General features: G+C 38.4%; 4 protein-coding genes across 16 annotated transcripts; 1 reads left to right on the top strand and 3 right to left on the bottom strand.

Moving 5' to 3' along the window:
- Positions 1 to 20,509: 20,509 nt before the first annotated feature.
- nsun3 (NOP2/Sun RNA methyltransferase 3) lies at positions 20,510 to 25,584 on the bottom strand. The gene is made up of 6 exons (XM_056740019.1): positions 25,377 to 25,584; positions 25,082 to 25,191; positions 24,502 to 24,860; positions 23,264 to 23,418; positions 21,016 to 21,137; positions 20,510 to 20,875 (listed from the first exon to the last, which is right to left on the bottom strand). Exons 1-6 carry the CDS (start codon positions 25,527 to 25,529, stop codon positions 20,611 to 20,613), a joined length of 1,164 nt encoding a protein of 387 aa, XP_056595997.1. The 5' UTR covers positions 25,530 to 25,584; the 3' UTR covers positions 20,510 to 20,610.
- Positions 25,585 to 30,073: 4,489 nt separating this feature from the next.
- On the bottom strand, positions 30,074 to 41,285 carry arl13b (ADP-ribosylation factor-like 13b). Of its 11 annotated transcripts, none has more exons than XM_056735713.1 (11): positions 40,549 to 41,279; positions 38,103 to 38,173; positions 37,767 to 38,016; positions 34,543 to 34,648; positions 34,145 to 34,347; positions 33,691 to 33,802; positions 33,446 to 33,605; positions 33,138 to 33,257; positions 31,823 to 31,891; positions 31,307 to 31,371; positions 30,074 to 31,211 (listed from the first exon to the last, which is right to left on the bottom strand). In XM_056735713.1, exons 1-11 carry the CDS (start codon positions 40,605 to 40,607, stop codon positions 31,170 to 31,172), a joined length of 1,257 nt encoding a protein of 418 aa, XP_056591691.1. In that variant the 5' UTR covers positions 40,608 to 41,279; the 3' UTR covers positions 30,074 to 31,169. The 11 variants fall into 11 exon arrangements, 9 of the variants coding, with proteins under 9 accessions (XP_056591691.1, XP_056591693.1, XP_056591694.1 ...); XM_056735715.1 differs by adding an exon at positions 31,494 to 31,546 and having other exon boundaries at positions 30,074 to 31,371; positions 40,549 to 41,278; XR_008905049.1 differs by having other exon boundaries at positions 31,307 to 31,891; positions 40,549 to 41,280.
- A 1,594-nt stretch (positions 41,286 to 42,879) lies between these two features.
- znf654 (zinc finger protein 654) lies at positions 42,880 to 51,842 on the bottom strand. The gene is made up of 9 exons (XM_056771147.1): positions 51,702 to 51,842; positions 50,766 to 50,911; positions 50,048 to 50,129; positions 49,832 to 49,967; positions 48,998 to 49,200; positions 48,705 to 48,841; positions 48,456 to 48,597; positions 44,033 to 47,795; positions 42,880 to 43,946 (listed from the first exon to the last, which is right to left on the bottom strand). The coding sequence occupies exons 1-9, from the start codon at positions 51,825 to 51,827 to the stop codon at positions 43,936 to 43,938; spliced, it is 4,746 nt and encodes a 1,581-aa protein (XP_056627125.1). The 5' UTR covers positions 51,828 to 51,842; the 3' UTR covers positions 42,880 to 43,935.
- On the top strand, positions 50,834 to 53,374 carry cldng (claudin g). Of its 3 annotated transcripts, none has more exons than XM_056771160.1 (2): positions 50,834 to 50,929; positions 52,743 to 53,374. In XM_056771160.1, the coding sequence occupies exons 1-2, from the start codon at positions 50,920 to 50,922 to the stop codon at positions 53,372 to 53,374; spliced, it is 642 nt and encodes a 213-aa protein (XP_056627138.1). In that variant the 5' UTR covers positions 50,834 to 50,919. The 3 variants fall into 3 exon arrangements, with proteins under 3 accessions (XP_056627138.1, XP_056627147.1, XP_056627157.1); XM_056771169.1 differs by lacking the exon at positions 50,834 to 50,929 and adding an exon at positions 52,216 to 52,547; XM_056771179.1 differs by lacking the exon at positions 50,834 to 50,929 and adding an exon at positions 52,216 to 52,453.
- The last annotated feature ends 13,897 nt before the right edge of the window (positions 53,375 to 67,271 follow it).

A 67,271-nucleotide genomic window follows, 5' to 3' on the forward strand; every position in this document is an offset into this window, starting at 1 on the left:
GGACACAACGCTTAAGTTGATTGGCTGATCATGTGTCACGAGAAGTATTTAAAAGTGTTACAAATCATAAACATACAGAAAGCTAATAGCAGCATTTAACCATGCATTGTGTGTTCTTTAAATTGTATTTTTTTTCCTTTCCATCTTACATCAAACTCTCAACATACAACAAGAACACAGATCCGACCACATCATCCTTCATTTTTACATATTACTCTGTAGGATCGCTGACATCATTTCACAGATCCTAATGCTGGTCCAAAATCCGCTAGGAAAATGGCCTGAGGGAAAATTTAGTTTGATAACTACCAAATCGGCATTAGCAAGCACTCAGAAGAGCAACCACCAAAGCACAATGTAATTTACATAAGTCTAGTTTGGACTTATTTTATTTGTTTATTATTCCCCATCCATAACCATAAGAGAAACTTCCAGATTTTATGGCTTGCTTAACATTATAGAATTATTATTCCATCTCACGTCTGTTTATTTTGCTGTTTATTAGAAAATGATTGCGCTCGCATGGGTCGATTATCCTGGTTAAGTTTAGGTTGTGAATTACCGGAAAGAATTAAAAGTCTCCTCTGCCATGTGCCAACAAATACTGTCAACAAACATATTCAGGGTCATTTAAAGAGATTGTGTTACGCCACACACACACACACACACACACTCCATCAGCCAGGAGCAAGTGAGGCAGGTGGAAATTTACATCATGTCAAGTCTTGTCCTGTCTGCTAGAGATTGCTTCTCCAGCCAGACACACACAGACCTTGAAATACCTTGTATACCTGAATTTGTGTGGCATACACAGTCAAACCTAATCCCATTTAAAGCTTATGTTTCTAATTCAGCCCGACACAAAGCATGCAAATGAGTCCACCCACGACAAACACGCTCGCACACAGACACCAATTTGCTTCATAACGCTTCATGACTTGGTGAAGACCTCTGTGAGACTTCTGTTATGAATAAACACATTTGTTACACATAAACAAGAGAGGCAGAGGAATTATCGTGACTATCAGCGCTGGACTGTTTTTCGGCGTGATAAGATTACAAATCAAAAGAGGAGAAAATAATAAAGGAAAACTTCAACAACAATATTGAGGCCTTGGAGCTACAGTAGCCCGTGTACACTTGTAATCATATCCAGTTCCTAAGCAAATGTGTATTACTATCCTGAATGTCTTTCCTGACATAATGCCAGGCTGTTATTTGTAGGCTCAGAGGCAGAAATGAAATTTAAGCTGTTGAAGCTAGATACTGTATGTAAATGATTTTAAAAGAAGACTATTTCTTTACTTCCCTCAGTTTGGCAGGTTTATTTGCTCTGAGGATCAACATTGAAAAATTGCATTAGCGTCCCCAGACATTTATATACACACCCTTTAATATCTCTGTCTAAACATGAGATGTAATGATTTTTTAACATAAAGTCTGCAGATATATGAACACACACACACAGACGTGCCAAAATGTGCACTCACAAGCGCTTACACATATCCACCTCTAAACTTGTAAGAAATGTCTACCGAGATTCGCCACACATCATAAATCCTTCATTAGTCATTCATTCTATGCGTGATGAATGTCTTCGCCCCAGGTGAAATCTATATCAGATTACAACAATATTAATGTTTCAGAAATGTTCACTTTCTCCCTCCCTCTACATATCCAAATCCCCCTGGATAGCCACGATGATCCATGCAAAGCTGAACTTATATTAGCACGACTTGTACATTGCACACTCAGAGTTGCGTGATCGGAATGCAAGCTGATTGAGTATGCGATTAAAGGGTGTGTGTGTTGTTCTGACATATTAGATACGGAGACCTCAAGAGACGTACAAAGTCATCAAGGTGTATGTACAAAAAGATAAACTAACATACTGTAACTCAACTATACATTTTAACTTTCTAATCTCCATTCCATTTCTTATTTTTTTTCTTTAAAGTCCTCCTTTTTCCAATGCCCTTGTATTTCAGCAATGCACAGCGGAACTGTAAATACCATTCATTTGTAATGCTGAGTTATGTAAAGTATATTCTGAAGATAAGAGTGTGTTCTCCCAGTTGATAGTTTTGTCACTTAGATATGCAACAGAAGTTATGGCAGTGCAGGATGTTAGTTTAAAATGGCAATTTTGGGTTGTTGTAAACTCATTTTAGCTCAATTGCATTAGCTAATATTGGACACCTAGGCAGCACTGGATGTCTTCGCCTTCTTCAACAGCTAATTTTAGTGTCCAATATTAGCTAATGAACTCAGCAGACTGCAGCTTAGAGTGCAGACTCTAATGAGACTATGCTTTGTAGACTTTAAAATGGGATTAGTTCTGTTCTACAGTCTTTCTGTCAAATAAGCCATGTAGCCGCAAAAATAATATCCATAGTATAATATAATATAATAATAATATAATAGTCCAACTCACTTCAGTTTAGATTATTGTCATGTAAAATTTTAAATGTTCTTTAATTTGATGTAATTTAGTGTTTATAGATGGTATTCCGGTCTGTGTTTGGTTATTATGTGGTCTACACTTCATAGAAAAAGGTGCTTTAAAAGATTCTTTGATGCCGTAGAAGACCCCTTTGTTTCATAAGGAACCTTTTACATCTTAAGAACCTTTCTGTTTCACAAAAGGTTCTTTGTGGCGACAAAAAGATTCTTTAGATTATAAAAAATAAGAAAGAGATGGTTCCTTAAAGATCGGTGTGTGTTGAATCGCTGTGTGTTGCTTTGCGTTGCATTATCTGTTTTTTTTTAAATATCAGGACAATATCTGAATGTACATATTGCCTTAGGGTGACCCTGTTAATGATCCACCCATCACAGTTTCCTTTCTGCAAAAATAGTTTTAGTAGACTCTAAAACTTTCAAGCTTTCCTGTGGCTCAGTGGTTAGAGAATGGCACTTGGTCGTGGGTTTGGTCCCAGGAGATTGCAAATAGTTAGAAACAAATGTAAAATACAATGCAAAGTACTTGGCTTTGGATAAAAGCGTCTGCCAAATGCATAAATGTAAAATGTAAATGTAGATACAATGCATATGTCACAGATTAACCACGCTCTCACACCACGTCCGCACCCTTCTCACGCTCACCAGAGTTTAAATCACTGCCTGTCATGATCCTTGTCGTGGCGGGGATCTGTCTGGCATGGGTTTGTTTTTGTCAAGCACACGTGCTCAGTGTTCTGACAGCTCGCCGTGTGCTCTTTGTCTGCATCATTTACCCCGCCCTCGTGTATCCCATCAGGCTTTTCGCCTCACCGGTGATTCATCACCTCATCACCCTTGCACCTATAGATACTTCTCATGTTAATTATCGCCCCAGTCTCCCATTATCCTCGAACCTGTAACCACTGGCCTTTTGTTAGGTTTCTCTATTTTATCCCTTTTGTTCTTTTGTCTTGTCTATGACCTTTGCACTAGGTTGCCAGTTCAGAATGACAAAAGTCTAGCATGCTCTAGCTTTTACAACAGCATTAGCCTTGACTTAGTCTCACCAATCAGATCTCTTAGCCTCGACTTTCTTGCCCTGTTACCTCTGCACTGTGTTCCCTCAGTACCCGTTGGCATCCCGGGCTTCTCCATCTACTACCTCCATGCATTGCACTCCAGGCACGGGACTATTCCCCAGACAGAGGCAGACTCTACTCTTTCTCACCTTATGAGTTTTCAGTCAAGTGTTCTCCCAGCACCGTGATCTCAGTGGTTCCTGCTCTCTCTCATCTCGTAAGTTGTTGGGTCGAGTGTTCTCCCTCGCACCTTAATCTCAGTGGTTCCTGATCTCTACCAAGCGAGGGTGTCTGCTATACAGCACATCGAGCCTCTCCCCGCCGATCTCTGTGCTCCCTGTGGTGACAGTTATTGTGGACTTGTGCTGATAAATTCTTGTAAATACCCGCATTTGAGTTGTTCTCATTTGTCCACCATGACACTGCCACCTGCTCCTCATCATCACCCTCATCAACGACACTACAAAAGACTCACTCTCACCTTCAGACATTGTCTGGTCTCACATGAAAATGGACTCATAGTATTACCTACCTGCTAGACTTACAGTACCAGTTCTTCACGGAGTCTTCCAAGTTCTCCACGTCTTCCAAGTTCTCCAAGTCTCCCACATTCATCACGTCAGCTACACATTACCATCCTCACCAGCACTCTACCAGATTCACCAGCCCACCGTCCAGGATCTCCTGAATCTACACAAGGACAGTTCCAGTAAACCTCTCATCCGTTATACATGTATAGATTACATATCTGTTGTGCTCATGTGTGGTTGTCAATAAACTATCTTGTCATCTCACCTCTTAATGGCCGTCTTAATGGTTCTGTGACAGAAGACCAGAATGATACAAGATCAGCGCGCCAGATCCATTCCTGGAGATCGTGTTCGCGCTCAAAATGGCTTTGACACCCACACCCAGCACTTCCCCGCAGACAGTTAACATCCACGCTTCACCGTCTGTTGCCGCCAGTCCCATGGTAACTCCAGCTTTCTTCTCTGGTCTGGCAGAGGATTGCAAACGGGTTAACCTCCAGTGCAGCGCCTAACTTCAGAATAACTCTCACTGTTTTCCTACAGAAGAGGCAAAAATCTTGTTCATTATCTCTCTTCTCATCGGAAAAGCCTGGCTGTGGGTGGATTCCATCTGGGCTAAGGCGGGCCCACAAGTACAATCTGCTTCACAGTTCCTACAATATTCACGAGAAGTTTTCGGACGGTGCACTGGAGACTCCTCAGTAAGTGCTCAATTGTTTTCTCTACATCAGGTAAATATGTCAATCTATGACTATGGCATCAGGTTTCGCACATTGGCCACTGCGAGTGGGTGGAATGCACCAGCACTTCTGACAGCTTACCGACATGGATTACTGTGTGCCGTTGCACACTGCACCCCCAACCCTGCAGGGAGCCGTCCGTTGACACCCCAACGTGTCTCGACCTGCCCAACTGAGACCTCAGTCCCGAAAAAGGTCATGAAAGACCAGGGGGTTAGGGTGCGTCGGCAGAGGGGCAACATCACCATGCGCCTGCTGCCGGTGTGAGTCAGACCTCGACTCTGTAACCAGGGTTAGAGCGGTCTCATGTGCATCAATCCGAGGGGTATTACCCCCGCCGAGGACGCAATGTGTCCCAGGTGCCTCTTAAAACTGTTTCAGGTGGACCGCTGGCTGTTCCAGGCAGTTCAAGATCGACTGGGCTCATACTGCGGACAGTTGCACCGACATGGTGACAGAGTTGAGTTCGATGCCGAGAAAGAGGATGCTCTGCACCGGGGAGAGCTTGCTCCTTTCTCGGTTGACCTGTAGTTCCAATCGATCTAGGTGCCGGAGCACCAGGTCCCTTTGCGTACACAACAGATCTCGCGAGTGTGCCAGTCGTCGAGATAGTTCAGTACCCGAACACCTTTTCCCCGAGGGGAGAAAGGGCGGCTTCCATGATATTCATTAAGACCCGTGGGGACAGGGACAGACCGAAAGGGAGGACTCTGTACTGATATGCCCGCCCCTCGAACAGGAACCGTAGGAATGGCCGGTGTCGAGGGAGGATCGAGACATAAAGTAAGTGTCCTTCAGGTCGATTGCCACGAACCAATCCTGACACCCGATGGATGTCAGGATGTGCCTCTGCGTGATCGTCCTGAACGGTAGCTTGTGAAGGTGCTTGTGAAGGTGCTCCAGGCTAGGAGTCGTGCTGTCCCAGCAGCAGGGAATGCTCCCCATGCTCCCTCCATGTGCCTTCTCTCACAAACTCACGACAATGGGAATGAACTATAACATCGGCGAAAAAGAGTTGTTGGCAGTCTGGAGGAGAGGAGACACTGGCTAGAAGGCACCTATTACCCCTTTATCATTTACAATGACCATAAGAACCTCCAATATCTTCAAGAAGCAAAACGCTTACACCCCTGTCAAGATCACTGGGCCATGTTAGGAACCCTCATCTGAACCAATTTTCATCTGAACCATAAGCTCTGCCAACACTCCTACAGCCTATTCCCCAGGATGTCCCCCCACACATACATATGCACCATTTCCTCAATGTTATGATTTCATCCAATCTGTTCACAGTTTTCTGGGCACAACGAAACCCTCTCGCTCATGAGACACCACATGAGACACAACATACCACTGAGACCACTCCAGTCGACCTGCTCCAGGGAGCAGGCCACCATGATGATGAAAACATATCGGTCCTCAGAAGTGGACCGGGGAGGGGGGGTACTGTTACAGAGTCCCCAGGCTCTCACACCACGCCAGAGTTTTAATAACCGCAACCTGCTCCTCATCATCACCCTCATAAACGGCACTACAAAATACTCACTCTCACATTAAGTTATTGTCTGGTCCCGCATGAAAATGTCCTCATAGTATTACCTACCTGATAGACTTACCTATTCTCCAGCGTAGTCTTCCAAGTTCTCCACGTCTTTCAAGTTCGCCACGTTCATCACGTCTGCTACACGCTACCACCCTCACTTGCACCGGATTCACCTGCCCGCCGTCCATGGTCTCCCGCAATACAGGGACTGTATTTACCAGTAAACCTCTTATCAGTCATTCATGTATAGGCCTACATTACTTACCTGTTGTTCTCCTGTGTGGTTGTCAACAATTTATCTTGAGATCTCACCTCTTGCCGTCTTAGTGGTTCTATGACAGCATACACTATCATCTTTGTAAATCAATTCAACAGTAGCCATTTTTAATAATGGTGTCGTTTAGACAACGTAAAAGTTTTGGGTCAAAACCATTGGTATTACTGCTATATCAGTCAAGGAGCTCAAATATTGTAACTTCATGAGGACATGCCTAGAAGCATACTGCTAGGTTGCTGTTCTTCTGAAACCTTGTGGGAAAAAACCCTGTCATTTGTAATTATTGTGTTGTCAAAGTTGACATAAACAATTCTTTGTACTGATTAGGTATTTGCAAAATTCAGAGACAAACATAAAGGTTGATTACCGTTTTTCTCGATTGCTAACACACAATTCATGAAACAGTTCACCATTTTCTGACAACTTTGAACACATTCTCAAAACAATACACTAACTTGTACAAACCCCACACACAAACAGCTTCATTTTGCAAAGGTTTGTTCTCATTTAGAAAACACAAACACACAATATAATGAACTGAAGTGTCAAGATGTGAACTCAAATAGCACACATATATCCATCAGTAAACATTCAGTACCAAATCGGATGACACACCAATCAGAATCTCAGGATCATATCCATAGGAGCACAGATAATTGTGCATCCTAGAATCATCTACTGGGCTTTATTCTACTTACACATACAGTATAATCACACAACACACTTCATATGAGAGACATTTCACTATTCTGTATCCAGTAAACTGCAGCACGTGTACACCCTCAAATTTGTGATGGTCAAGTTTACAAATGTGTATTTGTAGCCTTATTACCTGCTCCATATTTTTGCAGAAACTAGTATACTTTTACGAAATTGGGGCAAAGGTGCAGATGATGCCATATTTATTTACATATGTCTTATTATTGACCAATGGCTTCACTGTTTTTTTTTCCTTTACCTTTAGTCGTTTTGGATAAAAGCATCTGCTAAATGCCTGAATGTAAATGTTGTTTGTGCAGTTGTGTACTGTATTGTGTTGCATGACCAGTTCCATATTTTCTTTGGTTTTTCAACTTTTCTTGTCTTGTAAGATCATCTTCATTTGCTTTACAGTAGTGTACTGTTTAATTTTTTCCTGAAGCTTATTCTTGCATTTTGCTCTATCTGCACTCTTTTATTTTGTATATTCTTATGGATTTGTGTTTACTGTTTTGAGAATACGAGGCATAGCTGTAAGACATGTGTTTAAGCAATCGAGAAAAACTGTAATACGGCAAACAATAAAAATCAGGAAATATAGAGATTCAAGTTTCAGAAGGACTGCGGCGATATATTCTTTTTTACAAAAACTAGTCAATTCATTCTGCCAAACAGATCATGCCAGATCATCAGTCTGGTTTCCTCAAATTCCATTCATTTTTTCTTAAAGTGCATTTTGCATTTATATTACCTTGTATAAAAAATACCATATGAAAAGTTAATGCCGGATTTATGATGTTTTTCAAAATTTAAGGTCCCAAATTTAGTAGAAGAAGTGACCGTTTCTTTGACCGTCTTTTTTTCAACATCACGTCATTTGACGTCACGTGAGGGAGAAAAGTGCGCCACTTTGCCTTTGATCACTGCAGACTATCTTGGAGGTTGTGAGTGAGTCTGTTTTAACTAGTTATTTCTTTTAATTTTTCATCGTCAAGGTAAATGATTGCTGTAACAAATCTCAATAAAATGGAAGGAAGGAGGCGGGAACCGGCAAACATTTAAACATTTAATAAAGTAATATAACAGCCGGCGGCCCCTCACGGACGACCGCCGGCGAACAAAACAAAACATAATATAAATACAAACATAACATAAGTTCGGGCCCGGTCCTCTCTCTTCGACGGTCCGGTCGCTCGTTCCTTTTATGCTCCCATCTCCTACGTGATTCGAGCCCGGTGTGCGCACAGCTGGCGCTAATTCACAATTACTCACCGAACTCGAACCACGGTCTCGCCCCGCCTACTCTACTACAATTGCATTTTTAGAGGTTGCACAAACTCTTTCCTGTCAGGAAATCGTGTCCACATGTTTTACCCGTTTAGTCCCTGTTCTCTTGTCTGCATAGCAGGCTAATAATTATATGGCAGTGGTCCGTCATACGAATGTGAATAAACATTTATAATATTCTACGAACTCTCATTGTCATCGCAATCCATTCTTTTCCTATTGTCTACATCGACCGCAATCCATCTCGTTACGTCACTTCCGGTTTGGCGGTTTATAGATGCGGAAAATACATTTCTCTCAAAAAACGTCCCCAGAAGCCTAATTAGCGTACTTCTGAGTATATTTTAAAGAACATATAATTCCTATGCTATTTTTCTAAACATTTACTCTCCGGGGTCTACAACTTGAAATATGCACTTTAAGTAACACTAATCTGCCTGCTCATCAGTTCAAGAGAGACCAAACTGTGTTTATAATGGCCTGATGCATCAACATGTTATGAGCAATGAGGTAAAGATCCCAAAACGCTTGGAAGAGCTCTGTAATAGAGTGAAATCATCAGAGAATGAATATTTGACAAAGAAGAAAAACAAGAAAGAAAAAAAATAACTTTACCATGGAAAGGAAATTAATTGCTATTTTTTTAATAACCTTGCTAAAGTATTTTGATTAAAGAGTTTTCTTATTGCTGGAAACATTGTCATTCCAACCAATTTTAAAACCCTCCAGGTGTTTTTCCATCTGTGCACCATCCTGCATCCTCATGCCTACATTCCGATGAATGCCATGCTGGTATTCAATACAACAGCTCTCTTACTTGTGTGATATGCTGAAATATTATCTGTACAAAATGTATATTTGAAAGGGCTATTAAGTTTTTGTTCATGTATGTTATGTAAAACTAAAGAATGCACAACCACAATTTTCAGTAACTTTTTATTTCACATGTATTTTTAAACTATAAAGATAATGGTTTGATATGCCTGTCATTATATCTAAAAGAGTGACACCATAACATTTTTCATAACATCACAGGTCTCTCTAGTCTCTCAATGTCTAAGGCAGTTATGGATCTGACACCAGGGACCAGAGGAAAGAAAATGGTTTTCTGAAAGTTCAGCCGTAACCTTTTGAAATTAAGTGATGTAATATAATATTCCCTACATCTTCTGGCACAAATGACAGAATATGGACCAGTGGACTAGTTTTTCCCAGAATAGGTTAGCTTTCTGTTTCTGTTTTCAGGATTTTGCGGTATACATCTTAGGATCTGAGTTTATGCAATGTGTGCATGCATGTGTGTGTTTCTGTGTGCGTTTATGTGTGTTCTGTATTCTGACTTGAGAGTATAAACATACATTTGTATAGCATATCATTTATTACCTTATATTATTTACAATTAATGATCTATTATTTTTGGATTATATATTTACTAACCTTTGTAATTTTCTATGGTTTTCATCATAAAGTTCTTAATAACATCACAAGACAAACGTTAAGCAATCATTTTTTACTGTCTGCGTCAGAATAATATTACCTGTTTAATCTGTTTCTAGTCAGACAAAGTTGGACTTGATATCGAAGCACAACTTTGGGTTATTCCATACATTTTCCTTTAATTCAACATCACTTCATCTCCCGCATGCTGTTCTTCCTGTTCATCTCTGTATCTGCCTCATGCTTGATTTGTTAACCTTCAACACTGATATCTTTATATAGATCAAGTCCTTTCCTGATGAAGAGAGTGAGACCTAGTGCCAATCATAATCATGGTAAGCTTTTCTGTAGCTCAGTGGTATGAGCATTGCATTAACAACGCAAGGTCGTAGCTTCGATCCCAGGGGGTTGCATATGCCTAAGTATAAATGTATATAGGATGATGCGATGTAAGTCACATTGGATAAAAGTTTCTGCCAAATTCATAAATGTAAAAATAAATGTAGTGATCTATCACTCCCCAATATCACAATCTATATTTGTGAATGGCAAAATGCTGACCCAGCTTTAATCCAGGTCTAAACACCGAAGGACAGTAATGAGAAATTGTGATTGATACATACCATAATTTGAGATAGAGAATGTACAGCCAAACTTTAATTAACACCTTTTAAGCATCTGGGTCCGATAATAAAAATCAGAATATGTTTACACAATAAAATATGAACATGGATCAGGTGCTCATATTGCTCACTGACTCTGACAAATGTCTCTAGCTATTAAGAGTCCAATTAATGAAGCATTTAAAAATCTTTCTCCATAACAGCCTACACCCGCCCACACACACTCGCAGTCTCTTTAGTTTTCTACTCACATTTTGCAGCACTATTCATTTCATTTAAATGGTAGGCTGGTCAGTTAGTTAATATGGTCAGCTTTATTAAGAATCATATTTAACATGCTACATAAAACACAGGAGACTCTTATGGCTGCAGCTAAAAGGATAATATGTGCTGTTTTAAGCCACTTCAGTTGAAATCATTTTCTGAAACTGATCCAGGAAAATAACTGGCCCAACATAAATGCCCATGACAGACCTGTAAAACTGGTCTCAGATCAGCAAAAGAGCAGCTTCAAGCCATTACTTTAAAGCGATGGTCATTAAACCGCACTGAGCTGTGACTGACCCTGCTGATGAGGAGTTCACAGGATCTAAGGCCAGACCTATCTCAGCATTCCCCCGTCGCAGTCTTTTAGGCTGGTATTTGGACCTACGGTTTTTATGACCTAAGTGAGGAAGCAGGACATGCGGTTAGGTGTTTTCTCAAAAGAGAAAGGTCAGAGGATTTCATCTACAGGTATGTCGAATTTGAGCACAATCATAATGAGTTCAATATTCAATAGGTGTGCAAAGCTCAATATTCAGAGGTGTCACCCATCATCATGAAGTACAGTACTAATAAAAAAGAAAACTAGGTGACAGTCATTAAGACAGAGCTACTCAACTCAAGAAAGCAGGGGTCACAAAGCAGTAGCACTTTCGCCTCATGGGCCGAACTCCTTTCATTTTAATGAGCCTAGCCAACACTGTAAAAAAAATCTACGTAAAATAAATAAGTTGTATTCAGTAAAAAGTTGTAGTTGTAGAAAACAGTTGTATTTTACAACTCAATTTTAAGTCAGTTCAGTACAATTAAGTTAAATTGACTTGCAAACTAACGGTAAATATCGTAGAGTTTTGGCTGTATGCCAATTGCATTTAGGGACCTGGAAATTGAAAACAGGTCTCAAAGTGCAAGTTTTTGAAAATGATACCATTGTAGTTTCCTTGTAAACTGAGAATATGCAACTCTGTACAAGTCAAACTCTGTATGCAAGTCAAACAATAATGGCGGAAGTGTGTGTTTGTGCAAGTCAACATACTTCTTTATGTTTCCCCAATAAATTGTAGATTTACTGCACCACCACGACGAGCGGAGACAAATTATTTACATACACCAAACTTTAAACACATGTAAACTGACAAAGGGTAACTATTAAAAACATGGCCGTAGCCAGCTATGAGGTCACCGGTAATTTCTTCATGTTCAAAAATAAAATGTGAAGCTCTGAATGAATAATCAGAAGTTTAAAACTCTTCTGTCTGCGTTACATTATTGTCCATGGTGTAGAAGATTAATTAGTTTTACTTAATGCGGGTGGCTGTCCCATTGAAAGATTTGAGGGAATGCGTTGGTATCCAGTCTGCACACAGTGTGTTTTTTTCATGCAATGACACACTTTAGGAAGTTAATATAGTGAGGAGTTGCATTGTTTTTATTATGGGAATGATCTCACAGCATGCCATTGTTAACTTTAATTATATAAAATCATTTCCTCCAAAACAATGCTGAGTGACTAGTGTAACAGAGCAACCCTGACTTCCCAACCCCAAGAGGTGCCTACCTTTATTGGTAATATAAGGTATGATTATTAACACCCCACCCCAGACCTCACTAATTTTCAAACCCTGTTTACGGCCATGATTAAAAAGCACTTTTGGCTTAAAACTTGGTATTCTTTACATTATGTAGAATAACACTAAAGCACATATTTGAGAATACAGATCGATGTAAAATAGTAAGATATTTATCTAGATAACCACGAAAGCACACTTATAAAATGTATAGCCTAAATGCACTGTATCGATCAAAAGCATATATTTTTATAAGTAAATCATTTACAAATGAAGGGTAGTTTATCACTTTGGGGGGAGGTTGAAGGACATTAATTAAAAATAAAGTAATACATTAAAATTAATACATTTACAGTATATCCAATATTAGCTTTCTAGTGACTACATATTAATACATATTAAAGCAAAGAAAATTGTTACATTGTTAGGAAATCTAAAAGATCCAACAGGTATGCTGTTTTTTATATAGTACAGAAGCCATGACTTCCAATATAATCATTCAAGTTTGAAGAGTACTGCAGTTATTGCATTACAGATATACCACTGTATGAAAAGTATAGCACAATTTCAACAGATGCATGGTATATATTGTGATAGCCCCTAGCCGTGTTCGTTATTAACACGATATGTTTGTGATTATTGCAGCTGCGGCCCAGACATTGAGCAGCTGTCCTCTAAGGTTAAGAGATTAACCATGGCTATTTCACCAATTTTGTTTTCTACATCTGAAAGTGAGAATGATTTTAGGTTTGTACGATTTACACTCCTACAAATTCTTGAAAACATTTAAGCCTGTTTGCCCTTTTTGATGCTCTTTAAAGTATGACCCTCGCGCATTAGCGGCTTGCATGTTGAGATCAAGCTTAACTACAGTAGATAAACACATGGCTGTAATCAGGGCCAGATTCCATGACAGCTTAATTTTGCTGCATGTTAGCAGCCCTGAAACTGTAATGGTGGAAGAGAGATTATCAGACACTGCACGCTTCCGCTGTAGCTTCTCTGCTTCTCTCCGCTTGATTATGCAAAGCAGGCCCATATTCTCCCTTTGAAGTGGGGTGAAACTCGACACAGCTCAGCTGCCTCAGGGACAGCTTGTCAAAATAGGTAAATAAATAAAAAATACTGGGTTCAAGTAGAGGTCAACAAAATGGCAGTCCTGCTGGGGGTCAGCTGACACCACAAGTGTTGACTTTATATAAACTGCACTACGGTGACCGTTTTAATAATGCCACACGAGCGTGCGCTCTTCCATTAACAATTTTACGGAGCAAACGGTAGGTTCAATAAACATGGGCGAATGTTCCATTGCTTGGCGAGGCCTAGCATGGAAAAGCACAGCAACAGGGCCATTGTTTCGAATGAACGCAGCTTTGATGGTGTGGACTATTAAGGATAATGCGGTGTGCTGCTCCTCAAACATAACCATCAAAGCAACCCAACGTGGTTGAGAAGTTCCTCTGCATCTTTCCACGCGCCATTACCCGTGAATACACTCCCGTTTGACATTTCGTCGTTGTGAAGGAAAGACACTTTGAAATCTTCGCCCGTGTGCTTTATAATTAGCCTCATAAGCAGCCGTGCAGAAGGTGTAGTAATTAACATGCAAGACGGAGTTGAATCATTACAGCTGTTTTGCTCTGACACACCGTCTTGTCTGTTATCGTGGAAGCTGTTCTGATGGATCTTGAGCTGTTTTGGTTCAGAGTGTGGTAACTATAGTGAGACGGTGACAGATGTCATCTATTTATATTTTTGGAAGGAAATGCTCAAGATTATCCGTTTACTGTCAGCGTTAATGCAAAATATGTAATTTCCTAAACCCTCATAACGGGAGCATTTTGTGGAAAATAATGAGAGTTCAACATTAATAGCAAGTGTAATGAAACGAAGGCAAAAAAATATACACTTCTGTTAAAAAGTTTAGGATCACTAGACTGAAATGTATTTTGTGCTGAAAATTCTGTCATCAATTTCACACCCTCTTGTCATTTCAAACCTGTATGACTTTCTTTCTTCCGCTGAACACAAAAGAAAGATATTTTGAAGAAAGTTGGTAACCAAACAGCGCCCGCACCCTTTCACTTCTTTAGTATTGACTCAAAACCAATGTAAGTGAATGGGTGCTAGTCAACAGCATTCTCCAAAATATCTTCTTTCGTGATCTGCGGAAAAAAGGAAGTCATACAGGTTTGAAATGACAAGAGGTTGAGTAAGAGGTTAAGATCATTTGATCTAAATGCATTTGCTTACATATTTGAAATTATTTTGTAGACAAAAACATAGTAACTTTTTTTCATTAGAAAACTAAAATTGTATTTAATAAAAACGTTTGAAATGGAAGGCAGCCAATAAGAGCGCAGCATCAATGAGAACCACTTCAGTATGGTTTAAAAGCATCTCAGGATGAGACCTGAAGAAAACCTGGCTGAGAAAGTGCTAATTCTACAAATTCTAAGCAATTAATATGAAGATACTATAATATAACACAAGCTTTTGGTTACCATGGATTTTTTATTTATTTTACAATCTAGAAAAATTCTTGAATAATGAATGAAGTTTAGTTATCTTAACTTTTAACCGGTTGTGAACATATAAAATATAAGCTATGCCTTGGTTAACACAGCCATGCGCAGACAGACAGATTGTTGGCTGCGTGACACTTTTTTCTGTACAGTCAGGCCAGTCACAAACACCCCTGTAACACTGTGTACTGTGTTGCAACCTGCAGAGCTGGTTTAGTCTCTGCTGGGCAGGCCAGTGTAACAATTTGAACATCAAACAGAGATTGAGAGAGAGAATGAGAAGCACAGCAAAGGGTAAAACCAGATTAAATCAGAAATCAGTATGGGTCGCCAACGCTCCGTCACCCACATGAGGACATGGAGGGCTCAGCTACACATGATCTGAAGTGGTATTAATGTGTCAGTTCAACATGTTATTAGGGCTGGAATATTTAACAGAGAGAAGTGCGAGTGGAGAGATCAGCTCTGCGGGGAGCCTCTATGAAGGAAGCAGTTAGGTAGATAAGGGAAGAGGCGGAGGTGTTTTCTCAGAGGAGGCAAAGGAGGCCACGTCACCTCGAAACCGTTTAGAACGGAGCAGCAACTCTGGTTACTTTCGTGAGCATGTTTTGTCGTCAGTGTGACGGGAAGTAATGTGAAATACAGGTGATAAGTCATGTGAGAAAAGGAAGGCGTGATGGGTATGAGTGGTTCAAAATGATGGAGTGGACAGAGTAATTACATCGTGAACAATACGTCCGGACTACTACACTATCATCAAAATGACTGAAATCTGCAATCAATACATTTTTTTTCATTAGACTTTATCGTAATCTTTATTTACATTTATTCATTTGGCAGACAATTTTATCCAAAGCGATTTACGAGTAGGAGAGCATATAAACATTTTGTCATCATGCTCAACTGTACCATTAGTTTACAAGGCCATGCTTCGAGGAGGATTCAAGCTGGAGTAAGCAAATGAGAGAATGAACAACAAGTTTTTATCTGAGCAAAATGGCTTCTCAGAAAAAGAGAAGCCATTTTGTCGTCTATCAAGAACTAATTGGATTTTTATTAATTGTTAACCAATGGTTTTTTTTCCTGGAAGAAATGAGTCTCTTATAGACAGTTTCATCTTAACAACATAAACAAAAATTACTGCCCAAGCACACTTTTGTGACTATTCGTCACACATTCACAAACAATAGAATGCCTGTAGATTATTTCTGATAACGGAAAAAAAACCAGGAAGAATCATTGCTTGGCTAAACTTCTCTGTCCAATATTTTGAATATATTCAGATACCAAGCTCAACCGCTAGATGTCAATGTGCCACATCACATGGTTTGTTTAAATGCGACCAAATACAGGATATATTCAACAAATTGTTTTTTTAATAAAATGAACATAGAAATGACATCTACAAATCATTTATGTAATACAATTATTAAACATAGAAACAATAATACAAATTAATATTATCATAAATCAAATACAAAAAATATAAAAATAATAATATTGTAAATATTGTGTAATGTGTCAATATCAATGGAACTAAATAGTACAACTACAGAAAGGGACCATTGCCTCTTTATTCCAAAAGTCAACCATACACCACAGACAAAAAAAGCATCTAGGGGTTGTTCAACAGTGGTTCATGCATTCTGACTTCTTTACGATGTTAAACGAGCTTAAAATTTGTTGGACATATAAAGTAGTATTTCTATGCTCGATGTACTTCCACGAAGATTTGTATATGTTTGGAGAATTTTTTTGAACATGAACATTTTGAACATGAAATTCACATGAAATTTTTGGACAACCTGAAAAACCTGAAAAAGCACGCCCACGTGTAAACCTGTGAGAGCAGGAGAAAAAGCATGCCATTGAAGCCCTTTGCTCACTGTATTTCGGAGTCTGGCCTCCAAGTTTCAACAACTCAAAAGGTTGTGCATTTATGTTATCATGACAACATTTCATGTTTTAAATTTAAGCGTACTAAAGCGATTGATATGCATTTGTAAAAGTATTAATGGTGTAATAAATGTTTATGGATTCAAAGATATTTTAAGAGCACCTAACCCCAATCCCACCCCTTACACTAAACCTACCACTCGTCAACCATTAAACACAACACATGAGTAAAGTACAGTCTTTATGTATTTATTCAATAAAATGAACAAAACAGTATTAATGTATTACAAACAGGTCAAGTTGCAAACCCCCTGAACTGAAGCCAAACGTATACGATGAATTCCAGGAACCGACATCTTTAAACAAACCGGAACATTAGAATGACATAATAGGTATATAATTTCACACTCAACACTGACGCAATGACGCTGTCTGTCATGAGAAAGATGAAAGTCAATGATATTAATGCTAACATATGGAGGAACAGGAGTGCCGATTAGAAATAAAAGGACGAATCCTTGTTTTTCCTACAACATTTCAAATGCTATTAGATTGTTAATGATAATCTTAAATCATTAATTTTTATATTTTTATCAAGCCTTGTTGTGCAAGCACTGTTGAGCCTGTGCAGAGGCAGCAGCTTTTGCCAGAGGGGAACTGGAATCCCCTGGTTGGGCCTGGGTTCCCCTGAGGTTTTTTTTCTCGATGGGAGTTTTTGGGTTCCTCACCACCGTTTGCATATTGTTTTGCACTATCTGCCTGGCCGGGGGGGCTGCTTTAGAATTTAGAATTCATACTTGTATTCAATGTGTCTCTTGTACAACTGCTTTGTAACAATGAAAATTGTAAAAAGCGCTATATAAATAAAGTTGAGTTGAGTTGAGTTGAGTTGAATCAATTGATCAATTTAACTTGCCGTCAGACTTGAAAAACGGGTTACACAGCAGAAACAGTAAAACAGCAGACGGTAATAACTTTCGCAACTGTTTCTCAAATAAATAAATCGCTGAATTTAGAGATCGTGAGATTGGAGAACTGATAGATGGAGCAGTCCCAGCACTAAAAGATCATGAACCACACGCGGTAAGTAAACCTGAGTCAAATGTCTGTGTTTTGCATAAGGTAAACAACAAGAATTTATAGTGAATCAACAGTTGTGGTGGGATAATGCGATGATGTATTGTGTGCTTGTGCTTTAGTTCCGCCCCCCTGCACACCTTCAGGAGGTCGTCTGATTTCTGAAATAATCGTACAGCTGTCTCTGTCTTTTATAAATGTGATCAAACTAAAGACACTTCGAAGAGACAAAGTATGCATTAGGCCTACTGCTCTATAGGTACTCAAGAATAATGAGATTGGCAGAAACTGTGTGTTACATCTGCTTTATCGTGCATAATAAATTGGTAACACATATAGAACAAGTGAATTGTGATATTTTTTTCAACATTAACAGATCTAAGGGGATTCGTTTGGTTCACCTGTTCCATCATAATTTTTCCAGAAAAACAATATGAACTGTCTTATAATTTTCTTGACTCATCATAGGTGTGCAACGCTTTTCAGTCCCTCTCACAGTGGCATTTATAGAGCAGTCATGGTGAGCTAGTGTAAATGTCAGCGGCTATTTAAAGTCTTTTCCAGCAGCCGGTGCTCATTTCTCAGACCAGCAATGGACTCAGTGCGCTCTTTACTGACTACGCTTTAACGTTGCCAGTCTCTGCCCCTGCTTTTCTCTCTTTTTCCTCTATCCCCCCTCTGAGAGGTAATAATTCATTTCCTGCGCGAGTGAGCCGCTCACTGATTTGAAAGGGCAAGCGGAGCCCATCGCGGAAAATGGAAGGGCGAAGACACCCGCCGTCCCGGCTCAAACTCACACACCAAGGCGATTTTGCTCCTTTCTCATACACGTGCGAGCAAATCTGATTTATAAAATATTTTACATATATTTAATAACTGAAACAGTAATAAGAATTTGATACATTACCATCAGTAAATGTTTTATTCAATTGTAGATTTGTACTTCATATACGCCACAGATTGAGGGATAATTGGAGTGAAGACAAAGGAAAGGTTTCCATGGTTTGTTTAAAAAGCATTCACCTCTTTAGGACCCTTTCAATTTTTATTTGCACAAAACTATGATGTATGAGAGAATTTTCCAGTTAACGAACATTATTCAATAATATCAAATAAGATATCCTACTAAATTCAATAGTAAATGATGCAATAAAAGAAAATGGAAATGATGAATGCACAGGTATTAACCTCCTGCTTTAAAAAACTCAAATTTGATTTGAAGTAATCAACTTTCTTTTCCAAGTTATTAAAATACAAATCTACAATAGAGATGTGACATGAAGCACAAAATAGGAAACAACTGTGAATATATCCAGAATGCTTCACAGTGCTCACAAATGACAGACTGCACAATTACAGGCCTCCATGGCAAACACAGTGCGCAATGATATAACAACGACATGCATGATATAACATATTTTTGCCTATATGGCAGTGTGACGAGAAGAAAGCCTTGGATGAAAACACTTTCAGGCCACTTTTGTAAAAGGCAAAGTCACACTACAATCTTTAATCTTGAGAGAAATCTTTACAGTGAAACATGATGGCTACAGCATCCAGATTTAAAGACGTTTCTCTGCGGCAAATATTAGAAAACTCATAAAGTAAAAATGGATGGAGCAAAGTACAGTAGAATCCCTGAGGACAAGGTTGCAGCAATCTGAAAAAGCACTGAAATTTAGAATACAATCCCTCTTCCAACATGACAATGATCTAAAGCATACAGCAAAATTCAAGCTGCACTAAGTTTAGCAGGTAAAGCTTTGAAGAATAGGTTATAATTCAATTATGCATTGTCGATAAATATGTGTGGAGACGTCACAGTTTGAGAACAAGCTTTGAGGACGAAAAAATATCCAATATGTAACATATCAAGCAGCTATTTTACAGTTGCTACAGCTTCCTTGCTGTAAATGTTGATAACCTCTGAATATGATGAAGCCAAAGCATTGCAACAGTACGCATTTCACACTATTATAGCTTTTTATTCATTCAAACACTTCTGCAGTTTATTACGTACTTTGTTAAAAGGGTGTCACATTTTCTAAATTTGCCCCTTAAATGATTTTAGTTTTGTTAGACACAATTTGTCATTGACCTCAAAGGCTGACAACATCAAAACCCCTCGAGCAGATCAGCTTAGAGGTTTAGAAAAAAACGAAATGCAGATGAAAATACAAGTCTGCATGCTTTACACAACTATGTTCAAGTGTTGAAAATGATTCAAAAGCAGCTTTCTTCTTAAGTGGTGTTTCAACTGTGAAGAGTCTTGAGCAACTAGCATTCCTGCCTGACCTGTTTACTGACACCATTGTCTACACCGGATGCGACACGACAAGAGACAATAGAACTCATTAGCACCCATTATAATTGAAAATTTTGTCCACACCAGACCCATTAGAACAAGCAGTGTGTCGTCGCATCGTGTTCGGTACAGACACGGTGTGAAAATTCTGCCAAAAGTAATACATATAAATAAATAGTAATGAGGAAAAATATAGTCAATGAAAATAACCAAGATATACATGATCTGATGATATTTATTTAAAAGCTTTGCATTTTAAAGGCAGTTGAGTTTGAGTTAACTACATCTCTTATGTGGTAAGGACACACTACTAAGTTTTTAATATACTCTCTTCAATCGACAAACATACATAGGTCCCCAAGTCTGTCCCTTCTTGGGGATCACTAAATGTCCCACTGGCGGATGGAGATGGGCAAAGCCAAAGTGATCAGACAGCGAGTCAATCAACTGCGTGAGATCCAGAAGCTCCATCCCCTGATAGGATGTGAGGACGGCTTCCACCACTGATTGGTTCTCTGCCTGTGACATGGTGCATGTGGAATAAACAACCACTCCCCCAGGACGCACTGCAGCTAGGGCCGAACTGACAAATGATAAAACAAACATACTTACTACCAACCGTTATTATAGTACAAAAACACAGTACTACCATCTACTACCGAGAAGAAAAGAACAGCATTTAACTTTGATGTCTATATGAGTGTTTGGGCAACGGATATTTACCACAGTAGCTGTTTCTGTAGGAGTGGTAGTTGAGCTCTCTCCTTTAGCCAGATGTCCCCTTGGTGGGTATCAGGGGTATAAAGCCAACTCCGGTCATTAGAGCATGGGGCATCTACAAGCACCTGACACAGAGGAAGAGAGCAACACACACAGACAAACACAGTTAGGAGAGCCAGTTTTACCACCACCGGGAGGAAAAAACTGCGTACGAGACTGAAGGGACATATTTCATGTTCACCTGGGGGTTAGTGAACGTAATTCAGAAGGACAGCAGAGACCTGCCAGTACAGGCCTCATTAGCTCTTTAAAAGAACCAACACACCCGCACCATCCTCTGTGAACCGGGTCTAGCAAATGAGAGAAAGGCTGACGGAGAGAGAGCAGTATAGTGGAAACACTACACACACCTGGGGCCAATAATCACAAAACACACCTGAGCTAGAATCTTCTGTACTGGTTAAACAAACAACTCACACGCGCAACAATAATCTCTCTGAAAGAGAAGAGACGACTTAAAAATATCTTTTTGACTTCTCTGCTCCTTCCTTATGCACTCCTAAGCAAACCCTTCATTCCCTGTTTTGTTTTACCTTAGTACTTTCTTAGTTTCCTTTAAGGAATACTCTCCTCATTGGAACCGGCTAAAACCATCTTGTCAAGCCAAGGCCCTTTGTCTTAGGCCAGCTTTGTCTTAGCATCTTAATTCCCTCTGTTGGCTCTATTGTCTTGTCGAACTAAAAGAATGCCAAGGGGCACTTCGGAGACCAGGGTTACTAAAGAACATGATTGTGGAAAAAGACCCCCGTGAGTCTAAGGAAAATGGCATGTTTAAGAGGCAACCTGTTACCCTTGTCGAAGTGCTTGCATTAATAAAGTGATTGAATCATGGGAGTCATTGTACTCAGAGACATATTCATTGGGCATTTTGGGAAATTAGCGTACCTGTATACATGTCTCCGTCTACAGTTTCCATGTATCTAAAGTACTGCGCAGATGTGAATGGAGGTCAGTGGGAGAAAAACAACAACACTGCCACCTTCTGGTCGACACCACACACTAAAGTCAGATGTCATTTTTCTTTATTCTGTGCTTTATACAAAAACACGATATCTGTTAAAATGTTAATCTCTCCTAGCACAGCACCCACCCTGAGCCACATTCATTTGAAACCATCACAACACCTCCTGTCACATTGTGTATTCGTTTACCTTTCTGCTCAGTGGCCCGACTCTTTTCAGTGCCAGCAAAGGATATTACTCAGTCAGCAGTATCTAGGCACCTTAAAAGCGCCACATTCACTGCTTGATTGACATGTTTGGCCTGCAGGGATGCTGGTGACCTGCCTGGCGTCTCGTCACCTGTGATGAGTGGGAAAAAAATGTCTACGTATGCAGCTTTGACTTCAAATGAGTGAGCGTGCAGAAAACCTCTATTCCACCTTGCAGCTTTTTGGTTGTTTTAAGATGTATTGTGAGTGATAGCAGTAAGCGGTAGGTCAATATGGTAAATGAGGGGGCTGGAGAACAACCGAGCTAGTGATGTCATAGAGAATTATGTGAAATTGGGACATTCACACTAGACTGTTATTTTATTTAATAATCTTTTTTTTGGTTGGTTTTGTTTCTTATTAGACACCCGAATGGCTGACATTCTGAGAAGATTATTAAGTGCATGTGGATCGTACCGATAACAGAATTAAATATTGCAGTTATTGTTCTTTTCCTTTAGAAAATTAAATTTGCTGATTTTTTCTTGTTAAAGTGACCTCATTCATTTTCCCCATAGTTGAACAAATAAAATATTAAGTACTAATTTTGTATACATATTTATTAATATGGTTAGCAAATTATAAATATTAATCAAGAGATGGAGTTATAGGAAATTTGTTTAATTTTAAATAAAGCCAGTTGCCTTATTGGAGACAACATGTTTAAACCACACCAATCCTCAGTGATGCTTGTTATAATGTAATGTTAGTAGCATTGTATCGAATTCAACCCAACTGAATATTTATTAAACTATCTCCTTTTGTGTTACTAGTAGAAAGTAAAAAAGTCTTATGAGCAGAGTGATAGCAATACCAGGGTTATTGGCCTCTACGCCCAAGGAACACACAAACTTACAAAATGTAGCTTGAACCCACTGTGATTTGCTGTGGATAGAAACATCTGTCAAATGTGATGTGAATTTTCATTTTTGGGTTGTAGTTGTGTGTTGTATGCTAGATGAGCAGAGGGGAGTGTTATACCTTGTCATAAGCCCCCGGCCGCTCACCTCCAACTCTCCTGCCATCCAGGCGAGTCACTGAAAGCAAATGTTGTAGCGTAGTAGGAACATAAGATTCCAGAGTCTTCAACAGCCAGTCGTTTCTGTGCGGATCCACCTCATTACAGTGCAGGAGCCCTAACAGTTCAATTATATCACATGATTAACAGTGCAGGGCACAATAGAACATTTACATTTATTCATTTGTTCAGCGTAGTCTAATTCAGGTGTTTTACAAATGAGGAACATGATAAGCAATTTGTCATAAGAGCTGAATATTTGTAGCATACAATGCATGATTAATACACAAGCGGGAGAACGGAAGGAGAATGCAAGATAACAAATAGCACAATTTTGTTATCGAGTTAAAAAAGTGCAAGAAAGACATAAATATGAAGGGATGCTTAAGAAATGTATCAGATTTTGCTTGCATATACATTTATGAAACAATTAAACACTACATAGACCATTTTGCAAGTTGTGAATAATACTGATCCAGAAGCAATTCCTGTTTCGGTTCTAAATTGTTATTTTTGTATGGTAATTTTCTAATGGCACAGATTTATTTGAAGATTTGTCAGTGCAGGTTGTTTTCACTTACAGCTCGAACATGCACTTTAGTCTATGACTAGGCTTAAGCCTTGCTTGTAAAACCGGGACTTTGAGTTAATTAACGAAATATCATTTTACAGAAAGCAGACTCAATCAATACAGCTCTTTATTCTACGCAGTGCTATGTTTGCATTTGGTCTGACCCTTTTTGTTTGGATATTGAAGAAATTACCCATTGCCTGAAATGAAAAAGTGAATACCAAAATAACAAATATAGCAACTTGCAGAAAACATAAACATTCACTGTTTGACATCCATTTGCCCTTTTTTTAACACTGAAACCTGTGTTAAAACTTAGCACTTATGTGGTGTTGTACATGTACATGTGTATGTCTAAATGTTTGTATCTGAGAAAACTGAGCAATTTAATTAATTACGAAAAGGCATTCCAACATGGAATAAATGTTCAAGATAAACGTCTAACTTAATGAGGGTCGCAAATACACAGCATAATATTATTATGTAGGTGCAAAATAGCATGTTGTTGTTACCACTGTAAAAAATGTGGGGCTTGTGATAGGGATGATATTGTAACATACATTTCTCAAAGCCATGACGCAGGTACATTGTTACGAATCTGTAATAAGTTAAACACCTATTGGAACCTACAAGGAGTGGCTGTCTGCAGTATGGCCAGACTTTTCCCACCAGGAGCTGCACAAAGATCAAGCACTTTTTCTCCGTCCCTCACATCTAAAGCCAGTACAGGCAGAACAGAAGATGCATTCAGAAGAAAGTACTGTTTGAGCCAGCCTGGTTGGTGACCTTGGTTGGGCAGACGGACTGGATCTCGGTGAATAAGACACTGTAGAGGGATGTGGGCTGTATGGGACTGGGATTCAGACTGTACCCGTGGAAGGAGGCTTGTGTATCCTAGCGCTCTGAGGCCTTGCTCAAGGTTTGTAAGGTCACTGAAGCGATTAAGCAGGACACCATATTGCCATGAGTGCGGATTAAGAAGCACATCCCTAAAGACATAAAACATTAATAAGGGCTTTGTTATTATCACATTCATGTACTATGGAATGACCATGATGCATGACAAAAAAGGAATGTCCAAACTACTGTTTCAAAACGCACTGAACTTTTGGTTGATTAAATCATGCTTTAAAAACTGTATAATAATGGTCTAGAAATAAAAAGGAACCTTAAATCACAGAACATAATAGGAAACACTATAGGATCCTACCTTGCACTTTTCCACTGCTCTCCAAGCTCTTCGCTGTACTGTGAATCAAAATGCTGCAGTACAGTTTTACAGACCTGTCTCTGAGGTTTAGACCGACAACGTACTGAGACCTGATGAGGTGAATAATATCAATGCAAAAATGAATGAAAATACATTAATAAGCATTTATATTTAATTTAATACTGTTATAAGTCCATAAAAACTTTTTAATGCACCGGCAGTGTTGGCAATGTTTGTTTCCGTTTGAAATTGTTTTTATTATTGTTTTATTAGCTAACGTTAAACTAAAACGAACCTTCGACTTCTGTCCGCTGCTTGGATGAGTGACAGTGTGCGCGCTGGAGCAATGACCGTGAGACAAGGCGAACGCGGCACACTTTAAAGACTTCAGAAACAGAACAGAGCTTCTGGAACATGCCTCAATCTGCCATAATGTTGAAGAAAACATAGATATGTTTACCAGCAAACAACACGATATTTTTAAGTTCTTACAGTACGGTCCGTCGTCCCCGAGAAACGCGGTTTATCACATTAGTTCCGTTTTCCGACTGTACATCTTCAAGTCGTCTGCTGATTAACTTTAATATAACGTTTTTTTCATCATGTAGTCAAATAAAAGACAGTCCACACACAATAACATAATACATGCATTAGATTAACTACTTTGCAAAAACAGTTGTGTCGACTTAAAAATGAAGTTTGCTGCATTAATATTTCAAGTTTTCGCAAAGCAGACTTACATAATAGAAAAAATATATGAGATCTTACCAAAACTCAAAGAAATGCACATGTTTTGTTTCCAAACACACTAAACACTTATTTTAAAAACAAAAAAAATAAGCATGTTACAGAAATTAGTTATTTGTTAGATGAAAATAAAATATCTTTAACTTTTATCCTGAATGTATATGGTACATTACATTCTTAATGTTTGAATAACTGCAATAGATATTATTATTTTTGTATTTTAAAATTGGCCTGTCCCAAATCCTTTTCCTCATTAAAATCTACAACTCTTCTGTCCATATGGTAAATATGACAGAAGAGGGGTCATTTGATTTGCTTGTGGGTTCTGTATTGTTTTTAACTATTAATATATAATATGTTATTAATAAATAATTATTAAATATAGGCTACAGCAACAGATAAAATTGAGACCATTCCAAAATTATGTTCAGTCCTTCTGAATTAACTGTAGGCTAAAAAAAATATTTTTATTTCATACTGTGAACGAGTGACAGACAACTAGTGATATTTCTCCCAATATCGAAATTAAAATATTGTTTTATATTTGCATAAAATTAGACAAACTGATCAAAATAAGAAATAAAGTGCAATGTTTGCTAATTGTATTGTACATCTATTTTAGGACCAGATCAAAAATAAAAATATGATGGAATAAGAAAAAAAACGTATCCTTAGTATTTTTGTCTTATTTCTAGTACAAGTATCTGAAAATTCCTCAATCAAGATACATTTATGTGATTGCCGGAAAGCACGCTGTCTTGTGAGCCAGCAGCGTATCTGGGGTGTTGTCATGTGGCTCGAACTGAGTCCCAGAAAGTCTTTCTAGGACAAGCAAAAGGTTGCAACCACCACAAAGGAAGCAAACCACTAGCTGGTGTCCACTGAAAGCCCCTTCAAAGGAGTATGATCAGCAGAAACAGCTGCTACATACCTTCAGGATGGAAGAAGTTAACAACTGGAAGGGCTGAGTCTATGAGCCCGGCTGCCTCAGAGGCCAGACCTACAGTTTCCATAAGTCTGGGTGAAGGTGGAGAACGACACACCCTACCTGACACAGTAGGCCCCTCCTGACCGGAGTTTCCCACCAAGGGCTCTCCAAAAGAGGAAAAACATGCACCGTGGCATCCAATCCCCACGGGGCAGGATGTGTCAGAAAAACACACAATGGCAATGTGTCGCTTTCATCCACAAAGACTGGTGAGAGTGCTGCTTGGACCCCAAGATTTTTGAGGGGGAGCTTGAAGCTTTGCCCACCAAGGGACTACTCAGTTCAGGGGGACAGATAACTGGCAAGTGTCCAGTTCCACACTTGGCATCGCCCCATATAGCCCTGGTCTCTCGCTGCCCCAATATTGGTGTACCCAACCTCAGTTAACTCGCACACAGCTATGTGTAACGTAAAATGTTTGTGCTAATGCTTCCTAAAGTTTAACAGATTGTTGTCCTTCCTCCCTATAATGTCATGTTTTCAAGCTTCACCATGTGTTTGAATGTGTTAATAGCCTGAGACTATGTGTTCTATGACATCATAAAGTCCACATTACATGATGTTATGTAACTCATGTGGAGCGGGTGTATGTACAGTAAACACATTCACTTGCTTCTCTGCTGCTTACTCGTTTTCAAAGAATAGACTGAATAAATGATTGACCTAGTAAAAACTTGCTGCCACCTGCTGGCTGTTTCACAGGAGGCCCTGTATTATATCTCTCACAAGTTTATATTTCAAACATTTATCTCTTAACATCATTTATCCATTTGTAATTTGTAATTAAATCATTTTTGTGCCTCTGTGTGATCACTTAATTTTCCACAGTAAAGTATTCTTACTTTAATTAAGCATGCAGGAGTGAATCTGGGAATAATAAAAATATCATCAATGAAAGATAACAATGTATTAATCACAAATATTAAGTACAACATAACAGCTGCTTGTATTGCATATGAAAATGTTAGGGATATGATAGTTAACTAAAATCGCTGGTTAACAATTATTAAACAGTTGGTAAAGGACAGCTTTAGGTATGTTTGCAAAATAAATAAAAGAACAGCCCAATGTATGCTGGACAAAGTTTTAACAACTTATTACAATAAATAACTTTTAAAATCTAACCATCGATAAATTAAGCCTAAACGTTTCTGTAATACAAATACATATTTTTGCACAAAAAAAATCCAGGCACCAACGGGTGTACAGTTAAATGCTGCAAATGTACATAAAGGCAATAATCTACGAGCCTTGATCTGTTAATCTACAGGATTAAACTGTCTATTAAAATAACAGTATTTTACTGTTGGAAATTGCCCGTTTTTTTAACAGCATTTTTTTACAGTGCAGTATTAAACCTTTTTTGTTCCTGCACTCTATGTTCCTTAAAAAAAAATCTGCCTTTATTTGGTTTACAGAAAATTGACTTTGTATTTGTCATGGCTCGAAAGAACAGTCAAGGATTCAATAGCAAGTGAACTAGTGTTTATTAACACCAATGGAACAGAGGTAGTGTAGGTCCAAAGACTGTAGAGGGAGTCAATAGTTCGGCAACACAGGACTCTTGGGGCAGACAGCTTGCAGGAAACCAGAACACGATCCTCAGAACAAGGCAGAAGTCCAAACAGACACCAGGAACTGGCGCGAGGAGAATAGACGGAGAGTGCCGACCCGAGAACCTCCACAATCATCTGACAAAGACAAGACGGAGTGACAAACAATATATAGGACTTTCTAATTCAAAACAGGATCCCGAGTAGTGCTGATGAGCCGCACCCATTCAACACACGTGCATCCACATAGCGAGGGAGAGTCAATGAATCCATGAACCGTGACAGTATTGTATCTGCTTTATATTCAACCGCTGATGTAGTCTTAGTTTTGTTCCTTCGAATTAAAGTGATAAATCTGTAAACACTATGCCATAGTTGATAATCTATGATTAAACTTATCCTGGGAATCCGGCCTGCCAGACTGGGAATCAAACGTGCGCCCTTTGGGTCATAAGTCTATCTCTCTAACCATTACACCACATCTGCCCTAAAATGCATCAAATATTATAGAGCAGGTTATCTTCATAGAGTGAGTTGCTATTGTTACTTATATACCCAGAAAGTTTCCTCTGTTTTTGGAAGCGAAAGTTGAGGGTCTCAGCTAACCAACCCTTAAACTTACCCAGGTATGTCACATAACCAGCTTGCTGGAATACCCACCAGGACTAGGATGGTACAGGATATGCTCCATCCTATGACACAAACTGTAGACAGGAATGTTTACTGTTAATTAGGTTATTCTCTTCTTTCATAATTTTGTTGTTGTTCTCTTATTAGCTCAAAAATCATCATGATAGCAGTTCAAAAAATATTTACTTTGAATTTGGTTTGTTTCAGTCTTCTGTCTTCTGTCTTCTTTGCTCCTTGTCAACTACCATGACCCACTCATGTGGAATGAAAAAAGATTTTTCAACATTACAACTTTTGTTGATTCTTGAGATTTTAAACAAGATTGATGGTTTATTGTTATTCTGTTCCCTTGGCTCCATAGTTTGCAGTTTCTTGTCCATGAGGACCTCTGCTGGGAACATTCCAGGGATGCAGTCTTCACAATTTTAAAATGGATTCACTGGATTCAGTTTGCTTAGCAAAAAAGCAACATCACATCCATCAATGCCAAGGTGTCTAGGAATTAATAGAGTTGAGGACACTCCCCTTTTGGCCACTCACTTCCCACACCTTTTATCAGTTGCTGTATAGCACATTGTGTATCTACTATTGTCTCTACCACGGTTTTTGTTTTAAAATAGCTTTCCTGTGGCTCAGTGGTTAGAGCATGGAGCACTATCTATGCCAAATCATGGGTTCGATCCCAGGGGATTGCACATAGTCAGATAAAAAAATGTATAATACAATGTAATGTAAGTATTTTGCACAAATGCATAAATGTAAAATGGCACTTACTATGGCATCAACAACTCTGTTAACTGTTACAATACAATTTGACTGTTCCATAAAACCTGCAAATTTGCATAGCTTTTGAGCTGCACAGAGAGCAGCAATATTTAACTTAATATCAACGTATGAACTTTAAAATCTTTTAATAACAGTTTTACATTTGCCGAGCTGAGTGTTACATACAATTAACTCCCTTTTGCTGGCACATGAATGATACTGTACTATATGAATCATTCTGCAAACCATCTAAACTTTCCGAAACAAATCATATGAACAATATACATCCAACACCCATATTCACATAACTGAGTAAAAATATTTTTTATTTCATATTCAACATTCATATGAAATGTAAACTGGGTACAAAAGGCGCAGATAATGAAAGCATAGCAATATGGGTGGGAAGGGATCTTCAGAAATAATAAATATTATTGTTGCAAAATAGTTGTGTGGGTGTTAAATACAAACTGATCACACGTGTAAACAAGTGTGAAGTATAAAAACAACAATAGCTTGGTACATCTGACAAATGTGAGAGCACTGTTTACAGTATATGACATTATAAAATAATATATGGGATAGTGTTACAATGAGAATTGAATCAGTCTTTAAATCAAGCCTGAAATATATGAAAGTAATTATCATTCTTAATAAGACATAATTTTTCTGATAAAGCACTAATGTCCCATGAGCACATAAAATGCTATTTCAAACTTTGTAGAGCAATAAAGAGCTTTCACAAATATTTTACATCACATACATAAGATACAATTCAGACTGCACAGTGAACATCGTACATACAATATGTATATCTGTTGCTGGTGCTATTCAAGAGTATCAATGTCATTCTCAAAAAGTAAGACAGCATAATGTATAGACCTATAAAGGCTGCTAATTAAAAGACCATCTGATATTTTCAAGGCAAATTGTGTCACAATCATTCATGTAATATGTCTATATATGTATGCACAAATTCTTAAGCTTGAGCAGATATGCATTTGAACCATTAAAAACTATTGAAGACATGTTTGTACAATTTCAAGTACACAAATTAAAAATTGTTCTTATGTTTTAACATATTTTTTCAATTCTCTTAAAAATATGTCTGTAATGTTTTTTTTAAACTGTGAAGAATCTGAAGTGTGTGTTAATACTGATTTTAAGCATTATTTTGACAAAAAAGCTTGACGGACTGCTAAAGAGAAAAGTCTTATCCAAGTCTGTATTTGAACATTTTGTACAGCACATGTATGTTCCCCACAAATCAAGCATTGCTCCATAGAGGTAGCTGTAGTCATCTCAACTTCTTAAACACTGGCAAGCAAGCAACTTCTGCTCACCATCAGTCACTGGTTCCTTGGGTAATGTATTCCACTGGGAATGCCGGCAGGTTATCAGTTCGTCATGGGCAATTACATCCATGTACATTGCTACACTGCCCGAGCTTGAAGATAAGAACACAACAAGACTTTGATTGGTTGAGACCCTTACGAATTGCTAACCAGTGAGGGGAAAGCAGAGGTAGTTTTAGGAAATTACATCATGAGTATCGCTGTTTGGCCTCTGTCTAATTGCTACAGGTGGGAGAGGTTTGCCATAGAAATCTGCCAATGAAAGAGAGTCATGGAAAAGATATTTAGGTCAGTGCATTTTTTTAAGCTGCAACAATAAACAAGGAACTAATTTCTATTATGACTACACGGGTAAGCAAGAAGAATAAATTTACAGATCAATGTGAGACTGCTTTGGTATTCAAAACTGGACACAGAACACTAGGCACTAGGAAAACAAATAAAACACATTAGTCACATCACAGGAAATGAGATGTTAAGATAATTATGTTAGTAACGTTTTATTAGGCTGTGGTATTTCTGTTGGCTCATGACAGATGTGGTTGAAGCTTGCTGTGAGGATGAAGAGAAAACAAAGCTTTCATGTCAAAACAATGGGCAACTCTTATATGGTTAGAAAACACAATGGGAAAAAGCAATGTTAGTGATGCGCAAGCTGGCCGACATGCCAGACAAGGAATGGGTGCAATAAACCAACAATTACCAGAATGCCTTGTATCTCCAAGAGGCTCAAGTTTGGGGAGCCTAGAAACTTTAGGGGTAGCCCATCCAACTAAAACATAAAATTAAAACCATTAGCTGTTAAAGTTGTTAATTTAAAGCAACCATGAGAAATTGGTAATTAAACACATGAAATAAGAAACATTTTGCACCCAACATTTGAATGTGCAATTTGGAATGTCAGTAAAATAAAGAACAGTGTAAAACATTAATTCACTGAAATGTAATTATAGTAGAATTTGAAACTAACAATGATTAAGATAATTAAATGATTATTATTTAGAATCCCCTCCCAAGAGGGCCACAAGATGTTATTTAAAATTATTTTAACTGCTAATCTGCTAAAAAGTAGAAAATGACCTTTGTTGTATTTCTTATTCGAGTCAGATTTAAAATTTCTTTTTTGATTAAAATGCTGGAAACCTGCCAGCAAAAGAAAAAAGTTTAAATAACTAAAGCATAAATTAAATTTGGAATACCTAGACTTTTGCTTTAAAGGATTAATATTCACATTAAAAGACGGTATAGAGCTCCAGCAGTCACGTGACCTTTTCTGTTTACACCGCCATCCTGGCAGACCCAGCATGAGTTTCAAGGCAACAGAGTTCACTGCGCACTTCAATTCAAAAGACATAGATCTGTGCATACAAAAACTTAATAAATTAAACATAACAGATCCCTGTAATGCCTCCGGGATGCTTTTAACGCATAACAATAAAGAAACTGATAAATTTCCTGACCTGCAGGATCCTAATATCTACAACTACCTCATAAACTTTACCTCGTCCTACTCCGGAGACTCTTTTAAAGCCTGGAGTGGCAAAAATGGATTTGAATTTTGTAAGGATATTCAAATTTGGAGTCTGCCGGCTTAAACCTGGTTTGTCATCATTGGAAGGGTAAGTCAACTGAGTAAGCCATGGGTGGTGGTCAGACACGACGGGGTTGTGTTAGGAGCCCACTGCGATTGCAAAGCTGGACCAGGTGAGTGCTGCTCTATCTTGTTTTGCATTTGGCAGCATAACGACAGAGCGATAGCGGTGACATGTGCTGGTTAGCGACAGCAGGTGTCCATCATGTTAAATTAGTACAATTTATTAAGTCTATGCAGTTTGGTTTTAAATTATTGTTTGACCACTGTCAATACCAATGCCACAGCCGCTCTAGCACTCTTCCAGAATGCGTGCCAGAATGGCAGAGTTCAGTTTGTGTGAAGTCAACCTCCGGAGCTCTATTGTTTATGCATTTCAATTAATGATCGTTAAACCCATAAAAATGATCTACAGAAGATTTATTACCTGGTAGAGGAGGAGGGGTGGGACTTTTGGGTGCTGCTTCCTCCACTCTAAGCGGGTCAACTCTGTGCTTACGTTTCAATCTCAATTTTCTAGTTTTCTTTTTGGCCTGGTCCACTGCTCCTGATAAAAGGTCACATTTTCACTCATTTAAATGACTTCATTCACATTAGCTAGGCAGCAAAGAACACTCCACTGACCATTGAATATATAGGTTAAAGAATGGATTCAAATGCTATGAAACAATGATGTTTGAAATCATAACTCTTTACATTGTGGAGCCTATCATTTCATTTTAGGCTCTGTTTTACCTGATTCTGAGCTCTCTGGGGTCTGTCTCTCACTCTCTTCATCTTCCTGCTGTTCCTCTTCCGCTTCATCTTGAAGATCTGTCTGATCTTGAGTGTTGCTCATGTGGCCCTCCTCTCTAGGTCTCTGCATCTCTATTTCCTTTTTCAGTCTGTTGTCTTTCTGTGGTATATTTATATATATATTGAATAACATGGTAACGTATCTTGATTCTGTATAAAAGAAATGTGAGTTTGTGATAGCCAACCTCTGTAACAACATTGTTTATAGGTTGGAATGGGTTGTCCATGTTATCATCTAGCTCCTCCTCTTTCACCACCCTTCCTTCTCGCTCCACCTCCTCTCGCTCCTGCCTGTCTCTGTAAGAGTACAAAACATCTTCATGAACCTTTTGCGTTTTGAACAGTTTTTTAACAAATCACTCCGTTTACTTCTACTTGAAGACAGTTGTATGTAATAGTTCCTCTAATCTCACTCTTTTGTTACAGACGCAGAGTTAGCAGTGCAGAGTAGAAAAAACACAAACTGACCACAATGTTCTTGATACTCACTCCTTTCAACAGCTTATAAAACGGTTGCTGTATATTAGCATCTCTGTGCTAATGCTGATGTTTATTACAACAGGACTCCAATCATGCTATTGCTTAAAAAACCTCAGACCTGACACCGTTATCCAAGTGACAGCTAAGGAGTTCACTGACCTCTCCTCTCTTATCCTCCGGACTCTCTCTGCTCTTTCCTTCTTGTCCTGTTCTTCCTGAGCCCTTTGGTCTGCTGTATCTTTTTGCACACGTTCTGATATTATCTCGTAGTCCTTAGCAATGTTGTTCAAGAGCCAGTTAAGGCCGTTCTTGATGGATTTGTCCACCTTCTTACCGTAACCCAGCACTGCGGAACAGGGCTCCTGAAAGTACAGAAGACAGCGTTTAGTCTTTGTTTTATGAGATTGATTTTTATGCTTTTTCAATGTGTTGAAAATAACAACTTTAAAAATAAAAAATGAAAATAAGCTCTCACCCCTATAGTTTAAATACAAATGCCAAATCAAAACCGAAGTTGATTGAACCTCCGGGCAATACAAACTATATTAATCACTCACAATTTGGCAGAGGCATTTATTCTCATTGACAAGTTTCTCCAATGACAGGCTCTCGATGATATCTGCCTCAGCCAATGCCCCGTCTCGGTCCTGTTTATTAGCCAGTCTGGAAGCCAATGAGAAGAAATTAGAGGTTGGTCACAACAAGAGCAGGTCACTCGGTAAGCTGTCACATACAAATGACCTGAGGTCTGCACTTCAGGTGGAACAAATAATTAGTCTTATGTTATAAAGCACTCTTCACTTTTGAGCACATTTAACAAGCTAAATGTAGTCAAGGACTTCATCTGCACCTCACTCCCGAAGTTAATTGCACCCACGGCAGCTTGTCTAACACACCATCAGATATACACATGATACATTGTCCATTAATTGCATACCGCCCTGTTCCACTTGAACCACAGGCTGGGGATTGTGAGATGTGAGAAAGCTCTTCACTGATTACAGCCGGACATTCATCACCCTCCAGGGTAATTACCAAGCTCAAGGTCATGGGTCTAACACCTTCTTGCAGATGGAGCCAGAACTTTCTGACAGGTAGGCAGCAGCAAGAATGGAAAACCTCACCAACTTCCACTCTCCAAATTGGGGTTCCTCAGGGTTATATTCTGACTCCACACCTATATTCTTTACACACACAGACACAACTGTGGTAGACCTAACCACAAAGGGCCAGGAGATTTCAACACAGTGAGGTCTGGATACTTCTTTCTTATTGAATACCAGCAAGCAAGAATGTGAAGCAAAACAATGACTTCACATGAACCACACACACGCCTTGTTTAGGCAGGCACATCAATCCCTTTATTATCTTATGCACCAGGGGATATTGAGGATGGGCTCCCAGGTCTACATCTTTTTACTGGTGTACCACTGAAATCATTCTGTCAGGTAGTGTTACTTACTGCATGGTAAGAGAGCTGCACCACACAAAATTATAAAGACCTCTGCAGGGTGCTGAAGCAAGCTGAACACAGTGTTTTTATATGTTAAAACTAGGATATGGAAAACATAAAAAACATTCTTTACCTATGGTTGCTTTCACTTTAATTTACTTTTATGCAAAAAAAATGTTTACAAAGGCTTCCTCACAGCGATGCCATAAAAGAACAATTTTTGGCTTAACACCAAAAATAATGTACTGAACAATTACAATAATAAACATTTAATTTTTCGTTTTTAATGTAATTAACACTTTCCACGTCAAAAACCCCATTGCAAACAGAAAGATTCATTCAGGGAACCATTCAGGCAAAAAAAATGATATGGCAATGGGAAGCCCATTTTAAAGATGTATGTACTGTATTATGTGTATATACAGTTGAAAGAAAAAGTATGTGAACCCTTTGGGCTTACTTGGATTTCTTCATAAATTGGTCATACAATGTGTTCTGATCTTCATCTAAGTCACGACAATAGAGAAACACAGTCTGCTTAAACTAATACCGCACAAACATGATACGTTTTCATGTTTTTATTGAACACAACATGTAAAAGTATGTGAACCTTTGGGATTAATTATTGGTTGACCCTCCTTTGGCAGCAATAACCTCAACCAAACGTTTCCTATAGTTGCAGATCAGACCTTTACAACGGTCAGGAGAAATTTTGGACCATTCCTCTTTACAAAAGTGTTTCAGTTCAGCAATATTCTTGGGATGTCTGGTGTGAATCGCTCTCTTGAGGTCATGCCACAGCATCTCAATCGGGTTGAGGTCAGGGCTCTGACTGGGCCACTCCAGAAGGCGTATTTTCTTCTGTTGAAGCCATTCTATTGTTGATTTACTTCTATGCTTTGGGTCGTTGTCCTGTTGCATCGTCCATCCTCTGTTAAGCTTCAGTTGGCGGACAGATGGTCTTAAGTTTTCCTGCAAAATGTCTTGATAAACTTTGGAATTCATTTTTCCATCGATGACAGTAATCCGTCCAGGGCCTGAGGCAGCAAAGCAGCCCCAAACCATGATGCCCCCTCCACCATATTTCACAGTTGGGATGAGGTTTTGATGTTGGTGTGCTGTGCCTTTTGTTCTCCACACATAGCGTTGTGTGTTCTTTCCAAACAACTCAATTTTGGGTTAATCTGTCCACAGAATGTTTTGCCAGTAGTGCTGTGGAACATCCAGGTGCTCTTTTGCAAACTTCAAACGCGCTGCAATGTTTTTTTTGGACAGCAGTGGCTTCCTCCGTGGTGTCCTCCCATGAAGTCCATTCTTGTTTAATGTTTTCCTTATTGTAGATTTGTCAACAAAAATGTTAGCATGTGCCAGAGATTTCTGTAAGTGTTTAGCTGACACTCTAGGATTCTTCTTCACCTCATTGAGCATTCTGCGCTGTGCTCTTGCAGTCATCTTTACAGGACGACCACGCCTAGGGAGTGTAGCAACAGTGCTGAACTTTCTCCATTTGTAGACAATCTGTCTTACCGCAGACACATGGACATCGAGGCTTTTAGATATACTTTTGTAGCCCTTTCCAGCTTTATGTAAGTCAACAATTCTTGATCGTAGGTCTTCTGAGAGTGCTTTTGTGCGAGGCATGGTTCACATCAGACAACGCTTCTTCAGAACAGCAAACTCAAAACTGGTGTGTGTTTTTTATTGGACAGGCCAGCTTTAATCAGCACATCCAATCTCATCACATTGATTGGACCCCAGGTTGGCTGACTCCTGGCTCCAATTAGCTCTTGGAGAAGTCATTAGCCTAGGGTTTCACATACTTTTTCCACCCTGCACTATGAATGTTTACATGTTGTGTTCAATAAAAACATGAAAACGTATAATGTTTGTGCGGTATTAGTTTAAGCAGACTGTGTTTCTCTATTGTTGTGACTTAGATGAAGATCAGAACACATTTTATGACCAATTTCAGAAATCCAAGTAAGCCCAAAGGGTTCACATACTTTTTCTTTCAACTGTATAAGTGTATGCAAATCTATTGCAAGGAAAAAACTTTACTGCCATTTGGGTAGAGAGAATTTTTTTTAAATAAACAGTCCTTTAAATGTAAAGGAACCTGCTTCTCATTTGACATATAACATAAAATGACTGAAAGACATAAACTGCTTCTGTTACGAATGGCTTCAACAAGAAACTGTTTTCGGTTTACAGACCCTGTCATGTCTCAGAGCTTTTCAATTGATCGGTATGTATGTTCCCTGGGAGTCGAAACAAAGACATTTTGTGAGGCTAAAGCAGTGCTACAGAAAATAAGCTTTGGAAACTCACACTAATACTGGTTTGCCTGCAATACGAGGATGGCGAAGGACCTCTGCCATTGTGTCTCTGGTCTCTTGGATCCTCTGGACATCACTGGAGTCCACAACAAATACCACGCCATAGGACTCGGAGTAGTAGTTTTTCCAAATCCCACGGATGCGCTTCCCACCGCCCAAGTCGAAGATTGTGACCTCAAACTTTCCCTGCTTCAGGTCCACCTTTGAGAAGCCCACTGTAGGTGCTACATCTAAAGGGCTTTCTATTACAGAAATATAAACGTTGTATAAATTATCATGAATGACAAATTAAATTAAATTAAATAACACAATGGGGTGAAGACCTTACCTCCCTGAATACCTCTGACAGTAGCTGTTTTTCCTGCATTGTCCAGGCCGACCATAACTAGTGTCACCTTCCTGCAAAGACACAGACCAAGTTTATTATTTATTATATTTATTATACTGTACGTCAAGACACTCACCCTTAAAGTTGCAATGTGTAATTTTGTGGAGGATCTATTGACAGAAATGCCATATGATATACAGACTATGCCTTCAGATGTGTATAAAGACTTTACATAATAAAGCGTTATGTTTTTATTTCATTAGAATGAGCTTTTACTATCTACATACACATCAGGTCCCTTTGCATTTCACCATGTTGTTTCAACAACAGTTTCCCTAAAAAGACAAACTAATCCACAGAGCGCGTTTCGTAAACACATTATCTCCTCCTGCCACCAAGCAAAAATGTGACAACATCTTAGTCCCATGTCAGCCACCGTAGTGCTTCAAAAGGGAACGGCAAACGTAATGAGCCGCTAGTTGCAATTCGCAACCTCACCTTTGTTCATGCAAACTATTGCCGGAACTTACGTCTATGCCAACAGCTAAGACAAGCTAACACTATTGCTTCTCTTGTCTGGCAAACACGCACTGGAATATTAAAAGAATGAAACAGAATAACCCGCTCAAACGTAAAATCTAAACAAGGTAGGCTTAGATTTGACATTGTACATTTCATATACTTTTTTTTTTATTTCAATACATTATCAAATTTCAACAAAGGCTGTGGAGGCAAGTATTTCAACAAAAAAGCAATAAACAAGGCATAACAAGACATCTGTGGAGTAAGGTAAATATACTGAAATGACATGGGAGTTCAGTCCACCCTCATCAAATTTAATTCTGAAGAAATGCCAAACATATGGGCCAGGCAGCGTAAACAAACCCTGCGGTCGCCACGTATTCACACAGCAAAACACAAATCTAACATCATTAAGAAACACACACTAACAGGTACTTAACTACAGCATTTGCGCCGCAGGGACATCAAGCGCACTATCCAGGTGACAGTTCTCTGCAACCATGAGGCCTTCATCGAGACTGAAATGGGCATGTGGCTAGATAGCTTTTCTTTGTCTTAAGTTCAGTTTGCCCATACACACGCAATGTCTCTCTCCTGGCCCTCTGGTCTGCACTGTAGCTAAGGGATTAGATGGGGATTTCTGCTCAGCCCAACAAGATCAGTTACAACATGCCAGACAACATAACTACATTCAGCCAATGAAATGAGGGCAATGAATTAGACAGGTAGCTGTCGCCTATGGGCTGAGAAGTGTGCAGCTGAGAGAGACCATCTCGATGACATCACTAGCACTCTATAACTTTACACAGGATGAATGTTCAGTATGACCAAACAGGTGACCCAGGTTCAGGCGTATTAAGCAACCTGTTGCAGGCACAGCAGGTGATGTAATCAGATATTTATCACTTGGCTTTAACCTATGACAAATACATACAGTTGGAGTTCAGATAACATCCCCCAATATTTTAATCTAAAGGTGTATGCTTACAGTTTGAAATTATTTCTGTAGACCAAAATGTTATTGTTTACTGTTATTAAAAAATATTGCAAATCTATTAAGAATGAATAAGTAATCGACCCTAAATGTTTGCCTTTTAGTCAAGCACGCCCAGTGGTTCTTCTGTAACTGGAACCTGAAGGACGAATCCTCCGATCACTGAATTTTGATTTGACCAAAACTACAATTGAACTAATTGAACAATAATACTTAAAAAATATATTTTCTAATTTGTTGCTACATCATATCTGCTGTACAATAAGAGTTTATTTTAGGTTTGATTTCTTGATTTTCCTCACTTTTTCAATAATTAATTCCAATAAGTAGAAACTATAAAAGACGCAACTAATAGATGTTTTTGAGCTTAATAGGAAAAAAGCTCTGCTTTTCAGTCCTTAAAATTGAAAGATGGAAGTCTGCGCTGCTTTTATTCTTGCTTTGTTCTATTTTTGCAGCTTGAAGAAGAGTCAAGTAGAAATTCTTCACCTTCTTTCCTGCAGCAATACCTGAAGGGCAACTAATCATCGAAAAATATCTCTGTTACATGTGGGTAATGATAAAAGGTAAAGTTCACACAAAAAAAGATAATTCTTTTGCTTTTTTACTGAACCCCATGTCATTGCAAATCTGCATAACATTTTTTATTTGATAAGATAATTGAAAGGTTGCTTGTAACCAAACAATATTGGACCCAATTGATCTCCATTGTATGAACAGAAACAATCATTTGCTTTAAATCAGTTTTTTTTATTTGTGATACCCCTCTTTAAAAAAGTCCACATCAATAATGCATTTCACTGTCATTTTTAAATATTTAGAAGTACAGCAGGATTCCTTTTTAAAGGGTTTATTGATAGATCAACAGTTGTCTATGTTGAAAAATGTCTTGCTTTCTAACACAAGTGATTCAATTTACAGAACACTCACCTCGCAGGTTCTCTCCATCGTTTCAACCAGTTGCAGCAGTTCGCCATCAGATTGAACATTTCACCCCAAATGTTTATGATTTGGGTTTTATTTCATGACAGCTATTTGGGCGGATTCGTATATTTCCTAGCTAACTTATTTATTTTTCGAGTTATTTTGACTAGATACGTATCTGCTTAGCAAGCATTCAATTTTTATTTGCCTATCCGAGCAACGTGTAAACATTTGACCACGGACATTGTGCTAGCTTTTACTATTAGACAATGGGGGCACAAAATAAACTTTGCAAACTAAGATAAAAAGTCCCACTGTCACGTAAAAGTCTAATCATACGTTGAAGTTTCATTTCGATTCCTATGAATGCGACCTCACGAAAATCTCACTTGCTAACGTTAACCAGTTAGCTAGTGTATGCGAACCCCTAAAACTACTTAATTACATATGCTGTCATGAGAACGAGATTTGCGCGATATATCAATTATTTTACTATTTAAAACTATCTAATAAAACTATATTTTACAGCAATGTTACAGAACCGTTATATGGCTAACTGTTAACCCGCTAGCTCGCTTTGTTTACCAAGCTAAATCTGGCTGCTATGGCTGCAGCCTGTGTTGCATCGAGGGTCTGTGTTGCCAAGTGTTCGGTAAACTCATCTCCTGATACAAAAACAAAACCATTAAGTATTTGAATTACTATATTACTCAGACTCCTTTTTTTTTGGTTTTGGCTTTTACCATACTTTACAAACTGACAAGTAACATGTCCATGTCATTCAAAGTGGTCGGAGGAAAATGCATATTACATGGACTTGGCAACACACATTTGGCCTTTAATTGATGAAAGTGAAGCAATAGCGCGTATAGTGGACGGAGGCGCACTAATCCTGCACACACCTATGGATGAAAAAGTAATATCAAGTTTTATCAAAAGTTTGAAGGGAGATCTGTTAAGTTTCTGCAGCGGATGGAAAAAAGATAGACAAATGAATCCAAATAAAATAAATTGTTTTATATTTTTTAATGATGTATCAAAAATAAAAATAAATTTGGCCTCAAACAAGTACTGCTCAATGTACATACTTTACACCTATATAGCAGGATTGTAGAAACTGTAGTTTGTATGTCAAGCTGTGTGTGTCTTAGTTGTAGGTAGCCAAAGCTAAGGTAAAGCATCAAATGTGCATTGACTTTTATATACATTGTCTTCAAATATTATATTTAATCAGTTATTTCAACCAATAAAAACAACGACAAACTAGACAGTAAAATGTTATGAACATCAACAGAAGTCATCTTTACACTGCAGTAGCATGTATGGTTTATTTCTGTATAATACTGGTCAAATGTGTCATATTTACGCCAATATTACAAAATGTAAGATTAATGTAATTTCATTTTAATGTTAAGTGCAAGTTATACATTAAACATAAATTATGAAAAAAGACAAAAACAAACAGACCATCCTATTGATTCCCATAGTATTTATTTCCCCCACTATAGCAGTAAATGGGGTTGAGTCCTGATTGGTTACTGACATTCTCCCAAATCCCAGAACAAAGACATCTATACAGGTTTAGAGGGTGAGTAAATGATGCAGAACTGATGTCTTTGAGTCAGAGGAACATATGATCATGGGATATAAAAACAGGCACTGCACGATTTAAACATACAAACAAAAATATTGATGCTTTTGGTATTGTAATAATGATTATACATTATTATTTGCATGTCATATAGGTTAGGCAGACAAACTGTTTATGCGTGATTTCTTTGCAGTTTTTGCATTAGTAAATCTTCACATACCAGCAATAAAAATAAACATTTATTTAATCTGGGAATATTTTAACAGAAAGCAAGCGAAAGACAGTCATTAACTTCAGTTATAATCTCTTATAAAGGATGAAACGGACTGCATGAAACTCTCGTTATAATACAGTAAATGGGTCTGAATTATCTTATCTGCACCGGTGACGCATCAAAACTTCGGATTGGTCATGACGTTCATGCGGTGTCTATTATTTGTGAAACTCAGCGCTGTGAGCACGGAAAAAATCTTTGATGCACCGTGATCGGACTTGAACGTAATGCTGTAACGGACACGTTTTGTTCATCTTCACATTTCAGTTACCTTGTCCATTAATTGTATAAAGCGGGACGAGTCATCTCTTATTTCTCAGCGTGAGAAATCAAGGTGTGGCGTGTGAACAGGCTGAAATGCGTGTCTCGCAGTGAATAAGCAAGACTTGAGAGCCCCGTATTTGCATCATCTATTTTCTCTGCATATAATATTAACAATCACACAAATTTACAGCATACCAAAGAACTTAACTCCCGTTTCAAATGTTTATTAACCAGCACAAAAATGTTCTCGATATATAAACCCAACCACCCAATTCAACCATATACTATTTAAACACTTTATACATTTACATAAAATACAAAACAAAATGTAATAAATTAGACTGTTTGTCAACAGAACCATTTCAAACATGCCTCTTTCCGAGACAAATTAATTCTCCCCTTACGATCTCAGTCCAAAGTCATTTAGGAATATGTAATCTCAATATTCAAACAGGCCAGGTGGCACATAGAGAATCTGCAATCTTGAGAGCCTAGAGACCAGTACTTATGGCTGGTTGGAGGCCAACAGATCATTAGGTGTTTCCAAATGATGTAAAAGTTCTTCACTGAAAGACTGTTCAAAGTGTCAACCGAATTATACTCAAGCAAAAATGACATTTGCAAAGTATGCAATTAATCTTTTCAATATGACGTCTTAAAAATAATAAATAAAGATCATACTTCAAGTGTGCTTGCGTTATTTTCCAGGCTTGAAGTGGCTTACATACCACTGGTATTCACTGAGCCAATAAAAAAAAAAAACATTGCTTAGAAACATTAGACTGGACACAATATTGTCTGCTTTATCAAACAACAAAAACAAGATCTCTCTTAATGTCACGGCCCTTGTGGCTCCTTAACCCGGAATTGAGAAGACAAGCAGAATTAAGTTAGTAAAGCGTGTCAACTGATGACAGTTTCAAAAACAAAACAAACTGTTTAAAATATTTTACAGTTTGGCTACTGTTTGGCTGATAAACCAGATAACCATTGCTTTTGTCCAAATAAAAATCCCTGTACTCCCAACAGTCATGATTCTAAAGGAAGCAGATTTCAAACATCAGATCTTTTACAATGAGAAAACGGCACTCGAACTTCGCTCTGAAATCAAGGAGCAGACCAGTAATACTGGACTTCAGTGAATGAGTTTCTTTCCCACATAGTTTGCCACAGTGTCTCATGTGACAGAAGAAAAAATTGTAAAAGAACTCCTGATTGCCTACAGCAGCGTTTAGATGTCTTCTCAGTAAAAATTCCTTGCTTCTCAGGAGGCACCTATAAAAACAAAAATAAAACATCAAAATTTAAATGATGGCCTTCCTGTTACTACAACAACTGACTTAAATTTACAGACTACTTACCTTCATCATCTGAATCGAAGCCAAATAGGGATGTGCATTTATCCTTGTGTATTTGGAGCTCCTCCTCACTGCTGAAAGACTCAAAACATCGAGAGCAACGCTGCCTGTTAGTGTTTGTGACTCCGCTTGACACAGCACTCAATAACTTTGAGCCGGCCTGTGGTTCCTTCCAGCGCTTTGGCATGCTAAGGTAAGACTCATCCAGATACGCCGATGGAGGAGGTCGAATGAATTGTTTAGTGGCAGGTTTTCCTGACACTGGTGGTTCCTGCTTCTTAGTGGCTGTATTGGAAGGTTTGTCTGGAACTTCTTTGTCACTCTCGCTATGTCCATTAATAAGGCTACTGTTCTTGCTACTGTAATTTACAGCGCCCTTATTTAAGACCAAATGTTTAACATCATCATCCTGATTCGCCGGACCATTGTGCTTTACTGCGTCATGAATTAATATACCTTTTGAAGAATGTGTCGCTGGCTCCGTACCATCCTGAGTTAGTTCTACTTTAATAGGGAGTAAATTTTGTTCCAAATTTGCATCAAGTCTATAATGTGTTCTTTCATGTTTATACAGGTGCAGAATACTATCAACTTGCATAGGGCAACCAGGGAAGCAGCAGATGGCTCTCAATGGATGATGGCCTAACATGTGATCACTGAGCTCAACACGTGTTTGGAACCTTTCCTTGCAACCATGATGGTAGCATGGGTGCTTCAGCTCACCTCTGTGACACATCACATGGTCAAAAAAATGCTGGGCATTACAAACCTTTCTGCTGCAGAAAAGACATTTTTCCTTTCCGAAATTAAAAAAGAATACAAGTGCTTTCTTGTCGCCGTGGTGGTGTGAAAGCACATGGGAGAGGACGAGGATTGACTTTGCACTAAAGGTACAAATCTCCACAGGGCATCTCACCTCTGTAGATGCTCCCGTTCTCTTTCCTTGGAATAATGTGGAGCGTTGTTTAGGCTTAGTCTGAGTCCCATTTTTCTGCCCTATCGTATTGATCTCCTTAGCGGCTGAAGCATTCTCTTTGTGTTCTTGTTTCTCAGAAACAACCTTTGGACTTATCCTTCTCTTCTTTACAGCTACTACATCCTTTTTATGGTCCCCTTGCAGAAGCGTCTTGGCAGAGTTCAGCATCGTTGAATTGTTTCCTCTTATTTCTGTTTCGATTATTTCTTTGCCATCAAGGTTAGTTAACTCTACATTCCCAGATTCAGTCTTGACAACATCAGCCGGTGCATTCTTATCTGCATGTTTAATAAACTCAATTTTCTGCTGACTGCTGTCTTCTGTTGACAATGTTTCAGTCTTTTCATCGGAGGCATCTTCCTCTTTTTTCACCTTTCTTACTTTCCTTTTCCTGATCATTCCATTTAATCTATTACCCGAGTTGCCTGAGGTATTGGAATCCTCTTCCTCTGGAGCCTGCATAGTCTTTGCTCTCTTCCTTGCAAGTCTCATTCTGAACTTCTTGTTCTCATCTATGGATTTTGATTTCTGTGCCAAAACTCTCCTTAATCGTCGTTTCTTCCTACAAACCTTCTCCACTTCTTCTTCTTCTTCCAATGTATTTGTGGGTTCGGAATTCTTAGCTAACCTTGTCCGCAGTCTTACTTGGGACTCTGAACCATGCTTTTCCTTGTGCATATCTCCAATGTTTAAGTTACTGTTTAACCTCATTTTAATGTTTCTAAACTTATTCTGCACTGACCGATTCATACGTTTAAGCAGTTTTTGTTTGGCCGTCTCCGGTAGTTCAGTTTCACTCTTGCAAAAATTTTCTTTGAACCGTCCATTGGATTTTTTCAGTTCCTGAATGTGCAGTTTAAAATGGACTGAGGGGCTTCGCCCATGCGTGTAGCGTTTATGACAGAACATACACTTTCTGTCAGTGCGGTAATGCCACATTGCATGCCGCAGAATGTACTGGTATTTGGTTTCTTTATTACAAAGGCTGCATTTTGTCGAAAGCCGCTCACTGCCAACACTTGTTGAGATGAGGTCAGGGAGACGATTATCGACATCTTTATGCGTATCCTGCAACACCTCAGCAGGTGATTGTAGCCCTGCTGGCAACTCAGACATTGTGGTATCTTTGTGTACGATTTCAGAGGAAGCAGGAACCTCAGTTTTACTCAAAGCAGCCACTGCATCATCGGGGACACTTGTCACTTCAGTGAGAACTGCAGGAGCATCCTCAGTTCTCATGTTCTCAGTTGTTGTGTTCAATGGCATTCTACCAGGTACAGGAATGATATCGGATGCGGTGAAATTTGTCACTTCTGGTGGAAGATCAACATTAACATTTTCTGAAGGACTGAAGGTGTTTTCTGGGCATTTGGTGTTAATAGTTTGGGGACTTAATACATCAAGATTAGCTTTTGGTTCTACAATTAATTCTTCTGTTCGCCCAGAAACAGCTTCAACAGGTATGGAGGTCTCTAAATGTATAGCTGGGATTTGTGTAGCATAAGTCTGTGTGGTACCTTCAGCGGACTGCACAAGTCTTTCTTTCTTGAATTCATTAGCGTCTGGCATATCTTCTTGATCTCTGGGTAATATTCCAACTGTTATTTCTTCGGTCACTCTTGAATATGTATGGAATTTTTGAATGATTGAAAGGCCTTGTTCCGTGAAAACAACTTCTTCCATGACTCTGTAGTCTTTCTTTTTACATGCCGAAGTTTCTACTGATAGCAACTTGAGAAGAGAACTACTAGTGTTAGGTGGCGATCTTGAGACCTCTTGAGGTGCAGTTTTGGTTTTGTCAGTGCTGCTTTCAGTCACTTGAGGGGTCTCTGTGGAAAAAAGTGAGGCCTCAGTCTCAGAAGAGAGTTCAACTTCATTATCAGGGTAAGAAAATTTCAATGGGATTTCATTGACTGGAGGATCAACTAAAATCTCCTTTAAGACATCTGACTGCTTTGGTTTCCTTCCTCGTTTCTTGCCTTGTTGAGGCACACTGTTTTCTGCCTGAGCAGCCAACTCCTCCAAAAGCCACTGTGGTTTTCTACCCCTGCGAGTTGTGCCCTCTGCCTGTCGGGCAAGAAATCTCTGAAGCCTGCTATTAAGCTGCCTTGTATGATTTTTGGCCACGTCGATTTGCCTTAATGACTGACGGACTGGACATGGATCTGGATATTTCACAAGTTTTGACCCTGGTTTCCTGCCACGCTTCCTCCCTGGAGCCTTGGAAGACGTTTCACCTGAGGCAGGAGTAACCAGTGTTTCAACCAACTCCACTTCTTGGTCGTTTCTGTTAGTGGGCTTATCTACATGAGTGAAGGTCCTTGCCGTGTCATCAGTTCGACAGTGACAAAAGCCTTTCATACAAAAGCTTCGCGTCCAATTGTCCTGGTGCATGATATCGCACAAGGCAGCTTTAGCAACCTTGTCGTTTATTAGCCTCAGACAGTGTGTTTCAATGTTCAAAAGGCTCCAGAGCTCAGGATCAAATAACAATCCTTTCTTAAGGATCTGGAGAACTTCATAGCGCACATTGTTCACCAAAGGACTGGTGTCAGCATGGTACTCTTGATCGGGGTGAGTGTATAGGAGGAATACAGTCCTGTACGACTCAACGGTTCGCTCCAGTAAGAACACCAGCAGCGCACAAGCCCTACAGAACTCTAGGTCATTAGGGAGAAGGTGTGCAATGGTCTTGTACAGGATGGACTTGGTCACTGGGTCATTCTTTAGGTCAGACTGCAAGGCTCTTGCACAAAGCTCCACACAAAACCCCAGGCCATCTTTTCCCAGCTGAAATCATAAAATCAGATTTTATCAAAATTAAACCACCAATTTTATAAAGCTAATTTACAACAGGAAGAAAAAATTTGCTTGAATATTTTAAAAAAATTGTGTCTATACATTAAGAGTGTACAATCCCAATCGCAAAAACCAGTTTGGGATTATCACTTACCTTACATCAACTTTCACTAAAGAGAGTAAAAAAAAACAGATAGCAAACTGGAATTTGCGGCTGGAATGCATGACGCAATTTAAAAGGGATAGTTTAGCCAAAAAATGTAATTCGGTCTTACATCAATGTTAGCAATTTTCAATTCTAGGACATAATTCACTACCATAGTAGAAAAATCGAGTTATATATATTTTTTTTTTGTCAGTTGAACACAAAATTAGATATTTTAAAGAATTTGGGAAAGCTAAAGGTTCTAGGGCACCTTTGACTGACATTTAAATGTTTAAGATTTCTGAAAAACTGAAATTATGTCAATGAGATGCTGACCTGGCTACCGACTAACCCAGCATAGATGCAAATTGTCCTTCATTTCAAAGGGAGATTTCAAATATAGATAACTGAATAGCACAGAGTACTGTAATCTGATTACTTTAGGGACAATATATATATATATATATTCATTAAATCCACAGGGGATAAAAAGTGTATTATCTTACCTCTTCCAAAATCACCTTCATGAATGGAAAAACTGCTTTTATGTTGGTGACTGACAGAATCATTTGTTTGCATTCTTCCAGAAAGCCCTGCTTGAAGCGGTTCACTCGCAGGTACAGTTTGCTCCATATGAAGACCAAATCCCTTGATGAGAAAAATAGAGTGAAAATATCTCCATCTACAAAATTCTTTAGATCAGGTTGGTTGTTGCAAACCTTCTCATTGTTTGTAGCAATAAATGTGGCACCTACCAAAGGTAGTACATGTCTCCATTCTGAAGCTGCTGAGAAAGGAAGCCTTTACTCAGTGTCAAAACCATATCATCCTTCTCATCATTCTCCACCATGCAGAGTATCTCGACTGCATCTTTCCCATCAATATTTGCCATCTGTAGACAACAGAAAAAAAAGTGTTGATATTTATACACAGCTTTAGTGTGTATTTAAATACTAAATGTTGTAAAGTAAAGAAAATACATTGGGCTGTGTTTTAACAGATTTTGTGAGAAATTTCAAGTTGCAAAAACAAATCATCTGTGACTGACCTCCTTGTAGAGGCATTCATGGAAAGAAGCTCTCCAAAGGCAGGTGAGGTAGGCTTGCTTGAAGTAGAGATGCCTCCCTACTACAGAGTGCTGGCTGCATCTCTTCGCCAGTGCAATGGCCTCTGGAAGTCTCTCACAGGCTACTAGGTAACGTACACGTAGCTCGAAGAAAATAGACACTTCTGAGCTCAGATATCGGTCCGCTGTGAATAAAAACAGCAGAAAGGCGAATCAGACTAGAGCATAAATATATATTTAACCTTTAACCATGTACACACTGCAAAGAACACCACTTATAATGAACTATCCAAGTAATAAGATAAGGCACTTAGGGTTGGGCGATGCCTACAGTGAAACATCGTGATGGACGATGACATAGGGGGGGGCGGGGCGAGGGGTTTTATCAGTTTGCTAGATGGCCTTCTGCCAAAACATTAAAAATTATATCAGGGCTCCAGGCTGCCACCAAATCGCATTTTGCGACCAGTTTTCAAGTGAGCATACTATTCAAAAATCATGTACGACCTGCACATCTTGATTATTTACCAGATGTTATTCCAAGTGGAAAGACGAGAAGATCTTGAGCCCACCAGTGTAGGCTGAGTGATTAGTTAACTCCGCAAGTCACGTGACACTGATGTTTTCGCGCCCATCGTGGACGCACACAGTTCAGGTCATCATTGACAAGTTTACATGCACACAGTGTGAGCGCGTCACAACGATTCACTTTTTGGGTTTGGAGGATGTCATCAGCTATCGGCCCAACCCTAAAGGGCACTACAATACTCTTTGATCAAAATAAGCTGATTCTGAACAAAAACCTAGTAGACAGACCATCCTTTTGTGGTAGTTCTGAATTCTTGAGAATATCCTGAAGTACAGGGTTTGCCCAGGGACCTCCATCTTTAACAATCTGCCTAACCTGCAGCAGGTAAACATTCTGGTGCCTTACCAGGCTTGCGTAGCATTCCTAGTTCAGTGAAAAAAAAAAAAAGTAATCATGTATTGAAAAAATACACCACAGAATATTAGGTTGTAAGAAACAGTTACCTGAAATGAGTCTAGAATGTCTTTTAAAGGATGCTCCACAAATTCTTCCTTTCCAAAAAACAACAGCAGTTCAAAGACACTCCTGCAATTTAAAAAATGAAGGTGATTATATTTTTTACATTTCATTATTGGGCAATTCCAGTGTCATGGTTATGACATTGTGCGTTATGTATGTGACATATAAACCCACAGAGAATGCACAAGTGCACAAGTATGCACAAGCATTTTTATTTAAAAAAAGCGAATTGCGCTGTAAGTTTAGACTACTTTTACAAAAAAATACATTTGATGTCAGATATCCACCTTCGGGCAAATCAACCTAGACTTTAAAATCCATTACAATCTATTGTAATTCCTATTTTAGAGGTGACTAATATAGATATTATTAAGTTATTATTCTACATTACATGAAATGCTTGTGTTCAAGCTTCTTATGTTTCATTTACATTTGGTGTGACGTTTGACAGTAATACTTTGAGGTCAAAGTGTAGAACATTTAACTAAAATGTTTCCACTTCAACCCTTTTTTTACGAAAATCCTGTTCTCCATATAAATGCCAGCTAACCAGATGTCTTCAAACCTAAACACACGTAAAAGGAAGAAAGTGCGCTGGACAGCAAATAAAACGAAATATCTCAGGTAGTGACACAAAAGCATGTCTCTGAAAACGCTTGCAGTGACTTTAGGACAAAAGCTACTTCTGTAGTGCATACTTACAGGGCCAGGCTACTCAGCGTGTATCGCACATGCTCACATTCTGGGGGGAAAGATTCCACACTCTGTACAAAAGAACACAGGGCACTCCGCAACACCTGGAGCTGTGGAAGAGGCACCTGCCATCGTCCTGTCTGCTCCACAACAAGCTAAAAAAATGAAGAAAGGTGAATTATAGACAAAGAATATAGTTATATACTATTACTTCTGTCTGGCTTAAAAGACACAAGTCTGCCAAAAGATTCAACAACACCCTGATCATAGTTGATGACTGTCACTTAATGAGGAATCGAAACTGACTTCTGAAATTGGACAACATAACAACTTTCGCGGAACGATCCAAAAGTTATTTTTTCACGTCTGAATAGATTCATCGATTCAGTAAACGTTTAGTGAACTGAAATGAACCCCATTATATTGTCCGTTTAGACATTTGCTAGATATAAAAAATTATTTGAGAACACTGGTTGATAAGAAATCAAACACTGCTAACACTGACAGCAGTCCACTGCATCGAGTTTTTTAACACAACATTTAAAACAGTGCCATCTCTGCAATAACTTATCTGACAGAATTGAACTGTTTTCTTATTTAATCAGCAGCATTTCTAAGGTTATATATGCAATCCTTCGCAGATTCCTTGTTTTAGAATGTTTCTAGGGAACGCTAACCGTTAGCCGATTAGCAGGCTAATGGAGCCAATTCAAGGAAAGTAACAACGGCCAATTAAAATCTTGAGAATACAGTTTCGCTCTTTTGAAATTTCACCTCACTGCGTTTGGAAAAGACTCGTAGTCACTGTGATTAGAGGGAACGTGATGTTTATCTGACTGTGGTTGTATACTGGGGGAGGGGAATCTGCTGCTAACACTGACTAGCATACCTCAGTTTGCTTGCTGTTACATCTCACAATCGCTTTAGTCCGACCAGTCGCCTTACCTCGCAAAATCGTTCACAATAGGTCTTGCTCTGGAGTCCGCGTTCATCCGTTGCACTACTCTTTAACAAACTGTCCAATTCTTTCTTAAACGTGTCTAACTCCAAATCACACTCTTCTTCCGCCATACTGCTTGTCTAACACAGCGCGTACAACCGAGACCGAAATGTTACGATAAAACTAAGGACAGCCTTCCGAAATGTTATTGGCGGGTTATGCTGTCAATCAAACGCTGAGAATAGATCATCTCTCTTGTGATTGGATACTGATCCTTTCGATCAAACACTTGTCCCGATGTTCTCTCACCTTAAGCTTTTGATTGGTCTTACAGGGAGGTAGTTTTCTGCAATGAACACCCCCAAAACAAATAACTTGACCAATTAACTTTCATTGTCTCATTTATAAATAACAGGTTTTATTTGTCTAGAGTTTTGCTCCCACATGTGAAATACACATTAGTATTTGATACTTTAATTATTTTGTTAAAAATTATCGTTTTATTGCACTTTTTAATATTTAGTTTAATTAAGTCATAAGGTCATAGAATAACCGGGAAACCCTTTAGATAATAAGACTACGTAATTTATTCGTAATCATAACCCATCGTTACTACAAATCTCTTGGGCAAATTAGATGTCAATCAGCCAATCAATGATGGAGACTCATTACCAGTATGAAGAAGAAGTTCCTTCGAGTTAGCCAATTGCAACGTGAAGCACACGTTATGTCTTGTTGACAATAACATAAAAGCACAGTAAGGTTAAGTTTAATAGTTATTTTTAAACTCCAATGATTTAATTGTTGTAGATACAATTTACAACGAGTTTGTTTACAGTGTTGGTAGTCAGGTAAGTGTTTTAGAAATGTCAAGAGATCTCTTTATTTACGAGATTTGTACTTTTATTCAGGTCTATGCTTTTAACTTAGAACCGTAGTAGTGTAAAACTGATGAATGTTTAAAGTATTAAATAACTATATTGTCAGCACTTTTCTTTAAAGAGCCAATTTTCCCTATGGTTTACTGGATTTGCTTTTCTTTGTAGTCATGTCTACAGGGCTGCAGTTGCTTGGGACCACACTGGGCACTCTTGGCTGGTTGGGTATCATAATAGCCTGTGCACTCCCGCTATGGCGCGTAACCGCTTTTATTGGAAACAACATCGTGACTGCGCAGATTATGTGGGAGGGACTCTGGATGAACTGCGTGGTGCAGAGCACTGGCCAAATGCAGTGTAAAGTGTATGACTCCATGCTGGCACTTTCCCAAGACCTACAGGCCTCTCGAGCTATCCTTATCATTGCTGCCCTAGTTGGTTTAGTAGCCATATTTGCCAGTTTTGCAGGTGGCAAATGTACTAACTGCTTGGAAGACAGTCTTGCGAAGTCTCGGGTGGCCACAGCAGGAGGGGTTTTCTTCATTGCTGCGGGTGTCTTGGGTTTGGTGCCGTCTAGTTGGAGCGCCCATAGGATCATTGGAGATTTTTACAATCCACTTGTAGCTCAGGCTCAGAAGAGGGAGTTGGGAGCAGCCATCTTCATTTGCTGGGGGGCAGCGGTTCTCCTGTTGATTGGTGGCGGACTTCTCTGCAGCTCCTGTGCCAGTGGAAGAGACTCCGGTCGGGGTCGATATAATCCAGCATCTAAAAATGGAAGGGAACGATTGGAATATGTGTGAGCAAGATGCGTAGGACTTAAAGTGTGCTTGGTTTAAGTTTTTCGTTTTTTTTTTAATGTTTGAGTACTGTAAATTATTTTTGTCCTGTTGTTTATTCAGGTGTGCAAATAAAATACTGTTTTTATCCATCGGGGGTAGTCTTTCATCTGAAAAAAATTATATTAAACCACTTGGTTTGTGGAAGGTGGAAAATGAGTATTGGGCTCTCTGTCATGACTATGGCTGTCATGGTAGTGTTATGAATGGCATAAATATTAGATTTCTATGCTTGTTTGCTAGGTTAGGTTCATGCTTGGGCTTTTTAAAGTTCATGATTCACTGACCTTGATATCCATCCACAAACCTCTCCATTGTGAGTTCATTTAGGTACCCATGAATGATTTCAAATGTTTGTTTTTCTAGTTGACTCTTTGCAGATGGTCGGTTTATGGCAGTTTTCTGAAGGTGAGATGTTTATTAAATATCTAAATTTTGTCCTGTTCTTTGCACAAAGATCTCCGAATACTTCAGCTTAAAGGGATATTTCACCTAAGAATGAAAATTCTTTCATTTACATGTTTCAAACCTGTATATAATATTTTTGTTCTATCAAACACAAGATATTTATTTACAAAACTGGAACACCGCAAAATTTCCAGTGTTGTTTTGAGTTGTTTTTTAATGTTAATTTACTAGAGTTAAAAAGTCAGTGTTAAAAGTTGTCAAAGTTGTTGTTAAATTACACTTTAGCCGAGTACATCCAATTTCCGGTCATTATGTATCACTTCCTTTTTGACTGATGGCGGACAACCACGAGGTGACGGCAGTGCAATACATTTTTAATAACTTAAATCTTTGTTATTGTATATTTACTGTTATCAACATTTCTTATGTTAATTTTCAGCTCGCTATCGTTAGTTTCAATCTGCAGACAACCGACCGAGAGCAGCGCTGCAAAGGAAAGAATAACGTTGTTTTAAAGAAAGTTTATCATGATCAGTTTCCACATAACCTAGGGTTAGTAATATTTATTATTTTTTAGTGGGAGATCACGCATTTATTTCTCTGATTAACGTCAACTTTTTAATGAAATTAGAGACAAGCCGTTTTCGCCAGATCTCATGTGCGTGCCATGGCCAAGAAACTGGTGTGCCCGAGTCACACCAGTAACACACAATCCCTACATCAGTGCTCAGACTGTCCGCAATAGGCTGAGAGAGGCTGGACTGAGGGCTTGTAGGCCTGTTGTAAGGCAGGTCTTACCAGACATCACCACCAACAACGCCGCCTATGGGCACAAACCCACCTTCGCTGGACCAGACAGGAGTGGCAAAAAGTGCTCTTCACTGATGAGTCACGGTTTTGTCTCACCAGGGGTGATGGACGGATTCGTGTTTATCGTCAAAATAATGAGCATTACACTGAGGCCTGTACCCTGGAGCGGGATCGATTTGGAGGTGGGGGGTCCGTCATGGTCTGGGGCGGTATATCACATCACCATCGGACTGAGCTTGTTGTCATTGCAGGCAATCTCAATGCCTTGCGGTACAGGGAAGACATCCTCCTCCCTCATGTGGTACCCTTTATGCATGCTCATCCAGACATGATCCTCCAGCAGGACAATGCCACCAGCCATACTGCTCGTTCTGTGCGTGAGTTTCTGCATGACAGCAATGTCAGTGTTCTGCCACGGCCAGCGAAGAGCCCGGATCTCAATCCCATTGAGCACGTCTGGGACCTGTTGGATCGCAGGGTGAGGGCTAGGGTCATTCCCCCCAGAAATGTCCAGGAACTTGCAAGTGCCTTGGTGGAAGAGTGGGTTAACATCTCACAGCAAGAACTGACAAATCTGGTCCAGTCCATGAGGAGGAGATGCACTGCAGTACTTCAAGCAGCTGGTGGCCACACCAGATACTGACTGGTACTTTTGATTTTGAGCCTACCTTCATTCAGGGACACATTATTCTATTTCTGTTAGTTACATGTCTGTGAAACATTTTTAGTTTATGTCTTATGGTGTTGACTCTTTTAGTGTTCATACAAATATTTACACATATTAAGTTTACTGAAAGTAAAAACAGTTGAAAGTCAGAGGACGTTTCTTTTTTTGCTGAGTTTATAAGCGAACTCCGTAAACACAAGAGGCTTTTTTAAACGTGCACATAACGTGACTTTTGTTGGTCCTAGTTAATGTTATTTACACAAATATCATCGGCTTGCCCGCCCCTTCCCCAACAATGCTAATTTTAAAAGCTGATACATCAGGAAACAGCTTTGAAAAAGCGCACTGTAATTTTATATATTTCCTTGTTATGATATTTAACTCTCCATGTGTTCTGACGAGCGCGCAGTTGATCTGCTATGGCGCCAAGTTCTTCCGTTCACTTTAACGGTGTATGTGAGACCTTACATCTTTTAACAATTATGTGATCGTACAGGGTTGATACGACAGTGACCAACGGTTAAGCCTTTTTTGTGGTGCATTGGAGTAGACAAAACGCGTTGTTAAAAAAATCGATGGCAGTATAATGTACTTTCTAAAGTTAACTCGGGCTTTTCCCTGCATAGATAATTATCTAATAACAAAACTTTGTGGGGGGTTTTATTGTAAACGAACAATTGCTGTACTTTTATAAAGTATCATCGATAACGTTAACTGCAGCTACTCAATTACGCCACTACGGTGGCGCTCTATCGTTATCATCACATTGAGGCGCTGACAAAGCCCAAACCCTTAACCTAAAACTGAAGCAACCATCCCGTTTAAAAATGATAACCGTCTTACACTTCTCGTCTATTGTTTTTCTCTCTTAAAAGTGGAATTTTATTTGAGTCTTGCTAACGTTTCCTTATGTTAATGAAATGTTGCTCAGCTACATGGTTTCCACATTGAGGTTAATAAAATAATAATGTTAAATTGTACATGTTTATGCTGTAAATGTAAGTGATTGGTGGTGCCTTTTGCCAGTACCATACTTTATTTACAATAAAAGTGAACAAACTTTATTAAACAGATTTGTTTTCTCTTTAACAGCTTTCGTCATGTTGGTTAAAGTTCAGTATCAAGGTGTGAAGAAATGTATAAAATTGCTTAATGATTTAACATTCCAAGATTTTCTCAGTGAAGGTAAGTTATTTGTAGCTTGTGCTTATGTTTAGAAATTTGCTTACTATAAACAGTCATATAGCCGCTTCATGATGTGATTAGCTGACATTAAATGTCCAGATTTGTCTCCTGCCATGATATTTTTTCATATTTATGTTCATGTGATACAATTATTTTCCAGTTCAAAGCAAATTTGGGCTTGCTACAACTGCAGTTCTTAAAGTCTTTGATGACACGGACACCAGTGTGGAGGAGGACATCTTCCAAGAACTAATTGAAGCCAGTCCAAATTTATGCTTAACTATAAGATGTCTGGAAGAAATTTCTGCTGGCCTGCCTGTGGGTAAATATGAAAATTCAGACATTATTTCAAGGACTTTAGTGTAGCAATAGTCATTTCGGAGTGAAATGTATTTGGGAAAGATAAACACATTTACTCTTGTTCATATAGTAGCTACTTATTGAAATTATCTTAAATAAGAAATGTAACAAATGAATAATATTGACAAAACAATTCACAAAACTATAGAGACACAATGTTACATACGTGTGGTTTTCTTAATTTTACCGTTGTTATTTTGTTTGGAAATTTGTTTAAACATGAAAATTGTTTTTTACTTTTTGTTTCAGTGATTTCGCTAACAAGATCCTCAACCCAAAGCACTTGCACTGATACTCTTTCAGTCTCTTCCACTGACTATGAGGAGAGAGAACCAACAGTGCACTTTCAATCAGCAAGGGCCAGCAGTAAAGAAGCCTTGAATTCTGAAAAAGCAAAACAGGTATGTATTTCCAAAGGGTAAATTTGCCATGTAATAATTGCTTTACTTGTCACTTAGTAGTGAAATTTACTGTGCTTAATCAGAATGTCCAAGATGCCCTAGAAAAACAATCTGTTGGTGAGGATGTGCTTGCAGAATACCAGACAACAAAGACTTTAAAGCACCAGATGCCAATTTGTGAATATTGTTGTCAATCACATGACTGAGACTTACGGGTAAGATTTCAGTGCACAGTTACAATACAAACAGCTGCCTATTTACATTTACATTTACATTTACATTTAGTCATTTGGCAGACGCTTTTATCCAAAGCGACTTACAGTGCACTTATTACAGGGACAGTCCCCCTGGAGCAACATGGAGTAAAGTGTCTTGCTCAAGGACACACTGGTGGTGGCTGCTTGGATTGAACCAGCAACCTGTGATTTACCAGTTCAGTGGTTTAACCCACTAGACCACCATCTCCACTATAAAGAAACTTTGTTAAACCTTGAAAAAATATCCTTTTTGGTGAAAAACACAAGGCTTTACATTTTGCTGTGCAATTTATATTTCTGTTTTTTAAATAAAATTTTAGGAGGATCCCCAACCGCAAACAGCGTGAGACTTATGCCATGGGCATTGTTACTCTTTTTCCTGCCCTTTTTCAGCAAAGGGACATGTAAGAATAATAGTTCTTAATTTGCATGTGTATGTATGCTATTTTTATATATAAAATAATAGTATGACATTAAATGAAACATTCATGATCATATTTAAATGTTTTCTCTTTTCTTTCTAACAGGAACATTTCTATGATCCAGTAAAGGGAACAGGGTTCGTCTCCTGGTGCCTTAAAACGTTGTCAAGAAAGAACCCAAAACGTGTTTGCTCTGAGGTTTCTGAAACAGGAGGACCAAATCTCAAAAGAAGGCTAGACATTGGACAACAGCTTGAAGGAGATGCATGCAGAGAGGCAATTATTCTGTTGTTGTCAAGCTTTTCACTGAACATTTTTCAGAGCATCATCATGCATTTAAAGTACAGAGAAACTATGAGTTGAGTGAACTTAAAGCGAATGCTCTGAGGTTCTACAAGCCTTTTGATCTACAGTGTCCATATGGGCCAGATGGTGAATATATTGTACCTTCATTTCTGTTAGTTTGAGATGTTATTTGTTAAGAAAATAAAATATCAAACTGAAACAATATTTTGGCTTTTCTTTTTGTACATGTATCGTATTTATAGATAGATTAGATCTAGATACAGTTGTGTTCAAAATTATTCAACCCCCACTGAAATTGATTGTTTTTGTCGGTTTGACATGGATTATGATCATTCAGTCATCCTGCTTACAATTAAATCAAAGAGGCACGTGTAGGTCAGACAAATATAACATAACATTTATTATGAAATAACCACAAATGTCTTTTCTGAGCTCACATCATTATCAGTTTTATTCAACCCCCAAGTGACATTCAATCTTAGTACTTAGTACAACATCCTTTTACAGTTATAACAGCTTTTAAACGTGAAGCATAGCTTGACACAAGTGTCTTGCAGCGATCTACAGGTATCTTCGCCCATTCATCATGGGCAAAAGCCTCCAGTTCAGTCACATTCTTAGGCTTGCGCACTGCAACTGCTTTCTTTAAGTCCCACCAGAGGTTCTCAATCGGATTCAAGTCTGGTGACTGCGATGGCCACTTCAAAATGTTCCAGCCTTTAATCTGCAACCACGCTCTAGTGGACTTGGAGGTATGCTTGGGATCATTGTCCTGTTGAAAGGTCCAACGTCTTCCAAGCCTCAGGTTTGTGACGGACTGCATCACATTGTCATCCAATATCTCATGGTACTGAAGAGAATTCATGGTACCTTGCACAAGCTGAAGCTTCCCAGTACCTGCAGAAGCAAAACAGCCCCAAAGCATGATTGACCCCCCGCCATGCTTCACAGCAGGCAAGGTGTTCTTTTCTTCATAGGCCTTGTTCTTCCTCCTCCAAACATAGCGTTGATCCATGGGCCCAAACAGTTCTAATTTTGTTTCATCAGTCCACAGAACACTATCCCAAAACTTCTGTGGTTTGTCCACATGACTTTTGGCATACTGCAGTCGACTCTTCTTATTCTTTGGGGACAGCAAGGGGGTGCGCCTGGGAGTTCTGGCATGGAGGCCTTCATTACGCAGGGGGCTCCGTATTGTCTGAGCAGAAACTTCAGTACCCACATCTGACAAATCTTTTCTCAGTTCCTCAGCAGTCACACAGGGACTTTTCTCCACTCTACGCTTCAGGTAGCGCACAGCAGTCGAAGTCAGCATCTTCTTTCTGCCACGACCAGGTAGCATTTCAACAGTGCCCTTTGCCTTGAATTTGCGAATGATGCTTCCTATGGTGTCTCTTGGTATGTTTAACATCTTTGCAATCTTCTTATAGCCATTGCCCTTCCTGTGAAGAGTAATCACCTGTTCTCTTGTCTTCCTGGACCATTCTCTTGACCTCACCATGTTTGTAACCACACCAGTAAATGTCTAGAAGGAGCTGAGTATCACAGTCATTTTAAAGCTGCCTAATTGGTGCTTATTAGGCTTTATTGCTGCTCCCTGACATCCACAGGTGTTTTCAATACCTGATTGAAAACACTTCATTGAACCTCTGTTCTTCAGAGTGGTAGTCTTTAAGGGGTTGAATAATTATGTCAATGAAGAATTCACAAAAGAAACATTTACTACTGTAATACAAAACTAATTGATGTCATTTTAGTTGCATACATGGCCGCATTAACAATAGGGCTAGGCGGGGCTAAAGCCCCGGGGCCCGAGCAAGGAGGGGGCCCGTGATTGGCTGTGGAGCAGATTGATTACTACTAGCCATCTGATTGCCAAAGCCTTACCACGCCCCCCACAAATTAGCCCTGTTATTTACTAGCACTTTGCCGTATATTCCATGCATTATCATGGAATCATTCTCATTAATATTATTAACAAAATTGAGCATTCGCGTTATGATTGGTCAGGTCGCATGTCAATCAAACCCCCGTGGGCAGCAGGGCACGGTGAATTGAAACGTCACGTTTGAATTTGATATACCAAATCAAATGCATTTATTTTATATACAACAATTCAGCTTAGGCCTATCAGGCGATGGCTGCCTGCGCCTTATTAGAATATAGCCTACGCATCAACCAATCAATCGCCTCCACTCTTCACTTCATTCTTGACTATTCTTAAAATTGCCACGCAAAAAACAGTCTTCGACAGCTAAAAATGTCATCTTAAAAAAAAAATGTGCGAGTGGGGCTCAAAAAATGATTTTTTTAAAAGCTAAACAGCAGAGGAAACATGAGCTACTCAGTAAAATCCCAAAACTATCGGGTTATTTTACTAAAGCTGATGATCACGGAGTGGTGGATGTTGGAGCTGATGATAAAGACACAGCGTCATCATCGACCCCACATATTTCAGGTAACGTTAACTGTTAAGTTTGATTATTAACTTGATGGATGTATGATATTGCTTTTGTGTTTGATCAAACTATTCGCCTAAAGTACTGGCAGTGGCGATAGTGCTAATGTGTCCGGTAGAAATATGTCAATTGTGCTGCGCCATCATCATGATGTAAGTTTTTAATTTAAGCACGTATTTAAGCATTGTGGTATAGATACAAATTATTTTAAACTGCTCAGGCACAATAAGCAGCAGGAGAGGATTCATTTTGTAAATGCTCGTTTTGATACCATGGTGAACTTGAGACGGTTTGCACAGCGCACTTGGTCTTAAAGTGACAGAAGCTGCTAATAAAGCTGCTGTCGCCATTGTGTCAATAATGTTAATCAAACAACCGAACGTAATTTACTGTCCTTGACTGAATCACTTTAGTAAAATACATAAGAATGGATGTTGAATTTATATTGAAAGCTATGTATTGAATATTTGATTACTTTATACAATATTATTCAGTGCTTAAGGTTTTTCAAGTAGGTCGATTTCTTATGTGCCTTTGTTCTATTATTATTTGTGATTCTTGTCATCAGTAAGCTTGATATCCATTTCTTAAGCTACTATTATTTTTTGTAATATTGAAAATTAACACAATAATTATGAAATTTTAGTGCCATTAACTTTTGATATGATAAAAATATTAAAATTAATATAACTTGACTGTGAAGTATGTTGTTCGATAAAATGACTCCGTATGATGATATAGGCTAACATTTAGCTCATCGCTCACCCCTATATATTCTCTATTAGCAAGAAGACATGTTGACAGGTTAGTGTTAATCTAACAGCATGTGTAAAAATGTGTTTCATGATTATCCTAACCAGATCACCAGAAACATGAAACATCGACATCTGCTGCTGGAGATAATGAGACTGAGCTAGGAGATAACGTTTCGGTTGAAGTTGATGCAAATAATAATGAACTGAGATTATATTTATGTAAAACAACTTCAGCAGTGTTTTAGAAAAAAGCAGGTTTTTTTTTCTCTTTCTCTGTAGTTGGTGACCTAAAGTGGTGGGGGGGGCCTGCAGTAACTCATAGCCCCGGGGCCCAGTGAGCTCTTAATGCGGCCCTGGTTGCATATGGTTCTTTAAGAAGTCCTTGTAGGATTTCATTCTGAATACAATTACAAATGTACACTAAATTCCCTAAAACCATTTATAGCATTGGGGGTTGAATAATTTTAAACACAACTGTATAAATTACCTTAATCAAGACATGTTTAAACACTAAATTAGTGTACAATTACCTAACACAGTGTAAAACTATTGATTTAAATTTCAGCACTACTTTGGTGTAAAATTTGCCTTTTGAGAAAGTAAAAAGTACACTAGTGGTTTTACATATGAACACTCCATTTTTTTTTATAACACTGTGTAAGTATTAAAAATATAACACTTTAAAAGTGTATATTTAACTGAATATAGTGTGGACCTATATAAACCCCAAAAAAGTGTTGATTTTCACACTGCAGGTGAGAATTTGCTGTGAAGAGTGTGTTCAGGACGAAAAACATTGGATGACTATTAATTTTCTTCTGCTAAATTCCGATAAAACTGATATATACCAAATAACTTTAAGCATAATATAACAGTTTACAACAAGGATGTTTAAGACGTTGGCATTATACCAATTTGTCTTTTGAAAACCACATCACTAAAACAGCCTTCCATTTCCTGCGGAATATTCCATGGAAGCATATTGGTAGCAATGTTAAAATTTTAATGAAATTTGCAGTGTGTAAAATGACAATGCATTTATGTATTTAAATATACATTTAAAATAACGTGTGTAACATTAGCCTCAAAATGAAAATTCAATCATATAATTGTAGCAAAATGATCATTCAAATGTTATTTTCCCTAAATGCATTATAACATTCACACGTTGAACATTTGGGATTGCATTTTCATTTATACAGCGTGTGCAGACTGTTCCATGCACGATTTTAAGCGGACCTTCTTTTTGAGCTGGTCTCGTTTTTTTTTGTCCGCGCACACTCACGCTGCAGCTGAAGAGGGCACAATAGAGTCAGAAAATTTCCTTTGGTGCAGATCTTGCCGACATAAACGGCTGTCCACAACTCGACCAGATTTGCGCCATAATTCCACCAACAGATAGCCACATAATAAAGAATGATGTTTCCCATTTGTGGACCTTACAGTATCTGTCATTCTTGTTTGGATGAAAAAAAACAAAAAACAGAATTTACCTTTATTTACACCACAACATTTTTCATTAAAATTATTAAATAAACACAATCCATCAATATTAAACACAAAAACTGATTCTCAGAATTGATTTTTTTATTAAAGAATATGGAAAAGCCCAACTACACTTAACTACACAAATGTAATTTTGTACAATGAAAATTGTAAATAAAGTTGAGTTGAGTTGAGTATTTAAAAAAACAGCGTTTTTTAACATTTTCACCCAAATTTATTGGGCCACAGTACATTTTCTGTGACGAATATATGGACAAACAATATGTCAAATGAAAGAACAGAGTCTCAGCTTTTAAACAAAAGAAACCGTATTCTTCTATCTTCATCTGTTCGTTTTTTATCACTCCATAGATGTGGGTAGGTTTCTTCAAAAATGCATCATGTTGATTAAACAGCTGAGATAATTAATGTTTTTTTGTCAACGATTCCGCCCAGATTCCACTCAGAACAATCATTAAAAACCGCTAAAACGTTTACGTTCTAGGTTCTGGGATTCTGTACTTTTTCCCAGTGGTGTGTAATAGCGCCACCTGCTGTACAACAGTACAAACACTGATTGCCGTAATAACTCGTCCCCCTTGCATGTCCTCTGAAGTCTTGCTTGCAAATATCTCCTAGTCAATCTACTTGCTTTATTATTCTACGTAGGTGCAATATAAAAAGGCAAAACTAACGCTTCTGTTATTAGTGTTAATTGATATAACTGGTCTGACCCTATCGGTCCATTGTCATTTCCCTCGTCATAGTAGGCAAAAATTGCGATCTCTAACAAAGATTGACGTTTGCACATGCAGTATGGAAGCATATTGGTTGCTATATGAAATATTAAAATTTGAAATGCAATATGCAAAACGGCAATTTGGTATGTAACATGACAATGCAATTGTGAATTCAAATATACATTTTAAATAACATATGTGCCACATTAAGTGCAAAATGATAAAAATATAAATCGCATTATATCAATTACATATGTCAGTTCTTTACAAGTTTTAATATTTTATTTAAATTTATATTTTTTAACGCTCTTTACGTTGCAAAATTAAAATGAATTCCCCAGATTTATTATATATGTTTAAGATAGTCAAGTAAAACTGTAGCACAATTAAAAATAAATATTATTTTCCCTAAATGCATTAACATGACCAGGTTGAACATTTGGGATTGCATTTTCATTTACACACAATTTGTTTGCAGTGTTGCAAAATTCACCGTGGACTTAAAAATGCATTTCGTGCTGGCCGCGCCCCCTCACCAAAACAGCGTCATTGCATGAAGGCAGAGCACAAGCAGACCTCTAATACACTTCGACCAATCGGCATGTGTTTAACTGATGAAGTAAAGTTGACGCCATTGTTACTGTTTATTGCAATAAAAGCCAAAGCTTACGAATTCACTTGGGTCAGGGTATATTCTGGCAAACTGTTTCCCGATCACGTTTTGCAATCGGCAAAGCAGTCTGTAGCACACGCTTTTTACCAACACAAGATGGATATTCGCAAAGCAAATCGGCCGTGTCTGATTTCCCAGCGCTACACTATCGATTCGAATTTGAAACGAGAAGCAGGAGACGTAATAGGCGGGTATCGGTTTGAAAATTTCAAAGTAAAAGTTGTAAACGTTCGAACGTAAACCGCACATGATTGGTCAATGTACGTAAGGTAACCCGCGCGCCAGTCTGAATGCAGAGAGCATATCTTTAACTCGACACACCCGTAACCATGAGTTTATAAACGTATAAAACGTTATAATACCATGTAGGAAGATGGACACACAGATACACACAGAGCTTGGAATGCAGAGGGGAATTCAAAAGAGAAATTTAAGAAAATGATGTTGTTTAATTATTGTATATTTATTTTTGATGAGCAATGTCGTAAAGGTTTTAGACTTCTGGCTATTTAAAAAAAAGGAACTCTTATAATTATTGCGTTTATCCCACAACGCACATCACTTTGCAAAAGCACAAGATTATGTTTTTTTTTACCAATACCAGCATGTCCAATGCTTAAGTAAAATTGATTTTATACAAGTTATTGTTGCATAATATATTTTAGATATAATATTGTCGGGTTAGGTCTTAATTAAAATAATTACTAGCTGAATTCGCTGTTTGAATCGGTTCAATGAAATCAATAATGACTCACCACTATTCACATATGACTTACTTCGGTAGTAGCGACAACTATTGGCGGTTTAAATTTAAACTTTATTTCTATTAATTCTATTAATCTATTAATTTCAACGTTCTGTTTTTAAAATGCACTAAATCATTTACAGGATACGAAAGACTGCATTTTTTTCAAGGTCTGAGTTTTTGTTTCTTGGTATCCTCTGTTAATTCGTATTTATTTGAGTGTTTATTCAACAGGAACAATGCAGGATAACATTACAGATGCTCTACACACAAACTTCTAGCCAATGGATAATTTTGCAGCCCCAGTCTATGGATAGGCTTTTGAAATACAGTAAAATAGAAACATAAAAGTGTAAAATGACAAGAACAGTAATTATAACAAAAATCTGAAACCGTATACAACCATAAATGTTCACAATCCTGCTTTTATTTTAACCATCAAATCGTAAGGCTGATGCATGGATTAATATCATAATTTGATTAATTGTGAACGTTTTAGGTTTATCTGTACCAAATTCTATAAGGGGTATGTAATTTTATTTAAATATTCCAGCAATGGCTTATTTTAACCCAGCAGTGTGTTCTGTCAAATATTTAATCATGGGTCAAAAACAACCCAGCACGTTTTAGAGTGTTTATATATACACTGCTCAAAAAGATTAAGGGAATCCTTATCATCGCAGTATAACACCAGATCAGTTAACCTTCAGGAATATCAATCAACCTGTGACCTAAGCATAAGTGATTGTGAACCATTTTTACAGTTTTTGGTGCAAATAAAAGTGACAACAGGTATACTGGAGAGTCAACCGTAAGGGTGGTCTGGGGTGGACCATCGTTAGGGGGTCACACAGACCTCATGTGCTATGGGGTTGAAATCCTCAGATGTGTTTTCAGACCTTATGCTGGTACAGTGCAGGGTCCTCCTGGTGCATGATAATGCCCAACCACTTGTGACCAGAGTCTGTTGACAGTTTCTGGATGATGAAGGCATTGATGCCATTGACTGGCCCTCATGTTACCCAGACCTAAATCCAGTTGAGACCCTCTGTGATCTTGTATATCCGAAGCTGTCAAGTAACACCATAGACTGTCAAGGGGCTCACTTATACTCTGATCCAAATCCAAGTCACAGAGGAAGTCCCCCAAGGCAAAAGATCTGACAACAGATCTGAGCATTTCATCCCCTTATAGTCCTCCACAGACAACCATTGCTGATGCCTCTCTAGTGTACCTGTTGTCACTTTTATTTGCTTTATGCAATTGAAACTGATTAACCATCAGTTATGCATCCTTGGTATTATGCTGTGCTGATTATATATATTTTTTTTTTTTTTTTTTAGCAGTACATAGTATATATTAGGCAGGGTGATTACAGTTGTTTCAATTATTATATAAAGAGGTTAAATGAGGGTTCATAGGTATATTTGAAAACTTCATCATGTGGAAGTCATTTTGGTTAAAATCCATATTAATGGACATTTCAAAAATCACTGACAAAAAATATGTCTAAACTGAAAGAGTTCCGTTTTTAGGAACGTAATGCCATATGCCATCATCCTATACCACTGGATAGTTTTATATTTGGCCAATTCCAGCGTTGTGGACCCGACACTTTGAGTTATGGATGTGATAAAAAAATGCTCAGAGAATCTTTTTCTTACGAATATATAGAACCATCTGTTTATGTTTTACTAAACTCTTGTTGATAGTCTAAAAATCAGGCATGTGTCAGTCTATGAATAAAAATTTTCATTAAAAAAAAAGGATATAAACATGCGTTATGTGGATGTGACAAAAAAATGGACACAGTTTTTGGGGGACGTCAAACTTTGAAGGATTTCTTTGAATTAAAATGCACAATCCTTAAGCAATAATACCCAAATGAATGGAGAAGGGATGCCTCTTTAAAGAACATAAAATAGTTACTTAATTTAAAATGTCTTGTGTCCGTTTATTAGGAATATCTAGCGATATGGATGTGACAATCCTGAAAATGGCACTTACCCAACTATCAAACATCATGTACTAAAACTTAAACCAATGCTTTTAAAACTTGGGGAGACCTCACATGGGTATTTCAATCATCAAATATTGATATCTTTGCTGTTGGCATAATAAAAACCGTTGGTAAAACTAAAAAAAATTTAATGGTAAGGTTGAAATTTTTACGGAATGGCCCATATTC

Source organism: Triplophysa dalaica, chromosome 2, assembly GCF_015846415.1.
Source record: "Triplophysa dalaica isolate WHDGS20190420 chromosome 2, ASM1584641v1, whole genome shotgun sequence".
In the NCBI taxonomy this organism is placed as follows: domain Eukaryota; kingdom Metazoa; phylum Chordata; class Actinopteri; order Cypriniformes; family Nemacheilidae; genus Triplophysa; species Triplophysa dalaica.

Coding starts and splice junctions, on each gene's coding strand:
- arl13b (XM_056735710.1), bottom strand. CDS start 40,607: ATGTTCAATCTGATGGCGAACTGCTGCAACTGGTTGAAACGATGGAGA. Junction 33,803..34,144: donor CGGAGGATAAGAGAGGAGAG/GTCAGTGAACTC, acceptor GTACTCTTACAG/AGACAGGCAGGAGCGAGAGG. Junction 31,892..33,137: donor CACCCCTCCTCCTCTACCAG/GTAATAAATCTT, acceptor TTTATGTTTTAG/TTGGATGGGCTACCCCTAAA.
- nsun3 (XM_056740019.1), bottom strand. CDS start 25,529: ATGTTTTCTTCAACATTATGGCAGATTGAGGCATGTTCCAGAAGCTCT. Junction 25,192..25,376: donor GCAGCGGACAGAAGTCGAAG/GTTCGTTTTAGT, acceptor TCACCTCATCAG/GTCTCAGTACGTTGTCGGTC. Junction 23,419..24,501: donor ACTGCAGACAGCCACTCCTT/GTAGGTTCCAAT, acceptor TTGAACTGTTAG/GGCTCCTGCACTGTAATGAG.
- znf654 (XM_056771147.1), bottom strand. CDS start 51,827: ATGGCGGAAGAAGAGTGTGATTTGGAGTTAGACACGTTTAAGAAAGAA. Junction 49,968..50,047: donor ACATTCTAGACTCATTTCAG/GTAACTGTTTCT, acceptor TCACTGAACTAG/GAATGCTACGCAAGCCTGGT. Junction 48,842..48,997: donor ATGAATGCCTCTACAAGGAG/GTCAGTCACAGA, acceptor TGTTGTCTACAG/ATGGCAAATATTGATGGGAA.